General features: G+C 38.7%; 2 protein-coding genes across 3 annotated transcripts in view; both read right to left on the bottom strand.

Moving 5' to 3' along the window:
• Positions 1-6,058: 6,058 nt before the first annotated feature.
• On the bottom strand, positions 6,059-56,059 carry pih1d1 (PIH1 domain containing 1). 2 transcript variants are annotated; one of them, XM_030129786.1, is made up of 11 exons: positions 56,003-56,059; positions 53,214-53,310; positions 51,436-51,493; positions 41,375-41,563; positions 38,143-38,204; positions 18,403-18,484; positions 12,284-12,380; positions 10,631-10,654; positions 10,434-10,512; positions 6,413-6,556; positions 6,059-6,189 (listed from the first exon to the last, which is right to left on the bottom strand). In XM_030129786.1, the coding sequence occupies exons 2-11, from the start codon at positions 53,292-53,294 to the stop codon at positions 6,154-6,156; spliced, it is 852 nt and encodes a 283-aa protein (XP_029985646.1). In that variant the 5' UTR covers positions 53,295-53,310; positions 56,003-56,059; the 3' UTR covers positions 6,059-6,153. The 2 variants fall into 2 exon arrangements, with proteins under 2 accessions (XP_029985646.1, XP_029985647.1); XM_030129787.1 differs by lacking the exon at positions 10,631-10,654.
• A 4,853-nt stretch (positions 56,060-60,912) lies between these two features.
• The window catches only part of LOC115416085 (uncharacterized), a 67,288-nt gene continuing 61,582 nt past the window's right edge, over positions 60,913-66,618 (bottom strand). The window contains exon 14 of the mRNA XM_030129792.1: positions 60,913-61,464. Within this exon, the coding sequence (XP_029985652.1) occupies positions 61,381-61,464 (84 nt within the window). The 3' untranslated portion in view covers positions 60,913-61,380. The remainder of the gene's footprint in view (positions 61,465-66,618) is intronic.

Here is a 66,618-nt window from a genome sequence, read left to right as displayed (position 1 = left end):
GAGGGTTTGTGTTGTCCCCACACATTTACTTTGTGTTTTTTTAAACAGTTGTTCTTCCATAGAAATGCATTTAAATAATAAGTAACTTTTTAAAAGTGTTTCTGTTTGGCATTAAATAGTGTCTTTTATTTCCTCCACCAGGAGGTACTGGGATCACTGTGCTTTGCGTGTTTGTTTGTTTGTTTGTTTGTTTGTTTGTTAGCTGGATAACTCAAAAAGTTATGGACAGATTTTCATGAAATTTTCAGTAAATGTTGACACTGACACAAGGAAGAAATGATTCTATTTTGGTGATCGGGGATGGGGGTGGGGCAGTGGTCTGCCTTGGGGTGGGGGTGCTGCTGTGCCTTGGGGTGGGGGGGGGGCAGTGGTCTGCCTTGGGGTGGGGGTGCTGCTGTGCCTTGGGGTGGGGGGGGCAGTGGTCTGCCTTGGGGTGGGGGGGTGCTGCTGTGCCTTGGGGTGGGGGGGGGGGCAGTGGTCTGCCTTGGGGTGGGGGGGTGCTGCTGTGCCTTGGGGTGGGGGTGCTGCTGTGCCTTGGGGTGGGGGGGGCAGTGGTCTGCCTTGGGGTGGGGGGGTGCTGCTGTGCCTTGGGGTGGGGGGGGGCAGTGGTCTGCCTTGGGGTGGGGGGGGGCTGCTGTGCCTTGGGGTGGGGGGGGGGGGGCAGTGGTCTGCCTTGGGGTGGGGGGGTGCTGCTGTGCCTTGGGGTGGGGGTGCTGCTGTGCCTTGGGGGTGGGGGTGCTGCTGTGCCTTGGTGTAGGTGTGTGTTCTGTGAGTGCTTTTCTTGTCCAGTGTCTGTGCTGAACGTCTACAGTTCTACACTCACACTGTCACTGCTGCACTCTAAAAACACAGGTACGACATCAGAACACTCATGTACCTAGAAGTACAGTTTTTCAGACTGTTCTCTCAACAGTACAGTACTGGTCTGTAGGAGTCCAGAAGGTCCCCTTCAGACTCTGAAAAAGCCTCCACAGTTCTGTCCAGTCCACATGTGGACTCTAAGGAACCTGCAGCAGTAAACCTGTGTAGACCATGAGAACAGGCTCTAGGCTAGACCTGAACAGTAGGACCAGTTAGAGTTCAAACATTAGGCTGAACACATTAGTTATTATATATCATACTGGAATTACTCTAGATTTCATAATAATTTGTGCTTTAATTTAATAGCCCAGTTAGCTCAGTGATAACAGCCTAATAATTGATTTCTCTTATTCGAACCTCTGATTATTGACATAATCTGTGTTTGATCAGTTTTCATTCACACCTCCATGTCTTGCCTCTGCTGTTTTTTTTTTTGTTTTTTTTTTCAGTTAGTCCACCGGTTCAAACTTTAACCATCATGGCATTATCAACTATAGGAGAGTTTTCTTTCTGTGTAAAGTACTAAAGGTACAAAAATGGACCATTTCAAAGGGTACAGAAATGTGTGTGAAAAAAGTCCACCCCCACAGACCAGCATTAGTACCTTTTAAGTCCAAGCTGGTACCTGTGTTTATGAGAGTGTGCAGAAGGGTGTGATGACCGGTGTTCTTTTCTTTGACGTCCTTTACATCCTAATTACTGAGCACACACACACACACACACACACACACACACACACACATACACACACACATACATACATACACACATACATACACACACACATACACACACACACACACACACACACACACATACATACACACACACCACACACACACACACATACATACATACACACACACACACACATACATACATACACACATACATACACACACACACACACACACCTACACACACATACATACACACACACACCCACACACACACACATACATACACACACACACACACACACACACACATACAACACACACATACAACATACATACACACATACATACAACACACACCCCAACACCTACACACACACATACATACACACACACACACACACACACACACACACATACATACACACACACACACACACACACACATACACACACACATACATACATACACACATACATACACACACACACACACACCTACACACACACATACATACACACACACACACACACACACACACACATACATACACACACACACACACACACACACACACATACACACACACATACATACACACACACACACACACACACACATACATACACACACACACACACACACACACATACATACACACACACACACATACACACACACCTACACACACACACACCTACACACACACACACACACACACTGATATTCAAATCCGCTCAGCTGATGTGACTCACACTGAACAAATACAAACATATTGAAAACTTGGGTCAGCGGTCCAGCTAACCCAGTTCTGTCCGACTCCTGTTCGTTCAGTTCCACGTTCAGCCTGATCTGATCTGATCTGATCTGATCTGATCTGATCTGATCTGATCTGCAGCAGACCAACCAGGAAAATAATAAGAGTAAAAAATGGAAACTTCTATTCTGATCAGGTTTACATCTACAAAGTTTCCTTAAAAATAGGAATAACATGAACAACTGGAATTGTCTGAAGTGCAGTTTTAACAATATTATATCTGAGTTTATCAGTTAAACATGTGCGTTACAATCACACACAACATTTAGTAACAGGCAGAATATTGGTCCAGTTTCATGTACTTTTCTTCAGACATTTCTGTTTGTTCATATTTGTTCAGCTTATTCACATTTTTTGTAAAAGTATAGTTTGGTAATGGAAACATTTTCATGTAATTTTACTTTTTTACACCAAAAAACAAAGAAAATGTGTTGTTGTCATTATTTATAGTTTATTCTGGTCATATTTGACTGGTTCTGACCCCCTTCAAACCTGATTGGACTGTATGTGTGTGTATGTGGAACCTGAATTAAAAGGACTTGAACTCCGTTAACTGTTCGTATCTTCAGTGTAATTTTTGCAGTTTTTCACAGATTCATCCCAGGGCCGGATCAGACCCTTTGGTGGGCCAGATCTGGCCCCCACGACACATGTTTGACACCTGTGAACTAACAGGCTTCTTTTACAAGTAGACGGAGGCACAGTGGGGACGGCCAATCACGTGTACGATAGCAAAACCAAAGAGCCAATCGGAGAGCAACATTTACGTTAGAGGCGGGACTACTAGCAGAGACCGACTGTTAACCCTTTGTGTTCCAGAATCATTGACTAAACCCTACGGACAGCAGTTGGACTGAAGGGGACTCACCAGTAGTGGATGGGTACTGGACGGGTCCCTAGAGTCCATACACAGTTCTGCGGCCCTGGTCTGCATCATCAGCCCAGTCTACTGGAGGAATACTGGAGAACGTCTGTGGCAGATCCACAGTTTCAAACAAACACATGGTGCTGGTGGGGACAAACCCCTGACCTGCTGCCCTTCACAACCTGATGGATGAAGGACATCCCAACGCTTCAGACCACAGGTGTCAAACATGAGGCCCGGGGCCCAAATCCAGCCCACCAAAGGGTCCAGTCCGGCCCTGGGGATGAATTTGTAAAATGCAAAAAATACACAGAAGATATGAATCCTTTAAGTTCAGGTTCATCAAACAGACCAGTTTAATCTGCAGTGGGTGGGATCAGTCACACACTGTCAGAATAACCTGGAAACACTCACAACTCCACATTTGAACATTTTCATATCATTTTACTGTATTTACACTAAAAAAATTTCACAAAAACACAAATAACCTCAACAAATATAAACACTTTGAAATGTCTGACGTGTAATTTTAACAATATTCTGTCTGTTCTTAAATGTTTTGTGTATTTGTGGATCCACTGTGATCTGTCCGTTATAATTTACATGTTTAAATGATAAACTGAGACAGAATATTGTTAAAATTACACTTAGTTTTCTTCAGAAATTTCAGTTTGTTCATGTTTTTCACAGTTTTAAAGGATAGTTGGTAGATGGAAACATTTTCATCACATAATTTTACTTTGTTTGCTCTAAAACACAGAAAAACGTTTGGAGTTGACATTATTTATAGTTTATTATGTTATTATTTTACTGGTTCGGCCCACTGCAGATGAGATTTGGCTGAATGTGGAACTGAACTGACATGAGTTTGACAGCCCTGCTTTAGTGGAACCCACAGAACCTTCATTGTCCATCATGTTGTCGACCATCAGCTGCTTCTGCTCTGGAGTCACAGAACACCGCAGTTCCACAGATGAGGGCGCTCTTACTCCATCCATATATTTCTCAGATGTGGACCAAAGCTGTCCAGCTGCTTTAGGACAGCTGAATGTTCACACTGGGACAGTTCTTGAAGGAATGCCAGATCCTTTTCAGGAGCTTTCACTGGTGATGGGGCTCCAAACCAGGCTGTGATGGACAGGCTTTGTACAACCTCTGAAACATCTGCTTTTCCTTCCAATTTTTTCCTAAATCACCTTTTGAATGAATAAACCTAATGCAGGGTTCCAGTGGAGCTGAGCTGAAACTGTGGTTTGACCAGGACTGTTGGACCAACCTAGGGTCTGGGGTCACTAGTGTAGTCCAGGACAGAGTTTGGTGGTTTTTATTCACACCGACGAAAAAGGTCCAAATAAGGAAGGTGTGAATAATACACCCTAAGGGTTAAAGGTGGACGTTTGGGTCTTTAAGGCTTAAAGGTGGACGTTTGGGTCTTTAAGGGTTAAAGGTGGACGTTTGGGTGTTTAAGGGTTAAAGGTGGACGTCTGGGTCTGTAAGGGTTAAAGGAGGACGTTTGGGTCTGTAAGGGTTAAAGGTGGACGTTTGGGTCTGTAAGGGTTAAAGGAGGACGTTTGGGTCTGTAAGGGTTAAAGGAGGACGTTTGGGTCTGTAAGGGTTAAAGGTGGACGTTTGGGTCTGTAAGGGTTAAAGGTGGACGTTTGGGTCTTTAAGGGTTAAAGGAGGACGTTTGGGTCTGTAAGGGTTAAAGGAGGACGTTTGGGTCTGTAAGGGTTAAAGGTGGACGTTTGGGTCTTTAAGGGTTAAAGGAGGACGTTTGGGTCTGTAAGGGTTAAAGGAGGACGTTTGGGTCTGTAAGGGTTAAAGGTGGACGTTTGGGTCTGTAAGGGTTAAAGGTGGACGTTTGGGTCTTTAAGGGTTAAAGGAGGACGTTTGGGTCTGTAAGGGTTAAAGGTGGACGTTTGGGTCTGTAAGGGTTAAAGGAGGACGTTTGGGTCTGTAAGGGTTAAAGGTGGACGTTTGGGTCTGTAAGGGTTAAAGGAGGACGTTTAGGTCTGTAAGGGTTAAAGGTGGACGTTTGGGTCTTTAAGGGTTAAAGGTGGACGTTTGGGTCTTTAAGGGTTAAAGGTGGACGTTTGGGTGTTTAAGGGTTAAAGGTGGACGTTTGGGTGTTTAAGGGTTAAAGGAGGACGTTTGGGTCTGTAAGGGTTAAAGGAGGACGTTTGGGTCTGTAAGGGTTAAAGGTGGACGTTTGGGTGTTTAAGGGTTAAAGGAGGACGTTTGGGTCTGTAAGGGTTAAAGGAGGACGTTTGGGTCTGTAAGGGTTAAAGGAGGACGTTTGGGTCTGTAAGGGTTAAAGGTGGACGTTTGGGTCTGTAAGGGTTAAAGGTGGACGTTTGGGTCTTTAAGGGTTAAAGGAGGACGTTTGGGTCTGTAAGGGTTAAAGGAGGACGTTTGGGTCTGTAAGGGTTAAAGGTGGACGTTTGGGTCTTTAAGGGTTAAAGGAGGACGTTTGGGTCTGTAAGGGTTAAAGGTGGACGTTTGGGTCTGTAAGGGTTAAAGGTGGACGTTTGGGTCTTTAAGGGTTAAAGGAGGACGTTTGGGTCTGTAAGGGTTAAAGGTGGACGTTTGGGTCTGTAAGGGTTAAAGGAGGACGTTTGGGTCTGTAAGGGTTAAAGGAGGACGTTTAGGTCTGTAAGGGTTAAAGGTGGACGTTTGGGTCTGTAAGGGTTAAAGGTGGACGTTTGGGTCTGTAAGGGTTAAAGGTGGACGTTTGGGTCTTTAAGGGTTAAAGGTGGACGTTTGGGTCTTTAAGGGTTAAAGGTGAACGTTTGGGTCTTTAAGGGTTAAAGGTGGACGTTTGGGTCTGTAAGAGTTAAAGTCAGAATTCAAACACGTGATTTTTTCCAGATATAGTTTAATTTGGATGTAATTTTGAAGCCAACATAACGCCATGTATAGTCCGTGTGTAACTTCATGTGGACACCACCGGCATAGTCACCGTCAGGATCTGAGAGACAGAGGACAGACAGTGTTAGTGTGTGTGTATTTGCGTGTGTGTGTGTGTATGTGTGTGTGTATATCTGCATGTTTGTGTGTATGTGTGTGTATTTGTGTTTGTTTGTGTGTGTATTTGTGTATATTAGTGTATATTTGTGTGTATTTGTGTGCATTTGTGTGTATTTGTTTATATTTGTGTGTATTTGTGTATATTTGTGTGTATTTGTGTGTACCTGTGTGTTGTTGTCGTACTTGGCTGTACTCCTCTCCTGGTCGATAACTAAATGGTGGCAGATGTCCAGGTGGAACAGATTTGGACGAGCCGTCAACACCAGTCTGTCCTCGCCGACGTCCAGGACCAGAGACGCACACGACGACTGGACAGGAGGGTCACATGACCGGGGGTCACATGACCAGAGAGTCACAACAGGCACAGAGACAGACCACCACACCCCTGACACACAGGGTCACATCTGAACCCTTTAACCCTGAGTCCTGACTGCAGGTACAGGGTCACATCTGAACCCTTTAACCCTGAGTCCTGACTGCAGGTACAGGGTCACATCTGAACCCTTTAACCCTGAGTCCTGACTGCAGGTACAGGGTCACATATGAACCCTTTAACCCTGAGTCCTGACTGCAGGTACAGGGTCACATCTGAACCCTTTAACCCTGAGTCCTGACTGCAGGTACAGGGTCACATCTGAACCCTTTAACCCTGAGTCCTGACTGCAGGTACAGGGTCACATCTGAACCCTTTAACCCTGAGTCTTGACTGCAGGTACAGGGTCACATCTGAACCCTTTAACCCTGAGTCCTGACTGCAGGTACAGGGTCACATCTGAACCCTTTAACCCTGAGTCCTGACTGCAGGTACAGGGTCACATCTGAACCCTTTAACCCTGAGTCCTGACTGCAGGTACAGGGTCACATCTGAACCCTTTAAAGCAAAAATGAATTGAAAAGTAAAACCATGGGTCATTTACAAACAATAATCTGTCTGATGGTCTGTAAAATGTCCTGGAGAGAAATGATGAATGAAATGGAGCTGGACTGTGTGTGTGTGTATGTATATGTCACAGTAGAGCTTGAAATCCAGTAGGATTCCTAATCCTACTAGGACAGATAGGAATTGTAGTTTGTCCTAGGACAAACTGAAATCCTACAAAACATTAGGATCTGAAGATTGGAATTCCAATCTGTCCTAGGAGAATTTGCAATCCTACTAGGACAGATTGTAATTCTATTTGGAAGTGGGATCTGAAGATTGGAAAAATACGGCAAAAAATATAAGAATTCTGTCAGGATAATCTCGAATTCTATTAGGAGAATGTCAGATTATATCAAAATGTAAGGAAAATAGACTGAATCATTTCACAGCCAAAATTCCAGTCAGTTTCAGCATAGGTAAGCATACAATTTCGCCATCACTATTCCAGCTGAATTATTTTCATATCTTTCATATCTATATCAGTGTAAGGAAAAACCTCTGTAGTATTACTTGTTTGAAATTTTGAAGTTAGCTGTAGACTAACGTTAGTGTCACTATTGAGTAGTATGTAGCACCTTTAAGTATTAGAAAAATAACTGACAAAACCTCTGTAGTATTACCTGTTTGAAATTTTGAAGTTAGTACTATAGACTAAGGTTATTGTCACTTAACTAGTGAGTAGTATGCAGCACATTTAAGTCGTAGAAAAAGTCTTTGAAGCTTAGCTATAGAATATTAGATTCAAAGTCTGTGTAAATTCTGAATAAAATCATGGTTTGTAAGAATATTGTTGTTTCTTTTACTTTTAACCCTACCATCTAGACCAGGGGGCTGCAAAATGCCAATGCCAACTTTAACATCATATATTTTCTGAATGGCTTGGCAACAATTAGATAATAATAAAATTGTATGTTGCCATGGCAACGGGTTTACAGGTATGTTTTTCAAATTCTACCGATTTCTGAATACAAATGTGTGCCATTTACATACCAATGACAGTTACACACGGCCATTGAATAAGGTTGGACCAGATAGGACAGCTGGCATCCTGGTTACAATGTGTACTGACCTAAGGGCCATATACTGGATCTAAGATATGAAAAGAATTCAGCTGGAATGGTGATGGCGAAATCGTAGGACAGACTGAAATTCCAAAATTCCAATCTTCAGATCCCACTTCCAAATAGAATTACAATCTGTCCTAGTAGGAATGTAAATTCTCCTAGGACAGATTGGAATTCCAATCTTCAGATCCTAATGTCTTGTAGGATTTCAGTTTGTCCTAGGACAAACTGACTAACTAAATTCCTATCTGTCCTAGTAGGATTAGGAATCCTACTGGATTTCAATCTCTACTATGACATCTATATGTGTGTGTATATGTGCATATGTGTGTGTATATGTGTGTGTGTATATATGTGTATATGTGTGTATTTATTAGGCCTGTAACGGTACACGTACTGAACCGAACCGTTGGGGTACACACCTGTTCGGTTCGGTCCACAGCTGTAACCAAACGGCACAGTATGTTGACAAAAAGAAAAAGGAACGAAAGACGTTGTTCGATGCGGAACTTTAAATCCGCTCAAGTTTCACACGGACATATGGAAGGATGCACACATTGACCCGAAATACCAAACAGCAGCTGATATAAGGTTAAAAAAAACAACAAATATGATGTGAACCTGGAAGGAAGAGACTGCAGACCCTCCACCATCATTACAGTCCTGTTTGGATCAGTTAACAGACGTTAATAAGATGGACGTTGTTTGGCCCCTAGGAACTACGGTAGTTCTAAAATACACTAGCTCTTTCTCTCTCTCTCTCTCTCTCTCTCTCACACATGCTGTATAACAGAGGAACAGAACTCGGAGTTGGCCGTTGAAAGTACATAAAAACTAGAAGCACTCGGAGAGCGCAGACCTCCACCAAGGCTGATCAGTGGCCCCCCCTGTGGGCCCCCCCACCCCCGATCACCACCAAAATGTAATCATTTCTTCCTTATCCCATTTCCAACAAACCCTGAAAATTTCATCCAAATCTGTCCATAACTTTTTGAGTTATGTTGCACACTAACGGACAGACAAACAAACAAACAAACAGACAGACAAACAAACAAACAAACAGACAGACAAACAAACAAACAAACAGACAGACAAACAAACAAACAAACCCTGGCAAAAACATAACCTCCTTGGCGGAGGTAAAAAACAACAAACAAACCATCCCCCAGAAAAATCGCATGTTGCGCGCGCGTGCACACACACACACACACACACACACACACACAAGTACACACAGTGTCCTAAACAGTTTGTTCTCTGTCCTAAAATAAATCATTTGGTTCAGTTTGTTGTCAGTGTTTCTCTTCAGTTTGTTTCAACAGAATACCAGTTTACCCTCCTGTTAATGTTGCACTTAATGCAGAATTTTTTTGTTGATATTTTTCTGCAGAATGTGAACTGACAGAACTGTGATCTGATTTTTTTGTTTGTTCAGAACTACCTGTGAGTGAAAAGTGCAGTACTAACGTTTAAAATACATTCAGTAATATCAATAATTTATTTTATTACCTCCGCCAAGGAGGTTCTGTTTTTGCCAGGGTTTGTTTGTTTGTCTGTCCGTTAGTGTGCAACATAACTCAAAAAGTTATGGACAGATTTGGATGAAATTTTCAGGGTTTGTTGGAAATGGGATAAGGAAGAAATGATTAAATTTTGGTGGTGATCGGGGGTAGGGGGGCCCATGGGGGGGGCCACTGATCAGCCTTGGCGGAGGTCTGCACTCTCCGAGTGCTTCTAGTTCTCTGTTTGATTTATAGCAGCAGAATTATATTATTCCTGTTTTTCTATATTCTACTGTGTCCAAAAATTGGGGGAAACATTTTCAAATATTCATAAATGTATTAAAGACATTCTGAGGGGTTTTCTTTCTTCCCGTACCAAATCGAAAAAAAAAAAACGAACCGTGGCTTCCAAAACCGAAAACGTACCGAACCGAAAATTTTGTGTACCGTTACAAGCCTAATATATATGTGTATATGTGTGTATATATGTGTGTATATATGTATGTATATAAGTGTGTATATGTGTGTATATGTGTGTGTATATATGTGTGTGTATGTATGTGTATATGTGTATATGTGTGTGTGTATATATGTGTGTATATGTGTGTGTGTATGTGTGTATATGTGTGTGTATATATGTGTATATATGTGTATATATGTGTGTATATGTGTATATATATGTGTGTGTCTCTCTCACCACTCCAGGCAGGTGTATTTCAGCTGTCAGATACTGGGGCTGACCAGCAGGGGGCTCCACCAGCAAACTGAACTGTGGTCTGAGGACAGAGGGGAGGGGTCACAGAGAGGCGGGGTCACAGAGGGGAGGGGTCACAGAGGGGAAGGGAGGGGGCACCAGGAAATGGAAGCACAGAAGGCAGCTAAGGCGGTGTTTACCTCTGGGCGCCGGTAGAACTGTGCCTGAAACAGAACAAAAGGGAGGAGTCAGAGATGGACACGCCTCCACCACAGCTGATTGGTTCAGAGCAGCGGTGTCAATCATACGGACCGTAGGCCAAAACAGACCCACCCACAGGTCTGATCCAGCCCACAGGACCAGTTTACAAAGTTCAGACATTAAAGGTGCAGTGTGTAGAGGGTTAAAGGTGCAGTGTGTAGAGGGTTAACGGTGCAGTGTGTAGAGGGTTAACGGTGCAGTATGTAGAGGGTTAAAGGTGCAGTGTGTAGAGGGTTAAAGGTGCAGTGTGTAGAGGGTTAACGGTGCAGTGTGTAGAGGGTTAACGGTGCAGTATGTAGAGGGTTAAAGGTGCAGTGTGTAGAGGGTTAACGGTGCAGTATGTAGAGGGTTAAAGGTGCAGTGTGTAGAGGGTTAAAGGTGCAGTGTGTAGAGGGTTAACGGTGCAGTGTGTAGAGGGTTAACAGTGCAGTATGTAGAGGGTTAAAGGTGCAGTGTGTAGAGGGTTAACGGTGCAGTGTGTAGAGGGTTAAAGGTGCAGTGTGTAGAGGGTTAATGGTGCAGTGTGTAGAGGGTTAAAGGTGCAGTGTGTAGAGGGTTAACGGTGCAGTGTGTAGAGGGTTAACGGTGCAGTGTGTAGAGGGTTAACGGTGCAGTGTGTAGAGAGTTAAAGGTGCAGTGTGTAGAGGGTTAAAGGTGCAGTGTGTAGAGGGTTAACGGTGCAGTGTGTAGAGGGTTAAAGGTGCAGTGTGTAGAGGGTTAAAGGTGCAGTGTGTAGAGGGTTAACGGTGCAGTGTGTAGAGGGTTAACGGTGCAGTGTGTAGAGGGTTAAAGGTGCAGTGTGTAGAGGGTTAACGGTGCAGTGTGTAGAGGGTTAAAGGTGCAGTGTGTAGAGGGTTAACGGTGCAGTGTGTAGAGGGTTAAAGGTGCAGTGTGTAGAGGGTTAACGGTGCAGTATGTAGAGGGTTAAAGGTGCAGTGTGTAGAGGGTTAACGGTGCAGTGTGTAGAGGGTTAAAGGTGCAGTGTGTAGAGGGTTAAAGGTGCAGTGTGTAGAGGGTTAAAGGTGCAGTGTGTAGAGGGTTAAAGGTGCAGTGTGTAGAGGGCTAACGGTGCAGTATGTAGAGGGTTAACGGTGCAGTGTGTAGAGGGTTAACGGTGCAGTGTGTAGAGGGTTAAAGGTGCAGTGTGTAGAGGGTTAACGGTGCAGTGTGTAGAGGGTTAAAGGTGCAGTGTGTAGAGGGTTAACGGTGCAGTGTGTAGAGGGTTAACGGTGCAGTGTGTAGAGGGTTAAAGGTGCAGTGTGTAGAGGGTTAACGGTGCAGTGTGTAGAGGGTTAAAGGTGCAGTATGTAGAGGGTTAAAGGTGCAGTGTGTAGGAGTTCTGTTCTCAGTCACTGTAAAACCGTCACAGACATGTATGAATCCTGTTCATTTGAATCCTGATCTCAGTGACAGCAGTACAAACAGAAGATCCACATTTAAAAGCTCAGTGTCAGCGCCCAAATGAAGGTTATGATGTCATTGTGTGTTCTGGTCTGAGAGAGAGAGAGAGAGAGGGAGAGAGAGAGAGAGAGAGAGAGCGAGAGAGAGAGAGAGAGAGAGAAGGTGAGAGTGAGTGAGTGACAGACACGTACTGTGTGTGCAGTTCTTCTATCACTGGTCTGCTCTTTGTCCGGATGTTCTGTTCACTTAAACTGCCCAAAAACTTCCTGTTCTTTAGAACCTTCCAATCTGAAAGAGGAAAAAGACACACACACACACACACACACACACACACACACACACACACACACACACTCCCTTAACCTCCTTCAGTTCAGTCTAGTGTCAGCTTGTGTTCCAGTTGCTGTTCTACATTCACATTAGACTGTCTGTGTAACTGATTACACATGTGTGTGTATGTGACAGGACTCTGATATGAGAACTGCACAAAGCTGTATAAAATAAACTAATGCAATATAATAACCATAACTATAACTATAACCATAATTATAACTATAGCCATAACTATAACCATAATTATAACTATAGCCAGAACTATAACTATAACCATAATTATAACTATAGCCATAACTATAACTATAACCACAACCATAACTATAACCATAACCATAACTATAACCATAATTATAACTATAGCCATAACTATAACTATAACCATAATTATAACTATAGCCATAACTATAACCATAATTATAACTATAGCCAGAACTATAACTATAACCATAATTATAACTATAGCCATAACTATAACCATAATTATAACTATAGCCATAACTATAACTATAACCATAATTATAACTATAGCCATAATTATAACCATAATTATAACTATAGCCATAACTATAACTATAACCACAACCATAACTATAACCATAACCATAACTATAACCATAATTATAACTATAGCCATAATTATAACTATAGCCATAACTATAACTATAACCATAATTATAACTATAGCCATAACTATAACCATAATTATAACTATAGCCATAACTATAACTATAACCACAACCATAACTATAACCATAACCATAACTATAACCATAATTATAACTATAGCCATAACTATAACTATAACCATAATTATAACTAGCATAACTATAACTATAACCACAACCATAACTATAACCATAACCATAACTATAACCATAATTATAACTATAGCCATAACCATAACTATAACCATAATTATAACTATAGCCATAACTATAACTATAACCACAACCATAACTATAACCATAACCATAACTATAACCATAATTATAACTATAGCCATAACTATAACTATAGCCATAATTATAACTATAGCCATAACTATAACCATAATTATAACTATAGCCATAACTATAACTATAACCACAACCATAACTATAACCATAACCATAACTATAACCATAATTATAACTATAGCCATAACTATAACTATAGCCATAACTATAACTATAACCATAATTATAACTATCGCCATAACTATAACCACTACCATAACTATAACCATAACTATAACTATAACCATAACTATAACTATAACCATAATTATAACTATAGCCATAACTATAACTATAACCATAATTATAACTATAGCCAAAACTATAACTATAACTATAACCATAATTATAACTATAGCCATAACTATAACTATAACCATAATTATAACTATAGCCATAACTATAACCATAATTATAACTATAGCCATAACTATAACTATAACCATAATTATAACTATAGCCATAACTATAACCATAATTATAACTATTGCCAGAACTATAACTATAACCATAATTATAACTATAGCCATAACTATAACCATAATTATAACTATAGCCATAACTATAACTATAACCATAATTATAACTATAGCCATAACTATAACCATAATTATAACTATAGCCATAACTATAACTATAACCACAACCATAACTATAACCATAACCATAACTATAACCATAATTATAACTATAGCCATAACTATAACTATAACCATAATTATAACTATAGCCATAACTATAACCATAATTATAACTATAGCCATAACTATAACTATAACCACAACCATAACTATAACCATAACCATAACTATAACCATAATTATAACTATAGCCATAACTATAACTATAACCATAATTATAACTATAGCCATAACTATAACTATAACCACAGCCATAACTATAACCATAACCATAACTATAACCATAATTATAACTATAGCCATAACCATAACTATAACCATAATTATAACTATAGCCATAACTATAACTATAACCACAACCATAACTATAACCATAACCATAACTATAACCATAATTATAACTATAGCCATAACTATAACTATAACCATAATTATAACTATAGCCATAACTATAACCATAATTATAACTATAGCCATAACTATAACTATAACCACAACCATAACTATAACCATAACCATAACTATAACCATAACTATAACTATAGCCATAACTATAACTATAACCATAATTATAACTATAGCCATAACTATAACTATAACCACTACCATAACTATAACCATAACTATAACTATAACCATAACTATAACTATAACCATAATTATAACTATAGCCATAACTATAACTATAACCATAATTATAACTATAGCCATAACTATAACTATAACTATAACTATAACCATAATTATAACTATAGCCATAACTATAACTATAACCATAATTATAACTATAGCCATAACTATAACTATAACCATAATTATAACTATAGCCATAACTATAACCATAATTATAACTATAGCCATAACTATAACTATAGCCACCATAACTAAAACCATAATTATAACTATAGCCATAACTATAACTATAACCATAATTATAACTATAGCCATAACTATAACTATAATTATAACTATAGCCATAACTATAACTATAACCATAATTATAACTATAGCCATAACTATAACTATAACCACAACCATAACTAGAACCATAACTATAACTATAACCATAATTATAACTATAGCCATAACTATAACTATAACCATAATTATAACTATAGCCATAACTATAACTATAACTATAACCACAACCATAACTATAACTATAACCAGAATTATAACTATAACCATAACTATAACCATAATTATAACTATAGCCATAACTATAACTATAGCTATAACTATAACCATAACTATAACCATAACTATAACTATAACCATAATTATAACTATAGCCATAACTATAACTATAACCATAATTGTAACTATAGCCATAACTATAACTATAACCATAACCATAACTATAACGATAATTATAACTATAGCCATAACTATAACTATAGCCATAACTATAACTACAACCATAACTATAACCATAATTATAACTATAGCCATAACTATAACTATAACCAAAACCATAACTATAACTATAACCATAACCATAACTATAACTATGACTATAACCATAATTATAACTATAGCCATAACTATAACTATAACCATAATTATAACTATAGCCATAACTATAACTATAACCACAACCATAACTATAACCATAATTATAACTATAGCCATAACTATAACCATAACCATAACTATAACCATAATTATAACTATAGCCATAACTATAACTATAACCACAACCATAACTATAACCATAACTATAACCATAATTATAACTATAGCCATAACTATAACCATAATTATAACTATAGCCATAACTATAACTATAACCACAACCATAACTATAACTATAACCATAACTATAACCATAATTATAACTATAGCCATAACTATAACTATAACCACAACCATAACTATAACTATAACAATAACAATAACAATAACTATAACCATAACCATAACTATAACCATAAGTATAACTATAACCCTGACCATAACTATATCTATAACCATAACTCAATCTATAACCTTAACCACAACCATAACCATAATTAAAGCTGCAAGCACCATTGGGCGGGACCTCGCACTGGGCGTTCCGCCTCCCCCGTAATCCGCCTCCCGTGACCGTCCACACCTCAGCTCCACTCACACCTCTCCGTCCCCATACCAGTTCCCACCCTTTCGTGTCTGTCCTCCTTACATCTGTACAGAACACCAGCGACCCTCTGCTGAAACCACCATCACCTTTAAAATGAGACTTTTATTTTGGAAACCCTACTGTGTGTATGTGCATTTGTTTTGTATGTGAGAGAAAGAATCAGTTAGAAAAATGAATTGAAATTGTGTGAATAATTGAGCATAAAAGTGATGATTTACCACATTTAAGGCTTTTATTTTGGAAAAACCCTATTGTGTGAGCATGTGTGTCTGTGAGAAAGAGTACTTTTGAATGAAGAAACATTGTACAAACAGTTGAGTGTTTGGTCATAAAAATGAAAAGAAGTTATGTCATAGACATTATGTATTATTTTTAATAGGGGTTTTATTTTGAAAAAATATACTCCGTGTACTTTGTAATGTGTGCAAAATGTTCAATATCCACAATACAATGCAATAAAACCTGTTTTAAAATGTGTGGGGGAGGGGGGGGGGGGGGGGGCAGTGCCCTGCCTGGGGTATTGAACCCATGACTCCTGCACTAAAGAACAGTGCTCTAGCCACTGGTCTATTATCAGACATATTGAAGACTGCACTAGTACGCCTTATATAGGGATATTGTCATTGTGAAAAGTGAAACTACATGAACCCCTGCACTAAGGACAGACACATACAGCTGTGCACCAGGAAGACTTTTATAGGGACTTTGTCATTGTTAAAAGTGAAAGTAAACATAGTCTTCAAAAAATCGCCATAATTCCATAACCGTAGGTTGTATCTGAAAAATTCTTTCACTTTTGGATTCTGCAGACTTGTGGGAATTGAGTGAGGTATAACTTTTTATTCAAAAGTCTGAAATGAATAAGCAGTAATTGCAGAAACGTAGAGTAACTTTCAAAGGCAGATTGCCAACTTCCTGTTGGAGTTAGCTCATGAGTGTCAGTGTATGATTTGTCGGCTCAATCAGACCAACATTTTGGCATTTGTTTCATGTTTCTGTGACATTCCTACTGGCTGCTAGGGCAGATTTTGTGTGTTTTTTAGTACAAAGGTGGCGCTACAGAGTGCATTTTGGCACCCAAGGGGTTAATTTTGATATTGAATCAAAGTGTTCACCAGCCATGACATACATGGCAAATTTGGTGAGTTTTGGAGCATGTTAAGGGGGTCAAATGGCAGTCTAAAGTGGAAAAAGTATGAAAATAAACAAATTGTTATAAATCAATAACCGTACAACGTATCTCAAAAATTTTTGCATGTGAGAGTTGTGCTGAGTCCCGTGAACGCATAGATATGTCACATGTGGGGAAAAACTCCAAAGTGAAAAATGAGTTCCAAACATCGTAACTTTGCGGGCTTCTAAAAATAAAACTAAGACAGTTAAGACTAAGTTACAAGATCACTTTTTTTGAGGAGGGTTCACTCTATCTTTTGGTGCTATTTAGAAGTCAATACGACAAACAGTGTAATCGGAGTTAGTTTTAAAAATTTTATTTTGAAAGGCATATTGTGAACTTCCTGTTGGAGATAGCTCATAGGTGTCAGAATGTGATTTGTTGGGCTCGATTAAACAAAGGTTTTGGCGTTGGTTTCGTGTGTCTACGACATTCCTACTGGAAGTTTGCAATTTGAGCATTTTATTTTGAAAGGCAAATTCTGAACTTCCTGTTGGAGTTAGGTCATGAGTGTCAGTGCGTGATTTGTCGGGCTCGATGAGACGAAAATTTTGGCGTTTGTTTCATGCTTCTACGACATTCCTACTGGCCGCTAGGGCCGTTTTTGTGTATGTAGGGGGCGCTAGAGAGCTCATTTTGGCACCTATGAGATTAATTTTTACATTTATCAAATTTTTCGCCAGGCCTGAAATGTGTGCCAAATTTGGTGAGTTTTCGAGCATGTTTAGGGGGTCAAAATCCAGGTCAAAGTGGCATCGGGAAAAAAATATAAAAACGAACGAATAACAATAGGGCCATGCTTACAGGAAAGGCCTGTCACTGTGTGAGAGGGCCTTACCTTTCGGCTCGGTCCCTAATAATAACCTCATGTGTAGATTCATCTACAGTATAAATGTGGTGCAGATATGTTAATGCATTCTTCATATAATGTGATTACATCACTGAATGGACAAAGACGGACAGATGGACGGACGGACGAAAGAATGATTCCAACTCCCCTTTGGTCCAGATGTTGTCCCAGGTGTAAAACCCAGAGTGGACTGACCTCTGCTGAGCTCCAGGTTGTACTTGTTCTCCAGCCCCTCCACAGACACCAGGATAATGAACTGCTGGAACAGAGGATCCTTCTACAAACAGACACAAAAACACAAAAAAACACACAAAACAGGATAATGAACTGCTGGAACAGAGGATCCTTCTACAGACAGACACAAAAACACAAAAAAAACACAAAAAAACAGATAATGAACTGCTGGAACAGAGGATCCTTCTACAAACAGACACAAAAACACAAAAAAACCACCAAAAAAATGGATAATGAACTGCTGGAACAGAGGATCCTTCTACAGACAGACACAAAAACACAAAAAAACAGAAAAAAAGGATAATGAACTGCTGGAACAGAGGATCCTTCTACAGACAGACACAAAAACACAAAAAAACGGATAATGAACTGCTGGAACAGAGGATCCTTCTACAAACAGACACAAAAACACAAAAAAACACAAAAAAAAACAGATAATGAACTGCTGGAACAGAGGATCCTTCTACAAACAGACACAAAAACACAAAAAAAACAAAAAAAAAAACAGGATAATGAACTGCTGGAACAGAGGATCCTTCTACAAACAGACACAAAAACACAAAAAAACACAAAAAAAAAACAGATAATGAACTGCTGGAACAGAGGATCCTTCTACAGACAGACACAAAAACACAAAAAAACACAAAAAAACAGGATAATGAACTGCTGGAAAAGAGGATCCTTCTACAAACAGACACAAAAACACAAAAAAACACAAAAAAAAACAGGATAATGAACTGCTGGAACAGAGGATCCTTCTACAAACAGACACAAAAACACAAAAAAACACAAAAAAAAAACAGGATAATGAACTGCTGGAACAGAGGATCCTTCTACAGACAGACATAAAAACACAAAAAAACACAAAAAACAGGATAATGAACTGCTGGAACAGAGGATCCTTCTACAAACAGACACAAAAACACAAAAAAAACACAAAAAAAAACAGGATAATGAACTGCTGGAAGAGAGGATCCTTCTACAAACAGACACAAAAACACAAAAAAACACAAAAAAAAAACAGGATAATGAACTGCTGGAACAGAGGATCCTTCTACAAACAGACACAAAAACACAAAAAAACACAAAAAAAAAAGGATAATGAACTGCTGGAACAGAGGATCCTTCTACAAACAGACACAAAAACACAAAAAAACAGAAAAAAACAGGATAATGAACTGCTGGAACAGAGGATCCTTCTACAGACAGACACAAAAACACAAAAAAACACAAAAAAAAAGGATAATGAACTGCTGGAACAGAGGATCCTTCTACAAACAGACACAAAAACACAAAAAAAACACAAAAAAAACAGATAATGAACTGCTGGAACAGAGGATCCTTCTACAAACAGACACAAAAACACAAAAAAACACAAAAAAAAACAGATAATGAACTGCTGGAACAGAGGATCCTTCTACAAACAGACACAAAAACACAAAAAAACACAAAAAAACAGATAATGAACTGCTGGAACAGAGGATCCTTCTACAAACAGACACAAAAACACAAAAAAAAACAAAAAAAAACAGGATAATGAACTGCTGGAACAGAGGATCCTTCTACAGACAGACACAAAAACACAAAAAAACACAAAAAAAACAGGATAATGAACTGCTGGAACAGAGGATCCTTCTACAAACAGACACAAAAACACAAAAAAACACAAAAAAAAACAGGATAATGAACTGCTGGAACAGAGGATCCTTCTACAAACAGACACAAAAACACAAAAAAACAAAAAAAAAAGGATAATGAACTGCTGGAACAGAGGATCCTTCTACAAACAGACACAAAAACACAAAAAAAACACAAAAAAACAGATAATGAACTGCTGGAACAGAGGATCCTTCTACAGACAGACACAAAAACACAAAAAAACACAAAAAAAACAGGATAATGAACTGCTGGAACAGAGGATCCTTCTACAAACAGACACAAAAACACAAAAAAATCACAAAAAAAACAGGATAATGAACTGCTGGAACAGAGGATCCTTCTAAAAACAGACACAAAAACACAAAAAAAACAGGATAATGAACTGCTGGAACAGAGGATCCTTCTACAAACAGACACAAAAACACAAAAAAAACACAAAAAACAGGATAATGAACTGCTGGAACAGAGGATCCTTCTACAGACAGACACAAAAACACAAAAAAACAGAAAAAACAGGATAATGAACTGCTGGAACAGAGGATCCTTCTACAGACAGACACAAAAACACAAAAAAACACAAAAAAAACAGGATAATGAACTGCTGGAACAGAGGATCCTTCTACAAACAGACACAAAAACACAAAAAAAACACAAAAAAACACAAAAAAACAGGATAATGAACTGCTGGAACAGAGGATCCTTCTACAAACAGACACAAAAACACAAAAAAAACAAAAAAAAAAAGGATAATGAACTGCTGGAACAGAGGATCCTTCTACAGACAGACACAAAAACACAAAAAAACACAAAAAACAGGATAATGAACTGCTGGAACAGAGGATCCTTCTACAGACAGACACAAAAACACAAAAAAACACAAAAAAAACAGGATAATGAACTGCTGGAACACAGGATCCTTCTACAGACAGACACAACAACACAAAAAAACACAAAAAAAACAGGATAATGAACTGCTGGAACAGAGGATCCTTCTACAGACAGACACAAAAACACAAAAAAAACACAAAAAAAACAGGATAATGAACCGCTGGAACAGAGGATCCTTCTACAGACAGACACAAAAACACAAAAAAAACACAAAAAAAACAGGATAATGAACTGCTGGAACAGAGGATCCTTCTACAAACAGACACAAAAACACAAAAAAACAGAAAAAACAGGATAATGAACTGCTGGAACAGAGGATCCTTCTACAAACAGACACAAAAACACAAAAAAAACACAAAAAAAACAGATAATGAACTGCTGGAACAGAGGATCCTTCTACAGACAGACACAAAAACACAAAAAAAACAGAAAAAACAGGATAATGAACTGCTGGAACAGAGGATCCTTCTACAGACAGACACAAAAACACAAAAAAACATAAAAAAAAACAGGATAATGAACTGCTGGAACAGAGGATCCTTCTACAAACAGACACAAAAACACAAAAAAAACACAAAAAAAACAGATAATGAACTGCTGGAACAGAGGATCCTTCTACAAACAGACACAAAAACACAAAAAAAACACAAAAAAACAGGACAATGAACTGCTGGAACAGAGGATCCTTCTACAGACAGACACAAAAACACAAAAAAACAGAAAAAAACAGGATAATGAACTGCTGGAACAGAGGATCCTTCTACAGACAGACACAAAAACACAAAAAAAACACAAAAAAAACAGGATAATGAACTGCTGGAACAGAGGATCCTTCTACAAACAGACACAAAAACACAAAAAAACACAAAAAAAACACAAAAAAAACAGGATAATGAACTGCTGGAACAGAGGATCCTTCTACAAACAGACACAAAAACACAAAAAAACAAAAAAAAAAAAGGATAATGAACTGCTGGAACAGAGGATCCTTCTACAGACAGACACAAAAACACAAAAAAACACAAAAAAAACAGGATAATGAACTGCTGGAACACAGGATCCTTCTACAGACAGACACAACAACACAAAAAAACACAAAAAAAACAGGATAATGAACTGCTGGAACAGAGGATCCTTCTACAGACAGACACAAAAACACAAAAAAACACAAAAAAAACAGGATAATGAACTGCTGGAACAGAGGATCCTTCTACAGACAAACACAAAAACACAAAAAAACACAAAAAAAACAGGATAATGAACTGCTGGAACAGAGGATCCTTCTACAGACAGACACAAAAACACAAAAAAACACAAAAAAAAAACAGGATAATGAACTGCTGGAACAGAGGATCCTTCTACAAACAGACACAAAAACACAAAAAAAACACAAAAAAAAGGATAATGAACTGCTGGAACAGAGGATCCTTCTACAAACAGACACAAAAACACAAAAAAAACACAAAAAAAAACAGATAATGAACTGCTGGAACAGAGGATCCTTCTACAAACAGACACAAAAACACAAAAAAAACACAAAAAAACAGGATAATGAACTGCTGGAACAGAGGATCCTTCTACAAACAGACACAAAAACACAAAAAAACACAAAAAACAGATAATGAACTGCTGGAACAGAGGATCCTTCTACAAACAGACACAAAAACACAAAAAAACACAAAAAACAGGATAATGAACTGCTGGAACAGAGGATCCTTCTACAAACAGACACAAAAACACAAAAAAACACAAAAAAACAGGATAATGAACTGCTGGAACAGAGGATCCTTCTACAAACAGACACAAAAACACAAAAAAACACAAAAAAACAGGATAATGAACTGCTGGAACAGAGGATCCTTCTACAAACAGACACAAAAACACAAAAAAACACAAAAAAAAACAGGATAATGAACTGCTGGAACAGAGGATCCTTCTACAGACAGACACAAAAACACAAAAAAAACACAAAAAACAGGATAATGAACTGCTGGAACAGAGGATCCTTCTACAAACAGACACAAAAACACAAAAAAACACAAAAAAACAGATAATGAACTGCTGGAACAGAGGATCCTTCTACAGACAGACACAAAAACACAAAAAAACACAAAAAAACAGATAATGAACTGCTGGAACAGAGGATCCTTCTACAAACAGACACAAAAACACAAAAAAACACAAAAAAAAACAGGATAATGAACTGCTGGAACAGAGGATCCTTCTACAGACAGACACAAAAACACAAAAAAAAACAAAAAAAAAACAGGATAATGAACTGCTGGAACAGAGGATCCTTCTACAGACAGACACAAAAACACAAAAAAAACACAAAAAAAACAGGATAATGAACTGCTGGAACAGAGGATCCTTCTACAAACAGACACAAAAACACAAAAAAACACAAAAAAAAACAGATAATGAACTGCTGGAACAGAGGATCCTTCTACAAACAGACACAAAAACACAAAAAAACACAAAAAAAACAGATAATGAACTGCTGGAACAGAGGATCCTTCTACAGACAGACACAAAAACACAAAAAAAACACAAAAAAAACAGGATAATGAACTGCTGGAACAGAGGATCCTTCTACAAACAGACACAAAAACACAAAAAAACACAAAAAACAGATAATGAACTGCTGGAACAGAGGATCCTTCTACAAACAGACACAAAAACACAAAAAAACACAAAAAACAGGATAATGAACTGCTGGAACAGAGGATCCTTCTACAGACAGACACAAAAACACAAAAAAACACAAAAAAACAGATAATGAACTGCTGGAACAGAGGATCCTTCTACAAACAGACACAAAAACACAAAAAAAACACAAAAAAACAGGATAATGAACTGCTGGAACAGAGGATCCTTCTACAGACAGACACAAAAACACAAAAAAACACAAAAAAAACAGATAATGAACTGCTGGAACAGAGGATCCTTCTACAAACAGACACAAAAACACAAAAAAACACAAAAAACAGATAATGAACTGCTGGAACAGAGGATCCTTCTACAGACAGACACAAAAACACAAAAAAACACAAAAAAAACAGGATAATGAACTGCTGGAACAGAGGATCCTTCTACAAACAGACACAAAAACACAAAAAAACACAAAAAAAAACAGGATAATGAACTGCTGGAACAGAGGATCCTTCTACAGAAAGACACAAAAACACAAAAAAAACACAAAAAAAACAGGATAATGAACTATTGGAACAGAGGATCCTTCTACAGACAGACACAAAAACACAAAAAAACACAAAAAAAAACAGGATAATGAACTGCTGGAACAGAGGATCCTTCTACAAACAGACACAAAAACACAAAAAAACACAAAAAAAACAGGATAATGAACTGCTGGAACAGAGGATCCTTCTACAAACAGACACAAAAACACAAAAAAACCACAAAAAAAACAGGATAATGAACTGCTGGAACAGAGGATCCTTCTACAAACAGACACAAAAACACAAAAAAACACAAAAAAAAACAGGATAATGAACTGCTGGAACAGAGGATCCTTCTACAAACAGACACAAAAACACAAAAAAACACAAAAAAACAGGATAATGAACTGCTGGAACAGAGGATCCTTCTACAAACAGACACAAAAACACAAAAAAACACAAAAAAAACAGGATAATGAACTGCTGGAACAGAGGATCCTTCTACAGACAGACACAAAAACACAAAAAAAACACAAAAAAAACAGGATAATGAACTGCTGGAACAGAGGATCCTTCTACAAACAGACACAAAAACACAAAAAACACAAAAAAAAACAGGATAATGAACTGCTGGAACAGAGGATCCTTCTACAAACAGACACAAAAACACAAAAAAACACAAAAAAAACAGGATAATGAACTGCTGGAACAGAGGATCCTTCTACAAACAGACACAAAAACACAAAAAAACACAAAAAAAACAGATAATGAACTGCTGGAACAGAGGATCCTTCTACAGACAGACACAAAAACACAAAAAAAACAAAAAAAAACAGGATAATGAACTGCTGGAACAGAGGATCCTTCTACAAACAGACACAAAAACACAAAAAAACACAAAAAAAACAGATAATGAACTGCTGGAACAGAGGATCCTTCTACAGACAGACACAAAAACACAAAAAAACACAAAAAAACACAAAAAACAGGATAATGAACTGCTGGAACAGAGGATCCTTCTACAGACAGACACAAAAACAAAAAAAACACAAAAAACAGGATAATGAACTGCTGGAACAGAGGATCCTTCTACAAACAGATACAAAAACACAAAAAAACACAAAAAAACAGATAATGAACTGCTGGAACAGAGGATCCTTCTACAAACAGACACAAAAACACAAAAAAACAGAAAAAACAGGATAATGAACTGCTGGAACAGAGGATCCTTCTACAGACAGACACAAAAACACAAAAAAACACAAAAAAAAACAGGATAATGAACTGCTGGAACAGAGGATCCTTCTACAAACAGACACAAAAACACAAAAAAACACAAAAAACAGGATAATGAACTGCTGGAACAGAGGATCCTTCTACAAACAGACACAAAAACACAAAAAAAACAGAAAAAAACAGGATAATGAACTGCTGGAACAGAGGATCCTTCTACAAACAGACACAAAAACACAAAAAAACACAAAAAAACAGATAATGAACTGCTGGAACAGAGGATCCTTCTACAAACAGACACAAAAACACAAAAAAACACAAAAAAAACAGATAATGAACTGCTGGAACAGAGGATCCTTCTACAAACAGACACAAAAACACAAAAAAAACACAAAAAAAAACAGATAATGAACTGCTGGAACAGAGGATCCTTCTACAGACAGACACAAAAACACAAAAAAACACAAAAAAAACAGGATAATGAACTGCTGGAACAGAGGATCCTTCTACAAACAGACACAAAAACACAAAAAAACACAAAAAAAACAGATAATGAACTGCTGGAACAGAGGATCCTTCTACAAACAGACACAAAAACACAAAAAAACACAAAAAAAACAGGATAATGAACTGCTGGAACAGAGGATCCTTCTACAAACAGACACAAAAACACAAAAAAAACACAAAAAAAAACAGGATAATGAACTGCTGGAACAGAGGATCCTTCTACAGACAGACACAAAAACACAAAAAAACACAAAAAAAAAAGGATAATGAACTGCTGGAACAGAGGATCCTTCTACAAACAGACACAAAAACACAAAAAAACACAAAAAAAAACAGGATAATGAACTGCTGGAACAGAGGATCCTTCTACAGACAGACACAAAAACACAAAAAAACACAAAAAAAAAGGATAATGAACTGCTGGAACAGAGGATCCTTCTACAGACAGACACAAAAACACAAAAAAAACACAAAAAAAACAGGATAATGAACTGCTGGAACAGAGGATCCTTCTACAAACAGACACAAAAACACAAAAAAACACAAAAAAAAACAGGATAATGAACTGCTGGAACAGAGGATCCTTCTACAAACAGACACAAAAACACAAAAAAAAACAGGATAATGAACTGCTGGAACAGAGGATCCTTCTACAAACAGACACAAAAACACAAAAAAACACAAAAAAAACAGGATAATGAACTGCTGGAACAGAGGATCCTTCTACAAACAGACACAAAAACACAAAAAAACACAAAAAAAACAGATAATGAACTGCTGGAACAGAGGATCCTTCTACAGACAGACACAAAAACACAAAAAAACACAAAAAACAGGATAATGAACTGCTGGAACAGAGGATCCTTCTACAGACAGACACAAAAACACAAAAAAACACAAAAAAAACAGGATAATGAACTGCTGGAACAGAGGATCCTTCTACAGACAGACACAAAAACACAAAAAAACACAAAAAAAAACAGGATAATGAACTGCTGGAACAGAGGATCCTTCTACAAACAGACACAAAAACACAAAAAAACACAAAAAAAACAGGATAATGAACTGCTGGAACAGAGGATCCTTCTACAAACAGACACAAAAACACAAAAAAAACACAAAAAAAAACAGGATAATGAACTGCTGGAACAGAGGATCCTTCTACAGACAGACACAAAAACACAAAAAAAACACAAAAAAAACAGGATAATGAACTGCTGGAACAGAGGATCCTTCTACAAACAGACACAAAAACACAAAAAAAACACAAAAAAAAACAGGATAATGAACTGCTGGAACAGAGGATCCTTCTACAAACAGACACAAAAACACAAAAAAACACAAAAAAAAGGATAATGAACTGCTGGAACAGAGGATCCTTCTACAGACAGACACAAAAACACAAAAAAACACAAAAAAAACAGGATAATGAACTGCTGGAACAGAGGATCCTTCTACAAACAGACACAAAAACACAAAAAAACACAAAAAAAACAGGATAATGAACTGCTGGAACAGAGGATCCTTCTACAAACAGACACAAAAACACAAAAAAAACAGGATAATGAACTGCTGGAACAGAGGATCCTTCTACAAACAGACACAAAAACACAAAAAAAACACAAAAAAAAACAGATAATGAACTGCTGGAACAGAGGATCCTTCTACAGACAGACACAAAAACACAAAAAAAACACAAAAAAAAACAGATAATGAACTGCTGGAACAGAGGATCCTTCTACAGACAGACACAAAAACACAAAAAAACACAAAAAAAAACAGGATAATGAACTGCTGGAACAGAGGATCCTTCTACAGACAGACACAAAAACACAAAAAAACACAAAAAAAACAGGATAATGAACTGCTGGAACAGAGGATCCTTCTACAAACAGACACAAAAACACAAAAAAACACAAAAAAACAGATAATGAACTGCTGGAACAGAGGATCCTTCTACAGACAGACACAAAAACACAAAAAAAACACAAAAAACAGGATAATGAACTGCTGGAACAGAGGATCCTTCTACAGACAGACACAAAAACACAAAAAAACACAAAAAAAACAGGATAATGAACTGCTGGAACAGAGGATCCTTCTACAGACAGACACAAAAACACAAAAAAACACAAAAAAAAACAGGATAATGAACTGCTGGAACAGAGGATCCTTCTACAAACAGACACAAAAACACAAAAAAACACAAAAAAAACAGGATAATGAACTGCTGGAACAGAGGATCCTTCTACAGACAGACACAAAAACACAAAAAAACACAAAAAAACAGGATAATGAACTGCTGGAACAGAGGATCCTTCTACAGACAGACACAAAAACACAAAAAAACACAAAAAAAACAGGATAATGAACTGCTGGAACAGAGGATCCTTCTACAGACAGACACAAAAACACAAAAAAACACAAAAAAACAGGATAATGAACTGCTGGAACAGAGGATCCTTCTACAGACAGACAAAAAAACACAAAAAAAACACAAAAAAAACAGGATAATGAACTGCTGGAACAGAGGATCCTTCTACAGACAGACACAAAAACACAAAAAAACACAAAAAAAACAGGATAATGAACTGCTGGAACAGAGGATCCTTCTACAAACAGACACAAAAACACAAAAAAAACACAAAAAAAACAGATAATGAACTGCTGGAACAGAGGATCCTTCTACAGACAGACACAAAAACACAAAAAAACAGAAAAAACAGGATAATGAACTGCTGGAACAGAGGATCCTTCTACAGACAAACACAAAAACACAAAAAAACACAAAAAAAACAGGATAATGAACTGCTGGAACAGAGGATCCTTCTACAGACAGACACAAAAACACAAAAAAACACAAAAAAAAGGATAATGAACTGCTGGAACAGAGGATCCTTCTACAAACAGACACAAAAACACAAAAAAACACAAAAAAAAAGGATAATGAACTGCTGGAACAGAGGATCCTTCTACAAACAGACACAAAAACACAAAAAAACACAAAAAAAACAGGATAATGAACTGCTGGAACAGAGGATCCTTCTACAAACAGACACAAAAACACAAAAAAAACACAAAAAAACAGGATAATGAACTGCTGGAACAGAGGATCCTTCTACAAACAGACACAAAAACACAAAAAAAACACAAAAAACAGATAATGAACTGCTGGAACAGAGGATCCTTCTACAAACAGACACAAAAAACACAAAAAAAACACAAAAAACAGGATAATGAACTGCTGGAACAGAGGATCCTTCTACAAACAGACACAAAAACACAAAAAAACACAAAAAAACAGGATAATGAACTGCTGGAACAGAGGATCCTTCTACAAACAGACACAAAAACACAAAAAAAAACACAAAAAAACAGATAATGAACTGCTGGAACAGAGGATCCTTCTACAGACAGACACAAAAACACAAAAAAAACACAAAAAAAAACAGGATAATGAACTGCTGGAACAGAGGATCCTTCTACAAACAGACACAAAAACACAAAAAAACACAAAAAAAACAGGATAATGAACTGCTGGAACAGAGGATCCTTCTACAGACAGACACAAAAACACAAAAAAACACAAAAAAACAGGATAATGAACTGCTGGAACAGAGGATCCTTCTACAAACAGACACAAAAACACAAAAAAACACAAAAAAACAGATAATGAACTGCTGGAACAGAGGATCCTTCTACAGACAGACACAAAAACACAAAAAAACACAAAAAAACAGATAATGAACTGCTGGAACAGAGGATCCTTCTACAAACAGACACAAAAACACAAAAAAACACAAAAAAAACAGGATAATGAACTGCTGGAACAGAGGATCCTTCTACAGACAGACACAAAAACACAAAAAAACACAAAAAAAACAGGATAATGAACTGCTGGAACAGAGGATCCTTCTACAGACAGACACAAAAACACAAAAAAAACACAAAAAAAACAGGATAATGAACTGCTGGAACAGAGGATCCTTCTACAAACAGACACAAAAACACAAAAAAACACAAAAAAAAACAGATAATGAACTGCTGGAACAGAGGATCCTTCTACAAACAGACACAAAAACACAAAAAAAACACAAAAAAAAACAGATAATGAACTGCTGGAACAGAGGATCCTTCTACAGACAGACACAAAAACACAAAAAAAACACAAAAAAAACAGATAATGAACTGCTGGAACAGAGGATCCTTCTACAAACAGACACAAAAACACAAAAAAACACAAAAAAACAGATAATGAACTGCTGGAACAGAGGATCCTTCTACAAACAGACACAAAAACACAAAAAAACACAAAAAAACAGGATAATGAACTGCTGGAACAGAGGATCCTTCTACAGACAGACACAAAAACACAAAAAAACACAAAAAAACAGATAATGAACTGCTGGAACAGAGGATCCTTCTACAAACAGACACAAAAACACAAAAAAAACACAAAAAAACAGGATAATGAACTGCTGGAACAGAGGATCCTTCTACAAACAGACACAAAAACACAAAAAAACACAAAAAAAACAGATAATGAACTGCTGGAACAGAGGATCCTTCTACAAACAGACACAAAAACACAAAAAAACACAAAAAACAGATAATGAACTGCTGGAACAGAGGATCCTTCTACAGACAGACACAAAAACACAAAAAAACACAAAAAAAACAGGATAATGAACTGCTGGAACAGAGGATCCTTCTACAAACAGACACAAAAACACAAAAAAAACACAAAAAAAACAGGATAATGAACTGCTGGAACAGAGGATCCTTCTACAGAAAGACACAAAAACACAAAAAAAACACAAAAAAAAACAGGATAATGAACTATTGGAACAGAGGATCCTTCTACAGACAGACACAAAAACACAAAAAAACACAAAAAAAACAGATAATGAACTGCTGGAACAGAGGATCCTTCTACAAACAGACACAAAAACACAAAAAAACACAAAAAAAACAGGATAATGAACTGCTGGAACAGAGGATCCTTCTACAAACAGACACAAAAACACAAAAAAACACAAAAAAAACAGGATAATGAACTGCTGGAACAGAGGATCCTTCTACAAACAGACACAAAAACACAAAAAACCACAAAAAAAAACAGGATAATGAACTGCTGGAACAGAGGATCCTTCTACAAACAGACACAAAAACACAAAAAAACACAAAAAAAACAGGATAATGAACTGCTGGAACAGAGGATCCTTCTACAAACAGACACAAAAACACAAAAAAACACAAAAAAACAGGATAATGAACTGCTGGAACAGAGGATCCTTCTACAAACAGACACAAAAACACAAAAAACACAAAAAAAAACAGGATAATGAACTGCTGGAACAGAGGATCCTTCTACAGACAGACACAAAAACACAAAAAAACAAAAAAAACAGGATAATGAACTGCTGGAACAGAGGATCCTTCTACAAACAGACACAAAAACACAAAAAACACAAAAAAAACAGGATAATGAACTGCTGGAACAGAGGATCCTTCTACAAACAGACACAAAAACACAAAAAAACACAAAAAAAAACAGATAATGAACTGCTGGAACAGAGGATCCTTCTACAGACAGACACAAAAACACAAAAAAAACACAAAAAAAACAGGATAATGAACTGCTGGAACAGAGGATCCTTCTACAAACAGACACAAAAACACAAAAAAACACAAAAAAAAACAGATAATGAACTGCTGGAACAGAGGATCCTTCTACAGACAGACACAAAAACACAAAAAAACACAAAAAAACAGAAAAAACAGGATAATGAACTGCTGGAACAGAGGATCCTTCTACAGACAGACACAAAAACAAAAAAAACACAAAAAACAGGATAATGAACTGCTGGAACAGAGGATCCTTCTACAAACAGATACAAAAACACAAAAAAACACAAAAAAAACAGATAATGAACTGCTGGAACAGAGGATCCTTCTACAAACAGACACAAAAACACAAAAAAAAACAGAAAAAACAGGATAATGAACTGCTGGAACAGAGGATCCTTCTACAGACAGACACAAAAACACAAAAAAACACAAAAAAAACAGGATAATGAACTGCTGGAACAGAGGATCCTTCTACAAACAGACACAAAAACACAAAAAAACACAAAAAACAGGATAATGAACTGCTGGAACAGAGGATCCTTCTACAAACAGACACAAAAACACAAAAAAACAGAAAAAACAGGATAATGAACTGCTGGAACAGAGGATCCTTCTACAAACAGACACAAAAACACAAAAAAACACAAAAAACAGATAATGAACTGCTGGAACAGAGGATCCTTCTACAAACAGACACAAAAACACAAAAAAACACAAAAAAACAGATAATGAACTGCTGGAACAGAGGATCCTTCTACAAACAGACACAAAAACACAAAAAAACACAAAAAAAAACAGATAATGAACTGCTGGAACAGAGGATCCTTCTACAGACAGACACAAAAACACAAAAAAACACAAAAAAAACAGGATAATGAACTGCTGGAACAGAGGATCCTTCTACAAACAGACACAAAAACACAAAAAAACACAAAAAAACAGATAATGAACTGCTGGAACAGAGGATCCTTCTACAAACAGACACAAAAACACAAAAAAACACAAAAAAAACAGGATAATGAACTGCTGGAACAGAGGATCCTTCTACAAACAGACACAAAAACACAAAAAAACACAAAAAAAAACAGGATAATGAACTGCTGGAACAGAGGATCCTTCTACAGACAGACACAAAAACACAAAAAAACACAAAAAAAAAAGGATAATGAACTGCTGGAACAGAGGATCCTTCTACAAACAGACACAAAAACACAAAAAAACACAAAAAAAACAGGATAATGAACTGCTGGAACAGAGGATCCTTCTACAGACAGACACAAAAACACAAAAAAAACACAAAAAAAAAGGATAATGAACTGCTGGAACAGAGGATCCTTCTACAGACAGACACAAAAACACAAAAAAAACACAAAAAAAACAGGATAATGAACTGCTGGAACAGAGGATCCTTCTACAAACAGACACAAAAACACAAAAAAACACAAAAAAAAACAGGATAATGAACTGCTGGAACAGAGGATCCTTCTACAAACAGACACAAAAACACAAAAAAACACAAAAAAAACAGGATAATGAACTGCTGGAACAGAGGATCCTTCTACAAACAGACACAAAAACACAAAAAAACACAAAAAACAGATAATGAACTGCTGGAACAGAGGATCCTTCTACAGACAGACACAAAAACACAAAAAAACACAAAAAACAGGATAATGAACTGCTGGAACAGAGGATCCTTCTACAGACAGACACAAAAACACAAAAAAACACAAAAAAAACAGGATAATGAACTGCTGGAACAGAGGATCCTTCTACAGACAGACACAAAAACACAAAAAAACACAAAAAAAACAGGATAATGAACTGCTGGAACAGAGGATCCTTCTACAAACAGACACAAAAACACAAAAAAACACAAAAAAAACAGGATAATGAACTGCTGGAACAGAGGATCCTTCTACAAACAGACACAAAAACACAAAAAAAACACAAAAAAAACAGGATAATGAACTGCTGGAACAGAGGATCCTTCTACAGACAGACACAAAAACACAAAAAAACACAAAAAAAACAGGATAATGAACTGCTGGAACAGAGGATCCTTCTACAAACAGACACAAAAACACAAAAAAACACAAAAAAAACAGGATAATGAACTGCTGGAACAGAGGATCCTTCTACAAACAGACACAAAAACACAAAAAAACACAAAAAAAAAGGATAATGAACTGCTGGAACAGAGGATCCTTCTACAGACAGACACAAAAACACAAAAAAACACAAAAAAAAAACAGGATAATGAACTGCTGGAACAGAGGATCCTTCTACAAACAGACACAAAAACACAAAAAAACACAAAAAAAACAGGATAATGAACTGCTGGAACAGAGGATCCTTCTACAAACAGACACAAAAACACAAAAAACAAAAAAACAGGATAATGAACTGCTGGAACAGAGGATCCTTCTACAAACAGACACAAAAACACAAAAAAACACAAAAAAAACAGATAATGAACTGCTGGAACAGAGGATCCTTCTACAGACAGACACAAAAACACAAAAAAACACAAAAAAAAACAGATAATGAACTGCTGGAACAGAGGATCCTTCTACAGACAGACACAAAAACACAAAAAAACACAAAAAAAACAGGATAATGAACTGCTGGAACAGAGGATCCTTCTACAGACAGACACAAAAACACAAAAAAACACAAAAAAAACAGGATAATGAACTGCTGGAACAGAGGATCCTTCTACAAACAGACACAAAAACACAAAAAACACAAAAAACAGATAATGAACTGCTGGAACAGAGGATCCTTCTACAGACAGACACAAAAACACAAAAAAACACAAAAAACAGGATAATGAACTGCTGGAACAGAGGATCCTTCTACAGACAGACACAAAAACACAAAAAAACACAAAAAAAAACAGGATAATGAACTGCTGGAACAGAGGATCCTTCTACAAACAGACACAAAAACACAAAAAAACACAAAAAAAAACAGGATAATGAACTGCTGGAACAGAGGATCCTTCTACAAACAGACACAAAAACAAAAAAAACCACAAAAAAAACAGGATAATGAACTGCTGGAACAGAGGATCCTTCTACAGACAGACACAAAAACACAAAAAAACACAAAAAAACAGGATAATGAACTGCTGGAACAGAGGATCCTTCTACAGACAGACACAAAAACACAAAAAAAAAACAAAAAAAACAGGATAATGAACTGCTGGAACAGAGGATCCTTCTACAGACAGACACAAAAACACAAAAAAACACAAAAAAACAGGATAATGAACTGCTGGAACAGAGGATCCTTCTACAGACAGACACAAAAACACAAAAAAAACACAAAAAAACAGGATAATGAACTGCTGGAACAGAGGATCCTTCTACAAACAGACACAAAAACACAAAAAAAACACAAAAAAACAGGATAATGAACTGCTGGAACAGAGGATCCTTCTACAAACAGACACAAAAACACAAAAAAAACACAAAAAAACAGGATAATGAACTGCTGGAACAGAGGATCCTTCTACAAACAGACACAAAAACACAAAAAAAACACAAAAAAAACAGGATAATGAACTGCTGGAACAGAGGATCCTTCTACAAACAGACACAAAAACACAAAAAAACACAAAAAAAACAGGATAATGAACTGCTGGAACAGAGGATCCTTCTACAAACAGACACAAAAACACAAAAAAACACAAAAAACAGGATAATGAACTGCTGGAACAGAGGATCCTTCTACAAACAGACACAAAAACACAAAAAAACACAAAAAAAAACAGGATAATGAACTGCTGGAACAGAGGATCCTTCTACAAACAGACACAAAAACACAAAAAAACACAAAAAAAAACAGGATAATGAACTGCTGGAACAGAGGATCCTTCTACAAACAGACACAAAAACACAAAAAAAACAGAAAAAACAGGATAATGAACTGCTGGAACAGAGGATCCTTCTACAAACAGACACAAAAACACAAAAAAACACAAAAAACAGGATAATGAACTGCTGGAACAGAGGATCCTTCTACAGACAGACACAAAAACACAAAAAAACACAAAAAACAGGATAATGAACTGCTGGAACAGAGGATCCTTCTACAAACAGACACAAAAACACAAAAAGACACAAAAAAAAACAGATAATGAACTGCTGGAACAGAGGATCCTTCTACAGACAGACACAAAAACACAAAAAAACACAAAAAAAACAGATAATGAACTGCTGGAACAGAGGATCCTTCTACAAACAGACACAAAAACACAAAAAAACACAAAAAAAACAGGATAATGAACTGCTGGAACACAGGATCCTTCTACAAACAGACACAAAAACACAAAAAAACACAAAAAAACAGGATAATGAACTGCTGGAACAGAGGATCCTTCTACAAACAGACACAAAAACACAAAAAAACACAAAAAAAACAGGATAATGAACTGCTGGAACAGAGGATCCTTCTACAGACAGACACAAAAACACAAAAAAAACAAAAAAAAACAGGATAATGAACTGCTGGAACAGAGGATCCTTCTACAGACAGACACAAAAACACAAAAAAAACACAAAAAACAGGATAATGAACTGCTGGAACAGAGGATCCTTCTACAAACAGACACAAAAACACAAAAAAACACAAAAAAAAACAGATAATGAACTGCTGGAACAGAGGATCCTTCTACAGACAGACACAAAAACACAAAAAAACACAAAAAAAACAGGATAATGAACTGCTGGAACAGAGGATCCTTCTACAGACAGACACAAAAACACAAAAAAAACACAAAAAAAAGGATAATGAACTGCTGGAACAGAGGATCCTTCTACAAACAGACACAAAAACACAAAAAAACACAAAAAAAACAGGATAATGAACTGCTGGAACAGAGGATCCTTCTACAGACAGACACAAAAACACAAAAAAACAAAAAAAAAAAGGATAATGAACTGCTGGAACAGAGGATCCTTCTACAGACAGACACAAAAACACAAAAAAACACAAAAAACAGGATAATGAACTGCTGGAACAGAGGATCCTTCTACAAACAGACACAAAAACACAAAAAAACACAAAAAAAAACAGATAATGAACTGCTGGAACAGAGGATCCTTCTACAAACAGACACAAAAACACAAAAAAACACAAAAAACAGGATAATGAACTGCTGGAACAGAGGATCCTTCTACAAACAGACACAAAAACACAAAAAAACACAAAAAAAAACAGATAATGAACTGCTGGAACAGAGGATCCTTCTACAGACAGACACAAAAACACAAAAAAACACAAAAAAAACAGGATAATGAACTGCTGGAACAGAGGATCCTTCTACAAACAGACACAAAAACACAAAAAAACACAAAAAAACAGGATAATGAACTGCTGGAACAGAGGATCCTTCTACAGACAGACACAAAAACACAAAAAAACAGAAAAAAAACAGATAATGAACTGCTGGAACAGAGGATCCTTCTACAAACAGACACAAAAACACAAAAAAACACAAAAAACAGGATAATGAACTGCTGGAACAGAGGACCCTTCTACAGACAGACACAAAAACACAAAAAAACACAAAAAACAGGATAATGAACTGCTGGAACAGAGGATCCTTCTACGAACACATCAGACACAACAGAAGGACACGCCTCATTCACTGGGATCAGACCAATGACAGCCCATTATTCAAGGTCATGTGGGTCTGATGGCTCTGACATCATCACCAGCACTAGAGCTTCGACCCAAAAACCAACTCTTCGTTGAAACCTCAAGGTGGACCTGTTGAATCCAGGTGTGTCTGTTCTAACAGGGCTCTGGGAACTAACGTCAAAATACAGTTGGATATTATGGGATAGATACAAGTGCAATGGTTCGTTTGGGTTTGGTTTATCAAAAAATGAGTAAAAAAGACCAAAACAACCCACAAAATAAACAAAATATCAAAAATGAGTTTAAAACACCCCAAAACAATCAACAAAATGAACAAAATAATCAAAAAAACGTACAAAATAATCAACAAAATGAACAAAACAATCAAAAAAATTAGTTTAAAAAACCCCAAAACAGTCCACAAAGTAATCAAAAAACATACAAAATAATCAACAAAATGAAAAAAAGTAATGCAAAAAATAACTAAGAAAGACCAAAATGATGGACAAAAAAGATAAAATAATCAACAAAATGAACAAAATAATCAAAAAATGAGTTTAAAAACCCCCAAAACAATCAGCAAAATGAACAAAATAATCTAAAAAACTTACAAAATAATCAACAAAATTAACAAAATAATCAAAAAATGAGTTTAAAACCCCCTGAAAGATTCAGCAAAATGAACAAAATATTAAAAAAAAAAACAAAACAAAACAAAAAACTAAGAAAGACCAAAATGATGAACAAAAATTGTTAAATAATCAACAAATGAACGAAATAATCAAAAGTCTAATTACAGTATTGTTGTGTTCAGTTTAGTCTAATTACAGTATTATTGTGTTCAGTTTAGTCTAATTACAGTATTATTGTGTTCAGTTTAGTCTAATTACAGTATTATTGTGTTCAGTTTAGTCTAATTACAGTATTATTGTGTTGTGAATCAAAAACTACCCACCTGACAGGTCTGGAAGAACTCCTGGTTTATGACCACGTCATAGGCAGTGCAGCCCTGGGAACCTATAGAACACAAACAGAGGAGGAGCATATACAAAAATTAAAATAAAATTATATATATATATATATATATATATATATATATATATATATATATATATATAGATATAGATATAGATATAGATATATATAGATATATAGATATATAGATAGATATAGATATAGATAGATAGATAGATAGATAGATAGATAGATATACACACACACACACACATTCATATATATATATATATATATATATATATATATATATATATATATATATATATATATATATATATATATATATATATATATACATACATATGTCACAGTCGAAATTAAAATCCAGGCCAATTTAAAATCCGCCTAGACCAGATTAAAATTTTGATTTTGCCTAGGCAGATTTAGAATCTGCCTAGGCCATATTAAAATTTTAATTCTGCCTAGACCAGATTAAAATCTCTCTTATCTAGAATCTGGGATTTTAATTCTGCCTAGGCCAAATTAAAATTTTAATTCTGCCAAGACCAAATTGAAATCCCTATTTAAAAATCTTCCATATTTTGAATTTAATTACAATTTAATTAAAAGGCAACTTACATATAACAAGACCAATATTTTTTTCACATTTTATTTAACTTTATTTGAACATACATTGATACATTTCACACAGTATCACTTTTTCTTACAACATAATGCTCATATTAGTACCATACTTCATACATGTCTTCTACATATTTATTTGCTGTCATGAGAAAAATTACACTCTATTCTGGCAAGGTCCATTTGTAGATGTATGGCATTTTGTTGAACACTTGATCCCAGCCTTCTTGCACCTGCACTTGTTCGATATACAGCTCCCTTTACATGAACACAAAGATCCACTTGCTGCAGGTGTCCAGCTTCCATTGGCCCTGCAAGCCTGGATAACCGATGTCTCGCTGAGATTTTCAGGATCTACCTTCTGTAGGGCTGGAAAATGGACGTGTTCCATGCTGATAAGACCTGTTGATGTATAGCGAGTCTTCAGTATTCCTGTAGCACAGTATAGCTGGAAAGGTGCAGACTTGGATGGGTCTTTGGAAAGAACCTTGCAGGGAAGAATCTTGGCATCAGTGTTGGTCCGGTCCACCTGATGAATCTTGATGCCCACAGTATCACCAACAGAGTAGTCTTTAAATAGCTGCTTATTCTGGTTGGAATAGCGAATCTGGGAACGTTGTGCTGTCTCTAAGTAGTTGATGGTGGCCTGTTTGCGGATTTTTGTGTGGGGAGTAATCAAGTCTGTGTCAGTTTCCTCAGATAAATTCTCCATTGGCCAGGCTACAAACTGGTCTACTTGAAGTGGCTCCTGGAAGGGATTATTGGCTGTTGGAATGAAAGTTGAATCAGTGACGCTGGTGATCTGGATGGCAGTATGAGTTGTCTTGTTGAGTGGCTGACCATGAAGTTGAAGTCTGCTTGGTTGCTCCGTTCCTGTGGCCACAATTTTGCCATTGCTAAGAAGTTTGTAGTTTCTCCCACGTTTGCCTGTTCTGGAAGGTGTATCAGTATGGAGTTCCACGGTGATCTCTTCTGTAGCTTCCTGTGAGAGGCTGAATTCTTCATGCAGAGACATGGTGCAGTTTGAAGTAGGTCCTCCAGCACTCAGTTGTTCTAGACGGGCAGTGGCTTGTGATGTTGAAGGTTCACTTGTAGGTTTTGAATACTGACTGGGGGGTTGTTGATGTTCAAGCTCTATTACTGCAGGTTCTTGAATGTTTGTACCTTCCGTGTGCCGTTCAATCATTTCTGGGTCAATGTCTTCTTCATGTAGTTGGCCCTGGTTTGCAAGCTCTTGCAGAACAAAGAAATCTTGCCTTGGAAGTTGCCCAAAAACAATCTCATATGGGGTGACTTTGGTTGCTGCTGAAGTTGAGGTGTTGATAGTGTGGGTGACATACTGCAAAGCTGAACTCCAGGTTCCACCATGTTCATCCAACCACTTTCCAAGCTTGACTTGCAGATCGCCATTGCCTCGCTCCACACATACATCTACAAATGGACCTTGCCAGAATAGAGTGTAATTTTTCTCATGACAACAAATAAATATGTAGAAGACATGTATGAAGTATGGTACTAATATGAGCATTATGTTGTAAGAAAAAGTGATACTGTGTGAAATGTATCAATGTATGTTGTTCAAATAAAGTTAAATAAAATGTGAAAAAAATATTGGTCTTGTTATATGTAAGTTGCCTTTTAATTAAATTGTAATTAAATTCAAAATATGGAAGATTTTTAAATAGGGATTTCAATTTGGTCTTGGCAGAATTAAAATTTTAATTTGGCCTAGGCAGAATTAAAATTTTAATTTGGCCTAGGCAGAATTAAAATCCCAGATTCTAGATAAAACAGATTTTAATCTGGTCTAGGCAGAATTAAAATTTTAATATGGCCTAGGCAGATTCTAAATCTGCCTAGGCAAAATTAAAATTTTAATTTGGCCTAGGCGAAATCAAAATTTTAATCTGGTCTAGGCGGATTTTAAATTGGCCTGGATTTTAATTTCGACTGTGACATATATACACACACACACATATATATATATATATATATATATATATATATATATATATATATATATGTATGTGTATATATATATATATATATATATATATTTTTTTTTTTTTTTTTTTTTTTTTTTTACAGCCTATAGAACAGAAAGAGATTAAACAAAGGAGTAGCAAATATAATATATATAACTATAAAAAAAAATTAAAAAAATTGTAAAAATTAATTCAAAAAATATATTTTTTAAAATTAAGAATTTTTTAAAGAAATAAATAAAAAATAGATAAAAAGTTTAAAATAAAAAATGTAAAAATTTATTGAAAAAAAATTAAATTACATTTTTTTTTAATTAAATAATTTAAAAAATTGTAAATAATAAATATTTGAAAAAATAAAATATAAAAATACTTAAAAATCAACCAGTCAATCAGTCAGACAGCCCAGTGTAGTGGCTGTGGTGTGTGTTTCTTACTGTTGTGTGTGATGTTGGCTCAGTGTGTGTTTGCAGACACATGTTCAGACTGGACCACATTCTCTGTGTGTGGACACTAATGACAGGTTTATTACGAATGTGAATGCTGTGACTGCAGTTGGAACACATGTACTCGTCCGTCATGTCCTGGGACTTCACCACCTACTGTTGTCTGTTTCCGTATGCGGCTCGCCGAGGCTCATGGGAACTCTGTATCCGCTGGGGTCGTCTGATTGGAGCAGCTCCACCAGCTCTTCTCTGGACAGCTGTGGTGGCGCCGGGACGGCGTTGGACTGGCACACGTTAACGAAAACCTTCTGTTTGTCTGGTTCTGACAGCGTTTTCACACAAAGACCTGGGACGGAAACAGAGGGGGGTGTCACATGACTTCAGTCTGTTCAGTTTGACGCCGTCAGTCAAACCCAGGTCACACCAGGACTGGTGCTGGTCATTTAAAGGTCACATGACTTCAGGATTTCATCAGATACCGTCCAGTCCTACTGTGTGACTGTGCAGACAGTAGACTGGAACTGGAGAACAAGAACAATGTCAGGATCTGTGCCTGTGACTCTCAGCTCTCCCTCTGTCATGATCTGTGTCTGTGTGCCCTCGGCTCCTCCCTCTCTTCATTATCAGATTCACCTGCTGGCGCTGCATGGCTGCAGCCAATTACATTTTTGCCTATTTAAGGATTAGGTTTGCAGCCATGCAGCGCTGGTTCATTTCTCCTCATTCCTTTCCATAGCCCGGACAATTACCCATATTCATCCACGGACTCTGACCCAGGTGTTGTATGTTTTTGTTTATGGACTCTGTTTCTCCTTTAGCTTTTGTATTAGGTTTTCGTATTTTGTTAAATAAACCTGTTATTTTTTTCCCCTTCAGTACCGAGCATTTGAGTCCTTTCTTTTCCCCCTTGTGACAGAATGAACCAGCCAACCCTGGACTCAGCCGGTACTGAAGAGACCCGTTTTTTTCATTTTTCCGTGTTTTAGTTTGTTATTCCTGGTTTCGTTCGCTTTTCCTTAGTTTTCCCTTGTACCGTCGCTCTGCGCTTCCCTGCCCCATATCCGGCTTTTCTGAGACTTACCCTTGTCCTCAGCTCCGGCGGCTCGGTCTCCGTGCCGGTTGGTTCGGGGGTTCAGGAGCCGTCGGGCGCACACCCCGGTTTTTCTCCCGGTGTTTCTCTGTCCCCTGTTTGTTTCCCGCCTTGTATTGCCGGCGTTCCCATGTCATGTGGGGGCCTGGACCATGTTGAATCCGGGCTCTTCCCCGTGTTGTTTTTTCCGGTGCGTTTCTGTCACTCGTCTGTTTCCTGCCCTGTGTTTCCAGCGTCCTATTCCATGTGGGGACCTGGGCCTTCGTGGGGTCCGGGTTCTTCTCTTGTGTCTTTTCCTTCGTGTGTCTAATGGTTTGAGTGAGTTTATTAGCTCTGATCTGCCTGTTCATGTTAGTTTGTCTGTTCTGCCTGTTTTATTCGTTCCTCCCTGTTTCTCTCTGTCCGTGTGTGCCGTTTTCTGTGCATTTCTGTGTGTATTTCTCTGTGTGTATTTCTCTGTGTATTTCTGTGTATTTCTCTGTGTGTATTTCTCTGTGTGTATTTGTCTTTCTGTGTATATTTCAGTCTGTTTCTTAGTCTATGTGTGAATTTTCTAGTTTGTGTTTTTTTTTTTTGTTTGTTTCATTTCTCTCTTCCCTCGTTTTATTTTGTTCTTTGTTGTGGAACTGTTCTTTATTTTTCCAGTCAGTCATTCTTTTTTGTTCTTCATTTCTGTTAAATTTTTTTCCCTGTATTTCTGCTAGATTCTGTTTCTCTTTTCCCTGTTTGTCCTTTAGCTCTGTTTCTTTGCGGTTCATGTTCTTCAATTCCATTTTATTCTCATCAGTTCAGTTCTGTAGATTGTCCCTCTGCCTGTCTGTGTCTCTGTGTCTGTCTGTCCGTGTCTCTCTGCTTGGCCTAGTTCCCTTTTCCTTAGTACTACCTGGAGGCTAGTACGCCGTCTGGTAGTCTCCCCTCCTTGAAGTCCGGTTCCGGCCGCGCAGCGTTCCTGAAGTCTGATTCCGTCTGTTCGCGCAGCGTTTTTAAAGTCTGTTCCTGTCTGTTCCTGAAGTCCGGTTCTGTCTGGCAGCGTTCCTGAAGTCCGGTTCCGTCCGTCCGCGCAGCGTTCCTGTTTCCCCGTCTCGGCCTCGCTCTTTGTGTCTCCCCGTCTCAGTCTCCCTCTCCGTTCCCCTGTCAGTCCAGTCTCAGAGTCCGTTCCCCTGTCAGTCCAGTCTCAGAGTCCGTTCCCCTGTCAGTCCAGTCTCAGAGTCCGTTCCCCTGTCAGTCCAGTCTCAGAGTCCGTTCCCCTGTCAGTTCTGTCTCAGTCAGTCAGAGTCATGGGTCCAGCCATAGTCCAATTCCAGTCGATGTCTGTAGTCCAGTCATTGTCCGGTCTGTCTTGTCTCAGTTAGAGTCACTAGTCCAGCCATATTCAGTTCCAGTCAATGTCCTAAATCCAGCTAGAGTCCTGTCGTCCACAGCCCTGGAGGTCCACGAACCAGAGGATTTTTCTATGTCCTGTTTTCGAGGGTTTCTCACGTCCTTGTCGGGAGGTTTCTCCATGGTCTGGTCTGGAGGGGCTACATCATTCTGGTCTGGAGGTCTGTCCTGAGGTGCTTTGGCTGTCTTCCCGGAGGCTCTTCACGCCGCTTCACCGGGAGGTGCTTCAGCCTGTTCGCCCTGATGTTCTGCAGCCAGTCTGCCCGGAGGCTCTTCACGCCGTTTCACCGGGAGGTGCTTCACCCTCTTCGCCCGGAGGCTCTTCACGCCGTTTCACCGGGAGGTGCGTCAGCCTGTTCGCCCTGAGGTTCTTCAGCCAGTCTGCCCAGAGGCTCTTCACGCCGTCCCACCGGGAGGTGCTTCAGCTGGTCTCCCCTGTGGTTCTTCATGCCCCTTTTGCCAGGATCCCCTCTCCATTCCAGGATGCCCTGGTCTTCGTGGGGGGCTTTTTCGCATCTCTGGGGACGTCAGGATGCCGTCCCTTGAGGGGGGGGTCCTGTCAGGATCTGTGCCTGTGACTCTCAGCTCTCCCTCTGTCATGATCTGTGTCTGTGTGCCCTCGGCTCCTCCCTCTCTTCATTATCAGATTCACCTGCTGGCGCTGCGTGGCTGCAGCCAATTACATTTTTGCCTATTTAAGGATTAGGTTTGCAGCCATGCAGCGCTGGTTCATTTCTCCTCATTCCTTTCCATAGCCCGGACAATTACCCATATTCATCCACGGACTCTGACCCAGGTGTTGTATGTTTTTGTTTATGGACTCTGTTTCTCCTTTAGCTTTTGTATTAGGTTTTCGTATTTTGTTAAATAAACCTGTTATTTTTTTCCCCTTCAGTACCGAGCATTTGAGTCCTTTCTTTTCCCCCTTGTGACAAACAAAGGCTGGATAATGCTGCGTTTCCACTGCGTGGTATCGACTTGACTCGACTCGACCTTTTTGTGTTTCCATTACGAAAAAGGACCTGGAATCTGGTCCCTGGTACTAGTTTTTTGGTATCACCTCCGCCGAGGTTCCAAGCGATACTGAACCATAATGTATAACTCTGCAGACCACTGATTGGTCAGACAGTTTTCTCTGTGCCCCGCCCTTTTCCATAAACAGATGCGTTAGTGGACAGTAAATCTGTGGGTTCATTAAACCACATGAGAACAGATACACTCCCCCAGGGTCAGTCCAGGAGGTTCAGTCTGTGGTGGAAAACGTAAAAATTCAGACGAGACAACACACAACAAGTGATTTTTCAGCGACTCTGAGCAGACGACACAGAAGTAACGCCCCACATCGCTATGACGACCAGGTACTGTAAAGTCTGTAGTATCCTGGAATGGAAACGGTCTGAGGGAATACTGAGCCGAGCCGAGCCGGTTACACCTAGTGGAAACGCAGCAAAAAAGAGCTAAACCAGTCCAGTTGAACCCAGAACAAAAACCAAGACAAAGGGGGAGCATGAAGCTGGTTCTGTAAACGGAACCAGTTCTGAGTTCTGAAAACAGAACCGGTTCTGTTTTTGGATCTTGTAACCAGTTCCATTTACGGAACCAGTTCTGTTTAAGGATTTGTGAACCAGGTCCGTTTAAGGATCATGGAACTAGTTTGTTTTACAGAACTCAGAACCAAGCCGTGCTCCGACCTCCAAGCCCTGCCTCCTGTGGGGGTGGGAGGGGCTCTACACCACAGTGAACCAGCAGACCAAACCGGTCCTGCACAGACCTCAGATCTAGTTCTGAATAATGTTCTCCTTCAGGTCCGACCCTTAAACTAACACATGTGCACTCTTCTGCTGTTTATCTTTTCTTTAATGCTGGTGAATGTCATTTATGACTTCATTAACGTTAACTCTAACTCCCACATCACCGTATCGTGTCCTGTAGGACGCTGGGCTCCAGGCTCTAAGCTCCGCCTTCTGTTTCTTGCAGACCGTTGCAGTACTCCGCTGTGACCCGGGGCACAGATCCAGTTCTGACAACAGTTTTCGTTTACAGAACTGTGAACCAAGCCGGGCTGGAAGCTTCATGAAAAGATGACAAACTGCATTTGACTCCAGTTCTGTGCATGTACTGGTAGGACTAGTGTTCAGAAGGGATTCAACATTTTAGAGCAGCAGATGGTTCTGGACTGTGGTGCTTTGGGTCTGGAAGGCTTAAATACACTTACTGTGTCACTGTCAGATTTTCCATGAATAGTATGATTATAGAACTGTATGACATGTTTAAAGTTAAGGGGAAAAATATATATAATGTGATCTAACAGGTAGGGCTGCTCGATTATAGAAAAAAAAAATAATCACGATTATTTTAGCAATAATTGAAATCACGATTATTAAAAACGATTATTTGTTAACCTTAAAGTTGTTTATTTTTTTCTTGCAAAGCAATGTAAAATATACTCTTTAAACATAAATAAAGCTTTTAACCACTAAAACAAAGTATTTTCACTTTTGTACGAAACAAAAAAATCTTTGAAATCAAATAAGTGTACTGTAAATTCAAGTATGTTTCCTTTTGTAAACAAATAGTGCACTGGAATTAAACTGCTATAGACTTGCCATAGAACTGTAGCAATTAAAAAAAAAAAAAACCTCACGTAAAGTGCAAATTATAAATTCAAGTATGTTCAATGTAGTATGAAACATAGTAAATTCAGTGGCGTGCTGTGAGGTTTCAGTTCAGGCCTTCTGTATACATCAGCCATCTACAGGGTGTCCTATAAGTCTCCATACATAGGAGACATAATACATATTGTTCTAACATGTATTTCTTTATGTTTCTTCTTTATAGTTCTTCAGCAGTGGAGGACACGCATTGAAATGTGTTCCCGACAAAATGGCAGTCATATAGAGCATATTATAGAAATAAAAATGGTTTATGTCAAGAAACGTTCATTTTTCCTATGTATGGAGACTTATGGGACACCCTGTAGAAAACGCACGTTAGGGTTATACGGGTTAGGGTTAGGTTAATACGTTAATAAGTTGCAGCGTAAAGAGATTCGGAGACTGAAGATTGCATTGCGGATGAAGTTGTTTTTATGCGTTTTAGTTTTTCATAAGATAAAGATTATGATAAAGGTGGCGGTGGTTAAACTTTAGATGGTTCAAAGGTTTGTTGTGTTAGCGGTCGGTGTGGACACAACTACCAAACACTTTTTGCATGTGATGTGTTTTTGCTCTTCGTCTTCTTCATCAAACCCAAAGTGATTCCATACAATTGAATTGGACTTGCCTTTTTTGTTTACCAAGCACTTCTGCTGTGATTCTCCTGCCGTTTTTCCAGACCGCTAGGTCCAACTTTCCTCTTGGGGTGGACCTGCCGGCTAGCAGCAGCTGTAGCTTAGATGGGGGCGGGGCAGAGCAGCTCATGGTAGCTTGCGTGCGCGTGAATTAAAACAACTCAAAATTAATAATCGTTTTTTCTCGATTACATAATTTCTGTAATCGTTGTGTGTAATAATCGAAATCGTAATTGAATTTCGATTAATTGCACAGCTCTACTAACAGGGCTCCCCAACCCCCGGTCCCCGGACCAGTACCGGTCCGTGGATCATTTGGTACCAGGCCGCAAAGAAAAACAATTGTGGTTAATATTAAAACAATTTTTTCCATTAGTCTGGTGGAGATTTTATTTTGAAGAGTGAACTGTTTCCGCTGTCACCTCATTACCGCTGTGGACTCTGGTGCCATTTCATGAATCAGTACAAACACAAACTAAAGAAATGAACCCAAAACAAAATTCACTGGAGAACTTTTTCAGGAAGAAACGAGGAAACGGTGAAGCTGCAGAAGGGTCACAGACTGTCTGCAAACAGAAAGATGCATTTAGAAGGAAATATGAGGATTCCTGCCTCAGTTCCAGGTTCATCCAACAGGTGGCACACCAGCTCCTCCAGTCTGCTGCCACACATCCATCCATGTTTGACACAACTCCAAACCTCTGAGCATTCTGGATTCCAGTCAAACAGAATATGAGGATATGACCACTAGAGCCCTGAAAGTCCTTCTGTTTCCACTGTAATCCAGAGTAGACTGGATCTACACAACACACCTGGACTGTGTCCCCATCAGCCCCAGATGGGACCGTCTAGTTCCAGCGAAACCAGTCCAGGGTTCCACTGGTTCTGCATTAGGGTGAGTGTATATTCTCCTGTCGAGTCATTCTAAGTGTCTGATCCACAGTGGAAGTGTTTCAGATCACATGCTCTGAACCGACACAGGGTTTGTTATTGGAACCCCCACACCTCTACCCGGTCCGTAGAACACAAAAGGATGGGGACCGCTGTGATATAAGGACTGAATTGTGTGCTGTCCATGGTGCTGAATCCGAGATCCTTACACAGAACTGGTTCCAAATACGCAGATCTGAGAAAGTTTATTCAGAACCAGCGTAGAACTGGACTTCTGAGGTCCGTTTCAGTTAAATGTAGCTGATGAAAAGCCTGGAGCTGGAGGTCTGTACCGCAGCTTAGTGTACCGGCTCACAGCGGTTCAGTGTACCGGTCTGCAGCCTGACTGGAGGCGGAGCTAGAAGACTGTAGGACAGCTTCCTACAGGACATGACACGGTGATGTGGGAGCTAGAGTTAACCTTAATGAAGTCACATAAAATGACACTCACCTGCATTAAAGAAAATATGAACAGCAGTAGAGTGCACATGTGGATTAATTTATGGGTCGGACCTGAAGCTAGGCTTGTGCTAGCCTTTCTCCACATCTCCATTGGCGATGCATTTTTCTGGTTGGTGAAGTTGTTTTCAACCCGTGTAGCCACAGTGGCCAAGGTATTTTTTAGTAAAATCAACCAACTTCCATCTGTGATCGAAAATGTCCGAGCGATAACCAAGGAAAAGCACAAATGCGGTCTCCACTACTGAAGAGCGCTGCCGACAGAGATCCAACTCACCCCAACGTTTACCATTTTTATGAATTCCCACTGAACACAGAGGGGTACGGAGCGGTGCAGACCACCACCAGTGGAAGTGAAAACCAAACTTGTGTCTCATTTGTCTTTTCTCTTCCTGCTGAAGCTAAACTTTTAAACCTTACCAGAGAAAACGCTGCAGCATTAGTTTCACAGAAGTGTTTCCTCTGTCGTCTACAGGTTTGTTATTACTGACTTTCTTCTTATTATTATTAAACTTTACTTTTCTTCGTGGTATTTGGATCCGTAAACGGAACTGGATCCTTACACGAAACTGGATCCATAAACAGAACTGGATCCTTAAACGGAAGTGGATCCATAAACAGAACTGGATCCTTAAACGGAACTGGATCCTTAAACAGAATTGGATCCATAAACAGAACTGGATCCTTAGATGGAACTGGATCCTCAAACAAAACTGGATCCTTAAATTGAACTGGATCCTCAAACAGAACTGGATCCTCAAATGGAACTGGATCCTCAAACAGAACTGGATCCTTAAATGGAACTGGATCCTTAAACAGAACTGGATCCTTAAATGGAACGGGATCCTCAAACAGAACTGGATCCTTAAATTGAACAGGATCCTTAAACAGAACTGGATCCTTAAAGAGAACTGGATCCTTACACAGAACTGGATCCTCAAACAGAACTGGATCCTTAAATGGAACTGGATCCTCAAACAGAACTGGATCCTTAAATGGAACGGGATCCTCAAACAGAAGTGGATCCTTAAATTGAATGGGATCCTCAAACAGAACTGGATCCTTAAATTGAACAGGATCCTTAAACAGAACTGGATCATCAAACACAACTGGATCCTCAAACAGAACTGGATCCTCAAACAGAACTGGATCCTTAAACAGAACTGGATCCTCAAACAGAACTGGATCCTAAAACAGAACTGGATCCTTACACAGAACTGGATCCTTACACAGAACTGGATCCTCAAACAAAACTAGATCCTTAATTTGAACTGGATCCTCAAACAGAACTGGATCCTTAAAGAGAACTGGATCCTTACACAGAACTGGATCCTCAAACAGAACTGGATCCTTAAATGGAACGGGATCCTCAAACAGAACTGGATCCTTAAATTGAACGGGATCCTCAAACAGAACCGGATCATCAAACACAACTGGATCCTTGAACAGAACTGGATCCTCAAACAGAACTGGATCCTTAAACAGAACTGGATCCTTAGATGGAACTGGATCCTCAAACAAAACTGGATCCTTATATTGAACTGGATCCTCAACAGAACTGGATCCTCAAACGGAACTGGATCCTCAAACAGAACTGGATCCTTAAATGGAACTGGATCCTTAAATGGAACGGGATCCTCAAACAGAACTGGATCCTTAAATTGAACAGGATCCTTAAACAGAACTGGATCCTTAAAGAGAACTGGATCCTTACACAGAACTGGATCCTCAAACAGAACTGGATCCTTAAATGGAACTGGATCCTCAAATAGAACTGGATCCTTAAATGGAACGGGATCCTCAAACAGAAGTGGATCCTTAAATTGAATGGGATCCTCAAACAGAACTGGATCCTTAAATTGAACAGGATCCTTAAACAGAACTGGATCATCAAACACAACTGGATCCTCGAACAGAACTGGATCCTCAAACAGAACTGGATCCTTAAACAGAACTGGATCCTCAAACAGAACTGGATCCTAAAACAGAACTGGATCCTTACACAGAACTGGATCCTTACACAGAACTGGATCCTCAAACAAAACTGGATCCTTAAATTGAACTGGATCCTCAAACAGAACTGGATCCTTAAATGGAACAGGATCCTCAAACAGAACTGGATCCTTAAATTGAACGGGATCCTCAAACAGAACTGGATCATCAAACACAACTGGATCCTTGAACAGAACTGGATCCTCAAACACAACTGGATCCTTAAACAGAACTGGATCCTCAAACAGAACTGGACCCTTAAAGGGAACTGGATCCTCAAACAGAACTGGATCCTTAAACTGAACTGGATCTTTAAACAGAACTGGATCCTCAAAGAGAACTGGATCCTTAAGTGGAACTGGATCCTCAAACAGAACTGGATCCTTAAAGGGAACTGGATCCTTAAATGGAACTGGATCCTCAAACAGAACTGGATCCTTAAACAGAACTGGATCCTCAAACAGAACTGGATCCTCAAACAGAACTGGATCCTTAATGGAACTGGATCCTTAAACAGAACTGGATCCTTAAGTGGAACTGGATCCTCAAACAGAACTGGATCCTTAAACTGAACTGGATCTTTAAACAGAACTGGATCCTCAAAGAGAACTGGATCCTTAAGTGGAACTGGATCCTCAAACAGAACTGGATCCTTAAAGGGAACTGGATCCTTAAATGCTACTGGATCCTCAAACAGAACTGGATCCTTAAACAGAACTGGATCCTCAAACAGAACTGGATCCTCAAACAGAACTGGATCCTTAATGGAACTGGATCCTTAAACAGAACTGGATCCTCAAACAGAACTGGATCCTTAAGTGGAACTGGATCCTCAAACAGAACTGGATCCTTAATGGAACTGGATCCTTAAACAGAACTGGATCCTCAAACAGAACTGGATCCTTAAGTGGAACTGGATCCTCAAACAGAACTGGATCCTTAATGGAACTGGATCCTTAAACAGAACTGGATCCTCAAACAGAACTGGATCCTTAAATGGACCCAGTTGTGTTTCCAGAACTCAGAGCTGCTTCCGTTTTCAGATGTCAGACAGTTGCTGGTTTTCTTTTCCACTCACCAGGCTGTGGTCGGATCACTCTGGAGTCTGGGTTTTCTTTCTGCAGTTCCCCCATTGTCTGGTGGAAAAAAAATAAAAATAAATAAAAAAATAAAAAAACAAAAAGTAGTTTCTGTTCATTCTCTAATGCTTCCTGTGTTTGTTTAACCGTTATCAACACGATCAAAGACAAACAGTGACAGACATGAACGCTTGAGTGGGACGGAGTTCATGGAGTGTGAAATGAAGAAGGGCTGACGAGGAAAGGCAGAAAGAACACAAACAAACGGCAAAAAGCATCCAAGGATGACAGTTATGTAAGCACAGGGGCAGGGAAGGTCATGAGGGACCACCACTGAACCGACTGAACACTGAACCACTGCATGTAGCACAAATCTGATCTGAAATCACATCTGCAACAACAGTTCAAGCCCAAAGTAAGTAGAGCAGGAGTTTCAGACCTTTAACCCACAAGGACCCACTACTACTGAACTGATAAACGGACAAAGGAAGGCTGCTCCACCTTTCCTACTACCATTTATCACCATTTATTCTAATACTAGCCTCTGTATTTGGTGTTTTTTCAGAGTAAATCCTGTCTTTTCTTATATTTAATTCACTGATCCTGTTGGTCAGGGGGGTCAAACATGCATCCCACAAAAGGTTCCAATCTGACCCCTGGGATGAATTTACAAAGTGTCAAAATTCCAGTCTTGAATTGAATTAAGCAAAAAATATATATTATTTAGCTTGAATTAAGGAAAAAATGTTGAATTAAGCAAAAAAAATCTTGAATTAAGTAGAAAAAATCTTGAATTAAGCCAAAAAAAAAAAAAAAAAAAATCTTGAATCAAGCAAAAAAAAATCTTAAATTTAGAAAAAAAAATCTTGAATTAAGCAAAAAATCTTGAATTAACAACTTCAAATTTTTTGTCTTTGTTTTAGTGCAAAAAAAATCCCATTAAATTGTGAAAATCTTTCCATTTCCAAACTCTCCTGTACCGATAAACTGTGACTAACCTGAACAAATGTGTCCAACCTGAAATGTCTGTATTAAATTCAGTCCAGTTTGAACTCTTTTCTTCCTGTTCCTCAGTGTTTAGTGTCTTTGGAGATCTGATCCAGAATGCACATGGACTAATGAGAAGTGGAGGAAAAAGACTGGGAAAATTACACTGATTTATCTGAAGAAATGTCCGTTTTTTCAGGTTATTCACATCTTTTTTGTTTGGATAGTTTATAAAAGTAAGTATTTCGTTCTCTGATCCTGTAGATGTTCATTAAAGCTCAGATTACAGTTGACGGTTATATCAGAAACAGAGAAAACTGAATCAACAGCGAATGGAAGTCAATCTGTCTCATCAGATTTTGAATTATAAAAGCCACTGAATTTCTAGCACTGACTTTTTTGCACTGAAATTAAGTATCTGGATTTTTTTTGTACAAAAATTAAGTATCTAAATTTTTTTTGCGCTGAAATTAAGTATCTGCATTTTTTATACAAAAATTAAGTATCTGAATTTTTTTTGTACTGAAATTAAGTATGTACAGTTTTTTTGCACTGAAATTGAGTATCTGAATTTTTTGTCTCTGAATTCAACTATGTTCATCAATTTCGAATTAAAAAAATTCAGGTGCAAAAATTCAGATACTTAATGTCAGTGCAAAAAAAAAAAAGAGTCAGTGCTAGAAATTCAGCGGCTTTTCTCATTTAAAATCTGATGAGACAGATTTCCTTCCAGTTTTGGACAGTGTGGATGCCTGTTTTTTTCAGCGAGGCTGTGGCTGATGCCTTTCACCTGGAACAGCAGCTGCTCGTACAGCTCCTCCTGCTGCTGAAGCTCCAGCTCCGAGGTGAGCAGTGACGAGTCTGTCGTCATGGCGTCAGGTGGAAATCTGTCAACAATCCCACACATACACACACACACACACACACACACACACACACACACATGAAAGTACCTGTTAGTAAATGATTACTGCCAGTGAGATTGAGCGGTTCCATGTCCTGATCCACAGAACTGTGACTGACACCTGGTACTGGTCCAACTGAATAAGACCCAGAAGGACCAGGACATGAACCCAGTCTGTGGTCCTGACAGAAGTGGCATCAACAGACAGAAGTTCTTAGTTCAGGAGGGTCAAACATGCGTCCCCCCAAAGGTTGCAGTCCCACCCCTGGGATGAATTTCCAAAGTGTATAAACTCCACAGTCCAGGCTGTGGAACTCATGTTAGTGTGGGTTCCACATCCAGACCAATCTGATCTACAGTCCAATAAGAACAGCAGAAGAACCCACAAAAGAACCACTGCAGATTTACTACTGGGTTTGATGGAAAAAATAATATGACATTATGTCTGTAAAGAATGACAACTTCAAATATTTGTCTTTGTTTTAGTGGAAAAAATAATATTCAATTATAGGCTGTGGATCAGCAAGAATGTGCTGATATGATACAAATCACAATACTAGGATCACCATACGATATATCACTGTAATGGCAATATTACTTATATCCATATATATTCATATATATTCATGTATTTCATATATCATATGGGTTTCTAACTTTATTTCAGATAGTGTGACTTATTCTGTGTTGTGTCCAGAGTAGAAGGCCAGGCCAACACCTGAGTAGCATAGAGAAGATTTCTCACAGGGGTCTTATCTCTAAGTTCCTGACACTAGCCAAAACACTTTCTACACATCATAATTTTCTCATGGGAGACAGAAGACTACAGGGTGATTTGTATTTTCGGGTTCAGACCGTCTCAGTCTATTGTCTGAGTGATTTCTCTTTCTATGGAGCTCCAAATAAAGTGATTTCTTTGACACTGAACGTTTGAACTTATCCTTCTTTACTATAGACGAATTAGTAGAGTAATATTTTTCCATAACATCACGATATATCAATATACTGTTAAAAGGCAATTTTTAAATTGGTTTTGTTTCATTTTTAAAAGATTATTTCCTGGAAGAAGGGAATTCCAGCAGAAATCTGTACAAAAACTAAACACATTTGTATTTGATCCCAACAGGATCTAATGTTCTATCAGCAAATGTTCAAACTGTGTTCAAACTGAAATTCTGTTTTCCAGACATTCCAGTTTCAGATCCTGTTCAAATGTTCAGATTCTATTAGTTCACAACTAACATCAGAACAGGATTTGAGTTCAATCCAAACAAAGGAACCAACATTATTGAATAAAAGAGTGTGAAATAAGAAATAAAATATAAACAGAGGAAAAACAAAAAAAAAGTTAAATGAACCTCCACAATATCTGCATTTGAATAAATACCTACAAATATCCATAAAGTACTTTTTAATATCGATACAGTATCGTGAAATGAGATATCACGATATACTGCAGAACCACGACAGTGTATTAGGTCCACATAAGAAAAAAAAAAAAAAAACGCTTGTCACTACGAAAATAAAGTCATTATTTAACAAGAATAAAGTCATTACTTTACGAGAATAAAGTCATGCTTTTATGAGATTAAACTCATAATATTTTGAAAATTCGACAGTTTCCAGTGAACACAGGTGAAGCAGATCCTTTCCTTCTGTTCATAAACTCACAGTCGAATCCACAGTTTGTTCAGAAACTCAACCCGTGTGTTTAGTTCTGCTGTTTCCACTGATGGTCCTACAGACCAACTCTGCAGCAGTTTGTCCCAAACTAAAGAGGACATTTAACACAAATCAGTTCAGTTCTGACAACAAACCCAAATGTGTGTGAACTCTGTTCACAGTCCTTGAACTAATGTGTTGATGGAGGACAGACTCAGTATTTGAGTCTAAACCACAAATGAAACTAAATGTTCACACTTCCACATCCATGAGTAGGAACAACTTCTCAGTATATTAGGACTGTATTATTGAAATATAACGACTTTATTCTCATGAAATAATGAGTTTATTCTCTTTAAATAATAAGTTCTTTAAAACTACGACTTTCTTCTCGTAGTGACAAGCGTTTCTTTATTATGTGGCCCTAATACACCATCGTACAGAACCGATATTTTCTAACAGATCTGTTCAATTATGGAAATACTTACATTTACACAGATACTTAAATTCAGTGAAAAAAAATTCAGTGCTAGAAATTCAGTGGCTTTTATGATGACACAATTTCCTTCCATAATTATCCAATGGAAGGATCGTAGCTGTTTAGCTTGTTAAATCCTTTGTTATTTGTTGTTGTTGTTGTTTATTGTTGTTGTTGTTGTTGTTGTTTACACAGGACGGCTTTAACCACAGCTTCTCTTCAAGGCACGCGCAAACTTATCGGCTAATTATATATGTATATTTAACTCTCTCCGACAGAATATCAACAAAGATGCCTTTCCAATCGGTGTTTAATTAGGTGACATTTATTAACTATCAGCCCTAATGTTAGGGAGCCGTTGTCTTGGTAACAGGTCTCATGAGCAGCAGGTACAGATGTTAGCTTAGCTTAGCCTTTCAGCAGAGCGTTAACATCCGTCTGTCTTCGCTCTTTGTTCTGTTACATCGCAGACTTTCCCTCTCTGTTGTGTACAGTGTATCTAATGTGTTTTCTCTCACAGAAATAATCCGTTTACCTTTTCCCTGAGTGTCTGGATAACTTCTGTTTCAGACGTTTCCTTCGCTTCCTGTTAGCAACGTCACTTCCGGCTTCGGCAATAAAAGCTTTGAAACTACATGCGCTTCTGACTTCACAATAAAAGCATAAAAAAACGAAATGGATAAAGGTAGGCTTCGAATAAAATGAATGAAAACAAAAAACAAAAAAAACAAAAAAAACAACAGCAGCTGAATCAGGGGCAGTTCTAGGATCAGAGGTTTCGGGGGCTGAACACCCACAGAGCTGCGTGGACAGGCAACAGGAATGTGACTGTTTAGTACATTTTCACACAATTTCAGACCATCATTCCTACTTTTGTGAAAGGAAAGTGGAAGTAAATCTGTGTCATTAGATTGTGAATTATAAAAGCCAATGAATTTCTAGCACTGATTTTTTTTTGCACTGAAATTAAGTATCTGATCTTATTTTTGCAGTTTTTTACCTTAACTTTACAGAAAAGTTTGCTTTTTTTGTTTTGTTTTTTTTACTTTTTAATGTTTAATAAAGAATATTTTCACGTATTAAAACAATCAAATTATATATATATATATATATATATATATATATATATATATATATATATATATATATATATATATATATATATATATATATATAATTTTCAGTGAGACTCAGTTGTCCAATCCACTGATAAAAACTGTATTTGGACAGTTTATCAGTGCTTATACATGTTATACATTCACAAAAATACATTTATTCAACATTTTTGTTGTGAAACCTCCTGTAATTACACAAGATATTTGTCAATTAACAAACAAGTCTGGTTCAAGCTGACAGAACTAATACTTCTTTTACAGTTAATTGTCAATAATTTTAGCTCGTTTTATAATTTTTTTTTACAGTATTAAACTTTACTTTAAATTAACAGTTTAATCTCATAAATAGAAAAGAATTATTTGTGAAATTACCATACATTTGCAAATTCATTTGAACTGTATTTTTCTGTTAAAAAAGAAAAAAATTCTTTTAAAAAATGGAAATTTAATGGTTCTTCACAGTTAGTTTTTTTTGTGTTATTTTACATTTGACGTGTAAAATCACAGTCTGTCATTTCATTGATATTTTCCTGTATCTTAAAAATGCAGGAAAAATCTGTGAAATAAACAGTGAAAATTCTGTTAAATTACAAATTTTTTTTTTACAGTGTACGTACGGTTTTGACATTTTTCTAGCATGTTAAGAATGGACATAAAGTAAACAAGAAAAAAGAAAAAAAAATTCAGCAATCTTAAAATATTTTAGGGGTGCTGGGAATCAATTTAGGGCTAAAAAATGAGCTAAAAACGCCCATGGTGCAAACACAGGACGGTAGAGATGATTGGACGACTGAAAACTACAACCACAAAACAGTTTCACATGTAAGATTTAATGATAAGTAAGAGTACAAAACACACACAGAGAACCAACGACACCAAATAAGTTACAAACACATGCAGAGTACAGCTGAGCTGATTCATGCTGACCAAATTCACTCCTGTTCACGGTCTCACATCCTTCACTGAGGACAGGTCACATGGTTCACTGGGACACCAAAACAACAGCGTTTGATTGGCTTATATTTGACTGACCAATGACCAATGAGCTTCAGCTTCTCATCTAAACCAATGAACAGCTCTGCTGAACTGGACAGAGGTGTGTGTGTGTGTGTGTGTGTATGTGTGTGTGTGTTTGTCATCCTTGTGTATTTTTACTCCATTTACTGACACTAGTGTAAACAGTATCAGCTGATCAGACCAGTATTTTGTCAGATATCAGTCATTTTTAATAGAATATCTTTACAATCCTGTTTCTATGTCCACACACTTTGGCGCTGACTGCTGGACAAATACGGTACAACATGCACAAATAGCAGAAAAAGCACCACATGTAGAAGCTGTGGATCCACACAGGTCAGTGCACTGGTTCCCTTAGGCTGTTTATGGAAGGTCCAAACGGAGCCTGGTTCCCTTTAGGTTCTGCTGTTGGAGGAGGACGTCCTCTGATCTGTGGTTCTGAAGTCAGTCAGTCTGAGAACAGTCCCACCTGTTTCATGGTCGGACGGTGAATCACTTCTAGCTCATTGGTAGTCTCTCTTTGTATTTCCTCTGCTAGGAGGTGTTGTGATCACTTTGCTTTGTGTGTGTGTGTGTGTATGTTTGTTTGTTTGTTTATTAGCAGGATAACTCAAAAACTTATGGACGGATTTTCAGGAAATTTTCAGTAAATGTTGATACTGGCACAAGGAACAACTGATTAAATTTTGGTGGTGATGGGGGGGGGGGGGGGGGGGGGCAGATCTGTCTTGGTGAAGGTCTGCGCTCTCCCAGTGCTTTTCTTGTTTTTATGTGTTTTTCTTCATCGGTCGTCTCTAATCCAACATCTATCCTGTACCTGATGCAGCCTTTTCCTGGGTGCTGGATAGGGATGGGAATCAATAAGAATTCAACGATTCCGATTCCATTATCAATTTTGCTTATTGATCTGATTCTCTTATCGATTCTTTTATCTGGTGAGGGAATGAAACAGTCCAAACAGGTGTGTTTGCATGAACTGTCTTTTATATTCCCATCTCACATTAAATAGAACATATACAGTATGAACTAATGATAAGAACAGATGATGCCGGGGCCAGTCTGGGGGGGGGGGGGCACAGTCACAGTGAAACTCCAGACTCTTTACTAATTCCTCTATTACTGCATTTCTACTACATGGAACTGGTTCGACTCTGCTCGTCTCCTGTTGTGCTCCTCATTTCCTTTCCTCTACCTTCAGAAACTTGTATTTGAGGGGGTACGACGTTTATTGAACCCACCAGAACCAGACCTGGGCCCGGATGATGTCCTGGTTCTGCTGCTGCTAGATTCACAAGCACTGCTAAGTATGGTATCAAATGAATCACATGTGGACAAATGTTTGAACAGACTGGAGGGATTCCACCTTTAGAAGAAATGGAAGCTTTGACAGAGTTCAACTGGACCTGGTGTAGTCTGTTTGGACCTGCTGTGGTCTGTTTGGACCTGGTCTGTTTAAACCTGGTGTGGTCTGTTTAGACCTGCTGTGGTCTGTTTGGACCTGGTCTGTTTAAACCTGGTGTGGTCTGTTTAGACCTGGTGTGGTCTGTTTAGACCTGGTGTGGTCTGTTTAGACCTGGTCTGTTTAAACCTGGTGTGGTCTGTTTAGACCTGGTGTGGTCTGTTTAGACCTGGTGTGGTCTGTTTAGACCTGGTCTGTTTAAACCTGGTGTGGTCTGTTTAGACCTGGTGTGGTCTGTTTGGACCTGGTCTGTTTAAACCTGGTGTGGTCTGTTTAGACCTGGTGTGGTCTGTTTAGACCTGGTGTGGTCTGTTTAGACCTGGTCTGTTTAAACCTGGTGTGGTCTGTTTAGACCTGGTGTGGTCTGTTTAGACCTGGTGTGGTCTGTTTGGACCTGGTGTGGTCTGTTTAGACCTGGTCTGTTTAAACCTGGTGTGGTCTGTTTAGACCTGCTGTGGTCTGTTTGGACCTGGTGTGGTCTGTTTAGACCTGGTGTGGTCTGTTTAGACCTGGTGTGGTCTGTTTGGACCTGGTGTGGTCTGTTTAGACCTGGTGTGGTCTGTTTGGACCTGGTGTGGTCTGTTTAGACCTGGTGTGGTCTGTTTAGACCTGCTGTGGTCTGTTTGGACCTGGTGTGGTCTGTTTAGACCTGGTGTGGTCTGTTTGGACCTGGTGTGGTCTGTTTAGACCTGGTCTGTTTAAACCTGGTGTGGTCTGTTTAGACCTGGTGTGGTCTGTTTGGACCTGGTCTGTTTAAACCTGGTGTGGTCTGTTTAGACCTGGTGTGGTCTGTTTAGACCTGGTGTGGTCTGTTTAGACCTGGTCTGTTTAAACCTGGTGTGGTCTGTTTAGACCTGGTGTGGTCTGTTTAGACCTGGTGTGGTCTGTTTGGACCTGGTGTGGTCTGTTTAGACCTGGTCTGTTTAAACCTGGTGTGGTCTGTTTAGACCTGCTGTGGTCTGTTTGGACCTGGTGTGGTCTGTTTAGACCTGGTGTGGTCTGTTTAGACCTGGTGTGGTCTGTTTGGACCTGGTGTGGTCTGTTTAGACCTGCTGTGGTCTGTTTAGACCTGGTGTGGTCTGTTTAGACCTGCTGTGGTCTGTTTAGACCTGGTGTGGTCTGTTTAGACCTGGTCTGTTTAAACCTGGTGTGGTCTGTTTAGACCTGGTGTGGTCTGTTTAGACCTGCTGTGGTCTGTTTGGACCTGGTGTGGTCTGTTTGGACCTGGTGTGGTCTGTTTAGACCTGGTGTGGTCTGTTTAGACCTGGTGTGGTCTGTTTGGACCTGGTGTGGTCTGTTTAGACCTGGTGTGGTCTGTTTAGACCTGGTGTGGTCTGTTTAGACCTGGTGTGGTCTGTTTGGACCTGGTGTGGTCTGTTTAGACCTGGTGTGGTCTGTTTGGACCTGGTGTGGTCTGTTTAGACCTGGTGTGGTCTGTTTGGACCTGGTGTGGTCTGTTTAGACCTGGTGTGGTCTGTTTAGACCTGCTGTGGTCTGTTTGGACCTGGTGTGGTCTGTTTAGACCTGGTGTGGTCTGTTTGGACCTGGTGTGGTCTGTTTGGACCTGGTGTGGTCTGTCTGGACCTGGTGTGGTCTGTTTAGACCTGGTGTGGTCTGTTTAGACCTGGTGTGGTCTGTTTGGACCGTTTCTGCCTCTACTCCATGTTGTCTACGTTCTGACCAAAACAATGCAGCGTACACGTGACGTCATCGCGCATGTGCAATGAAGGTGGAATCGATAAGAAGAATCGTTAAGCAGGCAAACAATTCTAAGGAATCGAGCTACTGGGATCCGGTTCTCAAAAAGAACCGGTTCTCAATTCCCATCCCTATCGGACGGTGAATCCATTTAAGCTCACTCTCTCTCTCTCTCTCTCTCTCTCTCTCTCTCTCTCTCTCTCTCTTTTTTTTGTGTTTTACTTCATCGGTCGTCTCTAATCCAACATGTATCCTGGAACCGGTGCCGTCTTTTCCTGGGTGCTGGACTTTGGATTGGCCATCAGGTCTGTTGTGGTTCTGGAGCACATATCCAGAACTCAAAGCTAATGTGGTGATCTGAAGGGCAGCTGCTCCCTTCGTCACACTGGGTTTGTCTTTGACGTGGACTAAAGCGAGTCTGCGTCTGGATGGGCGCTGGCCTCCGGGCGCAGAGGACAAACCTGCCGTGTCTTGTTGGTTCTTGCCTCCGTCGCTGAAGTCAAACTTTAACCCTCAGAGCCTGTTCTCCCTCATGTGGACCTGAAGACATTTACAAACCACACAGTAGGAGTTCAACCACACAACGGACGACGAGCCAAGAGCGGCTCCTCCTCACAGTCTGGGTTACACTTCACAGCTGTTCGACGCCACTCGTCCGTTTCCAAGATCCTTTTCTTCAGTAACTGCATCTGGTCTGAGGGCGGGATCCTGTACGACAAAGACAGAGGAAAGGTCAGAGGTCGGCGGTGGAGGCGGTGGTATGGAAGTAAATCTGTGTCATCAGACTGTGAATTATAAAAGCCACTGAATTTCTAGCACTGAACTTTTTTCGCACTGAAATTAAGTATCTGAAGTTTTTGTCTCTGAATTCAACTATGTTTATAAATTTAGAATTTAAAAAATTCAGATACAAAAAAATTCAGATATTTAATTTCAGTGCAAAAAAAAAATCAGTGCCAGAAATTCAATGGCTTTTATAATTCAAAATCTGATGACACAGATTTACTTCCATACAGGGGCATCACTCGGCTGAAGCCCCCTTAAAGTAGTCTTTAGCCTCCCTAAGTAATTTGGTGCTTTTTGTTAATTTTTGAACCGTACTAGCACCAGGTTCTGTTTGGTGTGAAGGGGTTTGTATTGGGACATGAACTACCTTCCTCTGTGTCATGGACGGCACATAATTCCAGATCATATTTACACAGAACTAAATCACATTTAGAAGGCACAGGCTTTTAGAAACAGGACAAAAAGGCCTAAAGTTCAACTTGGTCTGTTATCCTTTAATCGGCCAAAAAAGCTGAGACACAATAGAACAGACAGCTGTGGTCAGCTGAGCCTTCTGCTGCGTTTACATTCACTAACTTTAGAGAAAAGTTGACCATTGTTCATCCTTAATCATTAACATTATACATCATAGGTTTAGACCAGGGTTCTAAACTGCTGTTCTTTCAGGTTCCACATTCAGTCTGATCTGATCTGCAGTGGACTGAACCAGGAAAAGAAGAACAGAAGAACCCAGAAAGAATGACAACTGCACATTTAGGTCTGTGTTTGACAGAAAAACAAACAAACATTAAACTATGAAAATACTTTTATAAACTATCCAAACAAAAAAGATGTGAATAACCTGAAAAAACTGACATTCCTTCAGTAAAATTAGTTCAATTGTCTCAGTCTTCTTCCTCCACTTCTCATTAGTCCATGTGCATTCTGGATCAGATCTCCAAAGACACTAAACACTGAGGAACAGGAAGAAAAGAGTTCAAACTGGACTGAATTTAATACAGACATTTCAGGTTGGACACATTTGTTCAGGTTAGTCACATTTTATTGGTACAGGAGAGTTTGGAAATGGAAAGAGTTTCACAATTTAATGTGATTTTTTGCACTAAAACAAAGAACAAAATTGTAAGTTGTCATTATTTACAGACATAATGTAATATTTTTTTCACATTAAGTCAAGAAGAAAATATGGAGTCGTTCTTTTTTGTAGGTTATCATGCTGTTATTTTACTTGAGATCATATTGGTCTGTATGTGGAACCTGAACTAACATGAGTTCCACAGCACTTTGTAAATTCATCCCAGGGGTCGGATTGGAACCTTTGGTGGGCTGCATTTGGGCCCGGGACGCATGTTTGACAGCCCTGGTGTCAGATGATATTCCACTGTCATCTGGTCAAACGGCTGATGCAGCAGTGGGACTGGATCAGTGGAACTCTTCCACAGATCATGGCTGGATTCTCACACATTCTTGTTATGTGTGCTTTCAAGAAAAATCTTTGGCTTTTCTAAGAAATTTAAAAACTGGATTAAATTCAATAGCTTAATAATTCTGTGTCAAGAACAGATGTCAGCTGCTTCCTGGGGGCCAAGCCACCCCCCAAAGGTCCGATCCTAGAACTGCCCCTGGGTGGAGGAGCACACAGCAACATCTGGAGCAGAAGAGTGAAGCCAAAAACTGAAACATGTCCATGAGTTCAGGAAACAGCAGGACTGACTCTGAAACAGGTCCATGAGTTTGGACTGTCAGCAGCAGAAACAAGGGGGGGGGTCCAGGGTGGGAGTGCTGGTGGGTGTTCAAGGGAGTGAAGTGACACTAAATGAACATTATAAAAGTGTCAAATCACAGAGAACTGTATTTATTTGATGGTCATCCACTAATCAAATGAACCCAGTTGAACCTCATTAATGGGACCAGTTCATGAACCAAAGCACAGAGTTCACTTTAATGAGGATGGACTCATTTCCTCCTCCAGGAGCTATTGTGATCACTTTGTGTGTGTGTGTGTTTGTTTGTGTGTGTGTGTTTGTTTGTTTGTGTGTTTGTTTGTTCATCTTCAGTGTAAAACTCTTCCACCCATCTTTCCCAGATCTTCCCCACAGATAGGCCTAGGCCCTGGGACCAACCCAGTCCATTTTGGTCCCAGTAGGACAAAGTTCAAGGTCACAGCAAGGTCACAACATCTACAGTTTTCCATCTGTCATCATTGAGACATTTTCAGAAATTCATCCAAAATTCCAATCGACTGCAATTCTCCTCCAGTTGGATCCACCTGTAGCTTAGAACAGTCTCTTGTATGTGGAACTAAATTGTCCACATCTCCCCCATCCCCAAAATTCATGTGCTGTTGGAGTTGGAGTTATGTTTTAGGAGTTCCTAAATTGTTAAATAAAAAGTTTTTCACTCATTTTTTGCAGTAAGGTTTTTTTCTAGTTATTATTTTCACTTGCTTCAAAGTTTTTCATCCCCTTTAAAATTAACCACAGAACACCAAAACTGACCTGAAGCTTTAAAAATGTTCTGGGGGAGGACCCCCAGACCCCCCACCAATACCACTCATGACATGTTTTCTCTCCATGTTACTAATCTTCTACACCTGCACACTCTCCCATTCAGTGGGTTTTACAGTATTGACAAATGTAACTATATAAACTTGTACGCTATAGTAGTATTGGACTGCATCATTTTTAATAGTGGCCAATGATTTTGACCCGAAGAACATTTTGAAAAATTAGCCCCAGTTCCACATTTGATCATTTTTGGACTTTTCTTCACAACATCTACAGTTTTCCATTTTCCAAAATTCATCCAAAATTCCAATCGACTCCGATTCTCCTCCAGTTGGATCCACCTGTAGCTTAGAACAGTCTCTTGTATGTGGAACTAAATTGTCCACATCCACTGTGGAATGTGGACTCTGTGGACATTTACACTGAACACTGAAAATCCCATTTCCCACACATTTAAAATTAGAACTCAACTAATATTGATGTGAGTTGAATCTAATTGGACAGACACATGACTGGGACCAGATTCAACTGTTTGTGTGTATGGAACAACCTGGAAACTGTTGGATTTACACAGAAACAGTGGATCCACACATGCACAAAGTTCAGGCTGAAGGAGGAGCTCTGAGTTCTGAACACTGGTTTCTGACACTGAATTCAATTCAAATCCTTTAACATTAGAACCAACAGGATCCAGTCTAGGTCTAGGTCTGTGTCGGACCCCTGTCACAGTCAGTCTGGGTTCAAACATGTTCCATATTCACACTTCTACAGGGTGTATAAAATAAAAGAAAACTGTACATTTTTTAAATTTAGCCCCAGTTCCACATGTGATCCTTTGTGGACTTTTCTTTTGTGTGGGTCTGTAGGTAGAGGACTGGAGGACATGGGTCCACATTTACAGACCCAGGTTTACATGCATGAGTGAACAGGAGCAAAGTCAGCAGCTCAGGTTACAACTGCTTTGAGTCAAGTACAGGTGGGATTTAGGGTTCACCCTGACCCCGACCCTAACTCTAACCTGGCCTGTTAACTCTAACCTATTATCTGTTTATATAGTCATTTTCCCAGGAGGCTTTGTGTGTAACTTTTATCCTTACTTATTTATTACGTATTTGTATTTCATCTACAGGCAGCTTAGAGGTGGGAGTGAGGGCAACGCTGTTTTGAGTGATCACTGTTTTATTTTGAATGTATTTCTAGCACTTTATTGTTATTAGCATTATTATTATTATTATTCATTTTATTTTTTATTATTGTCTATTTTGGCATGCTTTGTTTGTTCTGAACCTTAAGCACTTCTCTTCATCACTTACACTTAACTTTTTTTTTTTTTTTTTTAACCAATTATTGCATGGTTTGTGGTTTGAATTGATGTTTGAAGCACTTCTTGTTATTCTAGCACTTCTGCCCTCTTATTTAGACCTCCCTCCCCTAGGGCTGCCTATGAATTTTACTAATTGCACAATTAGTTACTAATTTGATTTAATATACCCCCCCCTTCTTTTTTTCCCCAAGGATAGCTTAACCCAACCCAAAACCTTACCCCCGCCCTGACCCTAACCTTGACTCTGACCTTAACCCTGATCCTAACCCCAGCGCTAACCATGATCTTAGCCCTGACAACCCCCCCCCTTAAATTAATCTCATTATTATTATTATTATTTTTTTTTCAATATCACCCCCCCACCCTTTTTTTTTTTTTTTTTTTTTTTTAAAGAAGTGGATGGGGTGGGCCCTCCCCTCTGCCTTGGTGGTCTGCCTGGGGATTGAACTTGTGTCCTTTGCATGAAAGTCCTGGTTCCCTTCCACAACACTATCCCTGTTCCAATAAGTAATCAGATCATTAGGCCAGTGCAACACAGTTTAACCCTAACCCTAACCCTGTCCTCAGTGTCATTTTCAGTCTAAACCAGTCTAATTTCCTTTCACAGGCAGAACAGCGTCCATGGGTAAACAAATAAACCTGACATGGTGTCCACAGTGTTAATGCTGTAACCTGGCAAATCTGTGGAAAACAAGATGGATGCCCATTGGCCCCTCCCATTGGCCCCTCCCATGTATTTTGATTGGATTTCAATCCCACCTGTACTTGACTCAAAGCAGTTGTAACCTGAGCTGCTGACTTTGCTCCTGTTCACTCATGCATGTAAACCTGGGTCTGTAAATGTGGACCCATGTCCTCCAGTCCTCTACCTACAGACCCACACAAAAGAAAAGTCCACAAAGGATCACATGTGGAACTGGGGCTAAATTTAAAAAATGTACAGTTTTCTTTTATTTTATACACCCTGTAGAAGTGTGAATATGGAACATGTTTGAACCCAGACTGACTGTGACAGGGGTCCGACACAGACCTAGACCTAGACTGGATCCTGTTGGTTCTAATGTTAAAGGATTTGAATTGAATTCAGTGTCAGAAACCAGTGTTCAGAACTCAGAGCTCCTCCTTCAGCCTGAACTCTGTGCATGTGTGGTTCCACTGTTTCTGTGTAAATCCAACAGTTTCCAGGTTGTTCCATACACACAAACAGTTGAATCTGGTCCCAGTCATGTGTCTGTCCAATTAGAT

This window comes from Sphaeramia orbicularis, unplaced genomic scaffold (assembly GCF_902148855.1).
Source record: "Sphaeramia orbicularis unplaced genomic scaffold, fSphaOr1.1, whole genome shotgun sequence".
Taxonomy (NCBI): domain Eukaryota; kingdom Metazoa; phylum Chordata; class Actinopteri; order Kurtiformes; family Apogonidae; genus Sphaeramia; species Sphaeramia orbicularis.
This window is presented reverse-complemented; position numbering and strand designations above follow the sequence as displayed.

Coding starts and splice junctions, on each gene's coding strand:
- pih1d1 (XM_030129786.1), bottom strand. CDS start 53,294: ATGACGACAGACTCGTCACTGCTCACCTCGGAGCTGGAGCTTCAGCAG. Junction 12,381..18,402: donor CAACCTGGAGCTCAGCAGAG/GTCAGTCCACTC, acceptor TTCCTCTTTCAG/ATTGGAAGGTTCTAAAGAAC. Junction 10,513..10,630: donor AGTTCTACCGGCGCCCAGAG/GTAAACACCGCC, acceptor CTCTGTCCTCAG/ACCACAGTTCAGTTTGCTGG.